Source organism: Gopherus flavomarginatus, chromosome 24 (genome assembly GCF_025201925.1).
Source record: "Gopherus flavomarginatus isolate rGopFla2 chromosome 24, rGopFla2.mat.asm, whole genome shotgun sequence".
NCBI lineage: Eukaryota > Metazoa > Chordata > Testudines > Testudinidae > Gopherus > Gopherus flavomarginatus.
This window is the reverse complement of record NC_066640.1, coordinates 8,775,077-8,836,090: the sequence shown is the minus strand read 5'-3', so window position 1 is coordinate 8,836,090 and position 61,014 is coordinate 8,775,077. Positions and strand designations below refer to the sequence as shown.

The 61,014-nt window shown below is 53.2% G+C and overlaps 2 protein-coding genes across 8 annotated transcripts; one reads left to right on the top strand and one right to left on the bottom strand.

The window, feature by feature from the left end:
• Positions 1-1,118: 1,118 nt before the first annotated feature.
• On the top strand, positions 1,119-8,219 carry MYDGF (myeloid derived growth factor). 2 transcript variants are annotated; one of them, XM_050934245.1, is made up of 6 exons: positions 1,119-1,286; positions 2,827-2,877; positions 4,314-4,375; positions 5,390-5,471; positions 6,284-6,356; positions 7,319-8,219. In XM_050934245.1, the coding sequence occupies exons 1-6, from the start codon at positions 1,137-1,139 to the stop codon at positions 7,396-7,398; spliced, it is 498 nt and encodes a 165-aa protein (XP_050790202.1). In that variant the 5' UTR covers positions 1,119-1,136; the 3' UTR covers positions 7,399-8,219. The 2 variants fall into 2 exon arrangements, with proteins under 2 accessions (XP_050790202.1, XP_050790201.1); XM_050934244.1 differs by lacking the exon at positions 1,119-1,286 and adding an exon at positions 1,678-2,415.
• A 3,825-nt stretch (positions 8,220-12,044) lies between these two features.
• On the bottom strand, positions 12,045-28,847 carry TNFAIP8L1 (TNF alpha induced protein 8 like 1). Of its 6 annotated transcripts, none has more exons than XM_050934240.1 (2): positions 28,751-28,847; positions 12,045-12,895 (listed from the first exon to the last, which is right to left on the bottom strand). In XM_050934240.1, the coding sequence occupies exon 2, from the start codon at positions 12,888-12,890 to the stop codon at positions 12,330-12,332; it is 561 nt and encodes a 186-aa protein (XP_050790197.1). In that variant the 5' UTR covers positions 12,891-12,895; positions 28,751-28,847; the 3' UTR covers positions 12,045-12,329. The 6 variants fall into 6 exon arrangements, with proteins under 6 accessions (XP_050790197.1, XP_050790196.1, XP_050790199.1 ...); XM_050934239.1 differs by lacking the exon at positions 28,751-28,847 and adding an exon at positions 21,981-22,183; XM_050934242.1 differs by lacking the exon at positions 28,751-28,847 and adding an exon at positions 19,359-19,806.
• Positions 28,848-61,014: the final 32,167 nt, after the last annotated feature.

Genomic DNA, 61,014 nt, shown 5'->3' with positions numbered 1-61,014 from the left:
ACACACACACACACACACACACACACACACACACACACACACACACACACACACACACACACACACACACACACACACACACGAATCTGATGAAGTGGGTTTTAGCCCACGAAAGCTTATGCTCAAATAAATGTGTTAGTCTCTAAGGTGCCACAAGGACTCCTTGTTCTTTTTGGTGATACAGACTAACACGGCTGCTACTCTGAAATTCAAGCCAGTGTTATTGTAGCCCTGTTAGTCTCAGGATATTAGCGAGACAAGGTGCGGGAGATAACATCTTTCATTGGATGTCTGTTTGTCCTGAAGATATTATCTCACCCATTCAATCCTCACTACCCTGCAGGCCCCTTGTCATGTTACTACTGCTCCAGGAGGGCCCCATGGCAACGGCTCTGCACAAGCCATTCCTATGGTAGCGTTCCTAGAGTAAGGTCACCATTGATCGCCTCGTCAATGCCCAGTGCCGCTGTTCGATTGCTCTGCAAACCCGCTCCCGGCAGCACTCGTCAAGTCAGCCGTCACCGTGGCAGAAGGAAAACGCCGTCCCTGTTGCGCAAACAGTGCCACAGCTCTACAGTGGCACAAACATCTGCTAAGAGAAGCTGCCCCAGCATCACTGCCTCGTGCCTGGCAAAGGTTGTCCCCACGCTGCACCATGTGCCCTGCACGGTGCCGCTAAGCGGACGGCATCCCCACCGTGCTGCTCCTTCCAACATGCTGTTACAAGAAGCCGTTGCTGCCACAGAACCACAACAACACGCCCCTGTGCAAAGCCACCCACCTGCCCCACGCTGCAAACAGTCAGCTGGGCCTCCATTGTGCAAACACCACCACTCTTGTGCAAGCACCCTCGTGCATGCACTGGGCCATCACCCTTGTGCAAGTGAAGCACCCTTGTGCATGCACTATCCCCCACACCACGCTAGCTCATGGCAAGGTGGGGGCCTGGTCTCCTCCCTTGCTGCCCTCAGGGCTCTAGGGAGTAGAATGGGAATGTCCCCAAAGGGTTAATCTACAAGCCTGGTACCTCTGCCCACATCCAAGATGGCCGCCTGGGGATGCGCCTCACGTGATCCGGCTCGGCCTCCTTCTGAATTGACCCCTGCGGCTCGCCGTAGAGAGGCTTCTCTTCCAAGATGGCGGCGCCCAGCAGAGCAGGCGCTTGGCGGCTCTGGGCCGGGCTAGTCCCCCTTCTCCTCCTGTTCGCCACGGCCGAGGAAGGGCCCAGCACGGCCGAGTTCGACGTGCGGCCCGGCGGGATGGTCCATTCCTTCTCCCGGAGCCTGGTGAGGGGAGGGGAGGAGGAGTATGGCACGACGCCCTGATTGGCTGAGCCTCACGTCGCTCAAACATCCCGCCACTTTGATTGGTGGAAAGCCAGGGCGGGAAGGATGATGACGTGGAGCTGGGAAACGGGGTGGGTCTCAATGTGGCCGGGTCTGGGCCGCTTCCGGCCAAGTGGCTCCCGGCGGGGGCCGGCTGAGGGGGTTGGGCGGGGCAGTCCTGAGCCGGGGGGCGGGGCATCGCGCCTGTAGCCCCGCCCCGAGGTGCTATGGGGGGGGTGTCGCTCCATGGGCCCCTCCCCTGTGTTTTTGGGGGTGGGACCCGTAACACTTTCAGTAGGAGGAGGTAGCCCCCCCACACCCATCACCCGCCAAAGGCCTGTCCTGTGGGCCCCCCCACCCCCGCCTGTCTCTGGGAGGGCGCTGCGGTGTCTGACTAGCCCCCCTGCCACCCCCCAATGACCCCTGCCCACATGTGTCCCGTCTGAGCCCTGCAGAGACTGGCCCCCACTGCAGCAGCGTGGCCAAGCTGAACTGGATGCTGTGTGCGGGAAGGACCCCACCAATCAAGTGCAGCCTCCAGGCTAAGGGTTGCCAGGAGTCTGGTTTTCGACTGGAACGCCCGGTCGAAAAGGGACCCGGGTGGCTCCCGTGAAAAGTCCGGTTAGCAGCGAAGCGGAGGCCCAGGGCTAAGGCAGGCTTCCTACCTGCCTGGGCTCCGCGCTGCCCCCGGAGTGGGCACCAGGTCCCTGCGTCCCCAGGAAGGCTCTGCACGCTGCCCTCGTCCCCAGGGCCGGCTCCGCAGCTTCCACTGGCTGGGAACCGTGACCAATGGGAGCAGCAGTGGGTGGTGCCTGCAGGCACAAAGGCAGAGCTGTCTGGAGTGGCTGCCCATGTGCCTGGAGGTCACAGGAACCTGGTGACTGCTTCCCCAGAGCCGTTGTAAATACTGCCAGGAACCCACATGCTCCTGCACCCCAAACCCCTCAACCCTGTCCCCACCCCCAGCTGGAACCTTCACCCCCTCCTGCACCCCAAACCCCTCATCTCCAGCCCCACCGTAGAGCCCACACCTCCGGTTGGAGCCCTCACCCCCTCCTACACCCCAACCTCCCGCCCCACCCTGGTGAAAGTGAGTGAGGATGTGGAAAAGTGAGCAACAGAGGGAGTGGAGATGGAGCAAGTGGGGGGTGGGGCAGGTTTGTTTGGTTTTGTGTGATTAGAAAGTTGGCAACCCTACTCAAGGCAGCTTGCAGCAAGACCCCTGCTTGGGTACTAACCCAGCTAAACTTGATCCTGTGCATAGAAGAAACAAGATACTATAGCCACGTTCTGGGGGAATTGTGAATACTTCACCACTTTCTCATGCTTGGAGAGAAAATTTAAGGGCTTTTGGCAAATCAGAACCTAAATTCCCCATAGCTTCTCCAGGTTACATATGTTTTTTACAATGCCAAGTAAATTGCTTATGCTCAACAAATAGCTAGTAACATAGCATATCCTGTGTTAGAAAGACTACTGACTTTTCTCTACTGTTTTCAAGGGGGATTACACCTGCACATTCACATACGCGTCTCAGGGAGGGACCAATGAGGTGAGTTATTTGAACACTTCACTGAAGAAACACAGGTGCAGAGGCTCCAAGGGAGTAGAATAAGAAACCTCTCAAGAGGTCCGTATGTGGAATGATTGTAGCTAATTACTTTGTTCACCATTTTTCTGGGTCTCTGGAGAACATTAGTGTATTTAGATTCCTGGCTCTTGCAGTGTAAGAATAAAGAACAATTGCATCCCTCTTTCTGGATATAGAAATGATCTTACAAACAGAGATGTTTATATCACAGCAACCCAAAGGGTTTAAACATCTTGAGAAGCCCCCCTGCAAAAATAATTATTGACTTAAATTAATAAATATTGAGTCTTTTCCACTGCCTTCTGATTGTTGCGCCTTTAGAGTTTGTGTATTCAAGCTTTTCTCCACAACCACCAGGGCTAGAAATTTGGCCTTTTTTTTTTTTTTTGAAAAAGGCCAAGAGTCTCTTCTAATCCTCTGACTCAAGGAGCTGGGGCTTTTCAAACAAATATCATGAGAGTTGGAAACACTATGTGTCTGCAAAAGAGAAGTGGATGATACAATAAGGCTGTGTTTAGCAAGTCCTGGATACTTGTAAAGCTTATATAGCTTTGTAGTTAGCTTTGCTTTTTTTGTGGGGGGGGGAACCTTACTGGTACAGGGGAAATCTCTGTGCAAACAACCAGCAGGCTTTCTGCTCTTAAAGAGGCTTGAAGACTTGTATTGCAATAGTACGTAGGAGGCCCAGGCATGGATCACAGCCCCATTGCTGTACAAACAGAACAAAATGACTTCAGATTCTTGTGGCAGTTTCCTCTGGAGAAGTGTCAGCCCCTGTAGCATGAATGGGGTTATGGCTTTTTAGGGTGGGGCAGAGGGCCGCTGCTGCTCCACCCTTTCATTGGTACTGACAAGTGGAGCTAGAGGAAAGGGTTCCCCTGTGTTCCACCCACTAGAAGTGAAGCTATTAAAAAGAGCCACGGGTAATTAAGTAGCAAACGGTGTTTAATTGTGTATGTGCGGTTTTAACATCACCCTTTGTCAATGCAAAATTTGTAATGAAACAAATCACCCTTATTTAATTTTTTTACTTTCATAACTGATGCGGCAAGCCCAGAGGCGCTGGGGCTACGAACTGCCAGGCCGAGAGGCGCCGGGACTACGAACTGCCAGGCCCAGAGGCTCCTGGGCTTAAGCAAGCCCTGGCACAAATTAAGCACTTCCCTCCGTTTGAGAATTATGTTCTGCCCTTCTCAAGCTTGCCCTCCTCATGCAATAAAGCCACAATATGAAGAATGTGACTTTAAGTTTCTGGTCTTGGTCTTTCTTGTGAGATCCCTCCCTGGGAGTGTCAGTTGTTTCGGGGGAGGCTTGTGATGTGCGTAGCTAGCACCATTGCTTGGGGCATGACTGTAAATGCTACCGAGATTTACTGTTCAGACCTTTTCTCTCCACAGCAATGGCAGATGAGCATTGGAGTCAGTGAAGACAACAAGCTCTTCTCCTGTTCAGTGTGGAGGTGTGTTGAGTCATTTAAGAGTACGCCTTGTTCACTGTACCTGGTCCCTTGAAACCCCTCCGCTCTCAGTATTGCTGCCCCTTTTCTTCGTTCGGTGACGTGTCCCTCCTCATGCTGCAGCTGGGATCTTCTATGCTGAGGCCTGGTCTCCACTAAAAAGCTAGGTCGACCCAGCTACAGCGCTCAGGGGTGTGAAAAATCTACACCCCATCGTGACTTAGCTATGCTGACCTAACCCCCAGTGCAGACAGCCCTAGGCCGACAGAATAATTATTTTGTTGACCTAGGTACCACCTCTGGGAGGGGCGGATTACATAAGCCAGTAGGAGAACCCCTCCCATCGGCATAGGTAGGGTCTACACTGAAGCGTTCGAGTTTAGACAAGCCCTCAGACTTAGCTGGCAGCCAGGATTCACGGTGTAGATAAACCATCACACATTTTCATGCTAGGTGGTATTTCCCTTTCCCCTAACTTGGGGTCCCTGGTCGCAGATTAGCCTAGCTGGATTCATTGCTAGACCTATGTGCATATTATTAGGGGGCTTTTGCCACCAAAGGAATCTTCAGGCTTCTGGCAGCAGTTTGTAAACCCTGCTGTCTCTCAGCCTTTCCTCACTAGGTGGAAGTACAGGAGAAAGGTGAGGTACGTTCCTGAAGGCACAGGACACCCTGTGATCGCTGCACATGCTCTTGCTGCACCTCTGTCCTTTCTTGTGCTGGGCTCATTCACAACAGGGACGTCCAGCCCCCAGCAGAGACCTGCTTCCTTTCAGAGCATTTCTTCCCACCCGTTGGCCAGTAAGAGAGAGACACGTCACCTCCCTCAGCTGAGCACGATGTCTGTAATTCTTCCACCCCTGCTAGCTGGGAAAGCCACAGGACAAAATTCAAGTCCCGATTTCCCTGAGTGGCAGTGATGTTCTAATCACCAGGCCGGCTGCACACTCCTGTTCTGTGCCTTCTGGATAATGTTTTTCCTCTTTCAAAGTCAAAGATTTTGCTCTTCCTTTTCAGGCCCCAAGGAAAGTCTTATCTCTTCTTTACCCAGTTTAAAGCTGAAGTGAAAGGAGCAAAGATAGAGTATGGCATGGCTTATGTAAGTCCCAGCTGCTTACTTTGAATGGGCATATGGGAGACGCGCTTTACACCAGAATGATCAGACAGCTGTACTATAAAATGTGTACAATGAAACCATTGCTCTCTTGTGCACTGAATTAAAGCGTGGTTCTGGCAAGAAACATGGCTAAAATGGGACCCTCCTGCAGCATATAGTACCTGCTCCCTGACAGTTTTGGACTGGTTGCTGGCTTTATGGACACCAGTTGCTAGTAGTTCTGAAACAATGCTGCTATGGGATGGATGGGGAGGGGAGTTGTGGCCCAATCTATCCAATCATTCATCGTGCAGTGAGTAATGCCTCTGTTGGACCCATTAAAAGATACAAAAGATTCTAAAGAACCATAGAAATTAGAGAGAAAAGACTTTTTAGTTCTGTGGTTCACAGCTTTTTCTATACTGGAACCCCACGTTCCAACAGAAACAAAAGTTTCCCTTCCTCCCCTGTTTTATGTAGCCATTAAGAAAGGAAGGGTGCTTATAACCCCATGGAACCTCTTTGAGCCCCATGGTCCAGTCCATTCCTCGATGCTTTGCCCTCTCCAATTCTAAACGTCTCAGATGATGAGCCTTACCAGCACCTCCCCAGGGAAATAAAGTTTATAGGAACTAGGACAAATTCCCAGAGACTGACCTCTAAATTTCCTTTGCTGATTCAATCCCTTGACCCTAGTCATTACAAGCTACAGGAGCCAAAGTGATCTTTGGCAGTGGAGCCAGATGATTATTTTGTTTAACATGGAAGCTCTCTGGATTAGCTCACACGGTAAAAATTCTTCTTTCCCATTTCAGTCCCAAGCTGCAACGGGTGGACAGAGCGACATCCCCTTAAAGGCGGAGGAATTTGAAATCACCGAAACCACAGGTATGTAGCTACCTAAAGAGCAGAGGGTGACTCGTGAGGGAGATGAGGTCACTTATCTAACATGAGAGAGATCTCTGTATATCCCGGGGAAATGGGCAACAGAAGTATGGAAAAACTACATACATACGCCCAGGTGGATGGTTGTGGTATATTTTGATCCATGGCTGGAGCTTGGCAGTCTAATAGGGGACTGATGGAAAGGCACCTGTGCCCTGGATGAGTCTGAATCACAGGTGGTATATTAATGGTAACAGAGGATTGTGAGCTCGTTGGGGTAGGAACTGTCTTTTTGGTGCTTGGTTGTACAGCACTTAACACAATGGGGCCCTGAACCCTTTCCGGAGCCCATCAGTGTTACCACACTATGTATGTGCGGGGGGGGGGGGGGGGGGAACAATGACTTTATTAATAAGCCTCTAAGGCGGGGGGGGGGGTGGTTCTCAGGACAAATTTTTTGGTGGCCTCAGAGTGTTGCCACCAACCCTTCCTGGTGGCCACGTTCACGCTTTTTCCTAAAACACTTAATTAGCTTTAGGGAAAACAAATAAGTATGCATGTAGATACATCCAAATCGTGGTAATTTATTTATTGCTAGCTAGTAAGTCTGTTGTGAAAAGTGATATTAACAAGCATACAAGTATCGCTTTTCACAGCGGACTTACTCAGCCCTGTCGAACCTGGGGAAAAATTAAGCCCTGGTTGGAGGGGTAGAGGCAGCGGGGGTCAGGGGCAGTGGGGGTGGGTGGGGGGAGCCCAAAGCCCTGTGACCAGAGCTTGCCACCCCTCTGCCCCACCACGGTGGCTGCATTTAAGAAACGCTGCAAATACACTCCACATGTAGAAGGTGATCAGTGCAGTTTAGTTTTTTATTTGCCCTCTCGATCTCTTGCGAGGAACTGGCAGTTCTAATCATTGATGCATCCTCGTCCATTTACTCCCTGTTGTGTTTTCTCTCATTCTAGTGGCTCACAAAGAAGGCAAGTTCCGTTCCGAACTGTCTAAACTACTGATTGTAGCGAAAACGCCCCATGATGAGTTGTGATCCGGAGACCGAGGGAAGGGGCTTGGCTCTCGGCTGGAGAAGCATGGTGGATAACGGGGACTTTTTCTTAATTGCTGGTTGTCTAGGGTGTCCTTTCCTGTTTCCCACACAGAAGTATATTGGGGTCCGCTCTGAACTGGACTTGGAGGTGTTAAGACAGATACCCTCTGTCTTGTGTCAGAGTAACCATGTGCCTGAGATGCTAGAAGACTTTGCAGCTGGAGACTTCCTCTGAGATTCTTGATCTGTAGCCAGCCATTCTGTTGCCTGCTTTATGCTTCAGTGATCAGCTGAATAGGGTAAAGCTCTCCTCTAGCTGTGTCCCTTATCTTCCTTGCTAAGCAGAGCAATGCAGAAAGATAAGGAGCAGGATTTTAACAAGGTTTGCTAAAGGAAAGTAGTTAACTCTCTAGTCTCTGGAGAGGGAATAGGGTTTCTGCCCAGAAACGTGACAGGAAGAACACACTGAACGGGTAGTAGGAGCGGGTACGGAACCGGCCAAACCTCTTCACTGTCCTATCTGGTGGGTGAACACCAATGAACAGCATTTGGTGAGCTGAGGAGGAAACACTGCCCTGTTGCCCAGATCAGAATTTGGCACCTTGGCATAAGAAAAGCAGAGTTGTGGGGTCCACATGGGCCTTGTTTATTCTGATACCACACAGAAATCCATCCAATGAGGCATCCATTATTCAACAGAGTTCTGGGACTATTTTCATATATACTGAAGTGATTTTCTTATTTAGTCTAATAACTGTGAAGGAATCCAGAATTCCCTTCATATGTATATAAAAAAATAAAATAAAGCATCTTGTCTCCAAGTTTGCTTAGATTGGTCACTCTTGCTGTTCCAGCTTCTTACCATCTCTACGATTGGGAGCCCGGAGTATGGAATAGCCTTTGCTCTTCAGTTTGACATCCAAGCAGCAGACACCTGCAAATCCTCCTACTAGGTCTCCTTGGTTGGGAGACTGACATGTCATAGGACAAAGGCCACTTCAGGGACCTAACCCATGGTCTATGCCAGAGGAACCTAGAAGTTAGGGATGCAAAGGGTCTATTGCAACATTGAATCCATCCTCCTGCAAGAAGCTATATCAGACATATCATGTGTTGTAGTCCCCAGCCATGGTGCAAAGACAACGCTCGATCTATGGGTTTGTCCCATTCTCCCAGTAGCTGTTGCTGGGTCACTTGTGTGTTGGACAGTAGTTAGGGACTGGTTAACCTACGTTCTGTAGAGTCCACGTGTTCTTTGGAAGTCTGTTGCTCCTCTACTGAAGTTTTTGGAAGCCTACCTGATTTCCGGAGATGCTGAGAACTCGTCGCTCTCGTAAAGACAGAAAGGGGAAGGTCGAGTGGGGGAAAAAGGGAAGTTCCAGGCAAGGCCCATCTCTGAGGGACCCTCCTTGTATAGTTGCTATATAGACACGTTCCTGGTGAGTTCTGAGGTATGTTACGTCATGCACTGTCGTACCAGTGACTCATGATTGAGGACTCTTGCTGGGTCCAGAGAACTTTTCCCCACAGAGATGTTCCACATAATCTCATAAATGGTGCTGAGAATAGAGCAGTAAAGCATTTTTCTGTCAGCGTTCCAGCCCTTTGCTGTCTCATCAATCAGACAGGTTCCGCTTCGGTTCTCTCTGCACATCTGCCAATGTGCCAGCTGGCTATTGATAGGCTGTTCCAGGCCTGGGCTTCTCGTCAGCACAGATTGACGGGCACAGGATGGTAAAGTAATAGAGATTAAACCTCTGCTTGCAAACTTTTACAACTGCGAGCCACAGAGGTGAAGAGCTGCTGTACACAGCATGCCGCTGGGCTTTCTTATATTCATGCACCTGTAGCCATGCTTTTCCCCTGTATCCCCAGCTGCTTTGCACAATTAAATTAGCTGCCATTGTTCAGAATAAGCCAAATTAAAACACAGGAGGCTGGGGCTTTGCAATTTTAAAAACCTGAAATTTATGAGTGCCACGAACCAGCAGCAGAAAAGGAACTGTGTATCAGAGGGGCAGAGAAGCTCACTGCTGTAAATCTACAGGGTTAGCATTAGCAAGCTCCTGAAGGCCGGAGCTGCTGCGCCTGGAGACATTCCTCGGAATAGGATGCACAAGGAGGTCACCAAGATAAGGCAAGGCTGCCTCTGTGAAGCAGCTGCTATTCTTAAAGGACCATTTTCAAAGCACAATGCAGAGATCAGAGTGCGGAAGACAGGCCCTGGATGGTGGCATCTGGTTCAGACCGTGCTCTCTTTCACACCCTGCTTTTAGTTCATTCTTAAAAGGGTGAGAAGCCAAACAGCGGCTTTATCTGGGGCATGGCCACGGAACTCTGGTAACGCCGCTGCAGAACACAGCACTTGGGTTTGTGTGCCAAGGGGGAACGAACATCCGCAGCCCCCCAGCTCAAGTGTTCTCATTCGCATGTGAAGCCTGGCCCCTGCTTGAAGGGTGGCAGTATAGTAAAGCTATCCAACTTCATTTAGAAGAAGGGTGGCTGGATGACTCCAGTGGCTGGCAAATGAGATTATGGAATCATCTGACTGATGGTGGTGCAATGGCTTATGCCCAGCAAACTGGTCTCAGGGCTAATTCCCACTAAACAGTTGATGACCACACTTGACCCCTCCTGGCACCAAGTTAGCAGAGGGTGAAGGCCCAACTACCTTCTCACCCTCTAGACACAGCCCTTCCTGATCAGGGTTGAGGTGGGGGGAGGGAGGGGGAAGCTTGCCCAGCCACTGCCCACTTGTACCTGCTCTGTGGACAAAAGCGGATGGTTAAGGGCTGGAGCACTGCAGTCCTTAACTGGAAACAGTGTGGCTTAGTGAACAGAGCACTTGCCTGCGACTCAGGAGAGCTGGGTTCTGTTTCCAGCTCTGTTGGTGACCTTGGACAATTCACCTCCCAGTTCTGTGCCTCAGTTTCCCTATCCATAAAATGGAGACAATGCTACTGGTGTCTTTTGTAAAGCACTTTGAGATCCACAGATGAAACGCGCTAGGTAGAAGGTTAGGATTAGTAAGCAGGGCTGTGGTTCAGAGTCACACACATTTTGAACAGTGGGGGCTATCAGAGGTGACAAGTGCCTAATCTGAGCTCCTGCTCCCCGGAGACCCACCCCTGCATGGGGTTAAATGCCCTTCACTCACATGAACGTGGGTAGCATCTCTGGATGCGCCAGCACCCCTCAGGCTTTGTACCTCTAGGTGCAGCAACACAGTTCTGCATCTCCCCTTTCCTGGGCAGAACCCTGGTGCCAGAAAGGCAAAGGAGAGATCTTAGGCTCGTACTTCTGCTGCAAAAGCAAAAACAATGTGAGGATCTGCCAGCAATGCACCCTGATTACTTACAGAATTGGTGACCAAACCCTGTACTGTGCCCAGGTGGAAGATGCAACTTTATTTATTTATTCATTCACCAGGGCTACAGGGTTGTTGTTTGTTTGTTTTTTAATTTATTGGAATCTAAGACGTTGTTTCCAACCTACAACATACTAGGGAAAGCCCTCAAGGACCAAATCTAAACAATTACATTGATATAATCAGCTGAAGAGGCTGACAACAGAGAAATTCAGCTTGGATTTCAGAGGAGGAGGAAAGTGCACATTTGCTATTTGGTTTGAAAATACAGTCTCCTCTTTTCCCCTATGGGAAAGGAACATGGATGGAAAATAATGCTTCACCATTCTCAGCAGGAAGGGGGAGGCTGCCTCTGTAACTGGCCCAAAGTACCCACTGGGCAATAGTCAGGAGGGGCAAGTGGTACCTGGAGCATGACCACTTCTTGCTCCAGCCCGTAGTTTAGGCCTGACCTGTGTTAAGCTTCAAACCACAAAAGTGTCTGAACCTGACCATCTTCATTGCAACCTCTCTCCCATTCAGTGGTCCCTTGCCATCCTGGGACCCTGTGGGTAGAGCCCTGCGAATCTGCAGATATCCAGTTTATATCCGCAGACTATATTGGTGGATGTGGATACCAATTTTGTATCTGTGCAGGGCTCTACTTGTGGGGTGATCCATCCAAGCAGGGTCCATCCCTATGTGAGATCCTCCCACTATCCAGATCTTGGCCTCCCTGGAAACAATAGTGAGGTAAATACCACAACCCGATTCTTGCTTGCAAGGTGCTAATACACTTTCCCTGGCCCAGGGGTGCTAGGCCATAGCATGGCTTTGTAAAGCATTTTAGAATATGGCTCATCCTTTTCTACGCTGCCTAGGGAAACTGACAGCATGGTTCGAACTTCAGGAGAGAGAGCTTTACATCTTGGCAGGACACCTGAACCACTCCTCCATGCCCTCTGCTTGAATTAATCTTAACCAAGCTACACACAAGATGTAGTGGGTTTCCCCCCCTCACCAGAATGAAAATAGATTTAGAAGTGAGAGAGATTTTGCTACAGCAGGACTCCTTGGACTCTGAATTGTGGGTTTAAGAGCACTTGGTGGATAAAAATATATACCTTTAAACAGAGAGCTCATGAACTGCGGATAGGGGTTGCAGGGCTTGGCCTCTGATGGGTTATAGACACTGGATTGGGTTCCAAAGTGGAGATCTCAAGCCAGTGCAAAAAAAGAGCATTTTCTCCAGTCTCACTCATACAAACAACCCCGCCTTTGGTGTGGTGGTGCCCTTTGTCTCATTTTTATTTCATTAGGGAGCTAAAGTGAGGTGAAGAGATTCCAGCTACCAAGACAAGCAGCAAATTGCAACCTCCTTTAGACAGAAAGTGAAGGGTCCTTGGTTTTCATGAGGAAAAAAAGGAAAGAGTAAGACATTCAGCACCATGGAGGAAGAGCGAGCGAGAAGACCTGACCCCACTGAAAACAGATGTCTTGCTGTTGAATTCATGGATACCAGAATGCAGCCTGGAGAGTCAGGCAAAGAGCCAAACGTTTGCTCTCAGGCCTTGTCTTTGCTGGTTCATATGTTGTCCTCATCCAGCATTTTGCTGACCCCTTCGCAGATCCTCTGCAGGTGGCTGCGGTAGGGTTCAGAAGGTCCATACAAGGCCGACAGGAACTCATAGTCCGCAAAGTGGTTGAAGACGTGATTGATCCTGGAGTGGGACTTGGCTGTCAGGTGGGTGTTGACAGCCTGGTGGAGCAGATCACGGCACTCGTTCAGCACGCTGGACATGACCCTGCGGTCGAAGGTGAAGTCTATCTGGTAGAAGCTGACGGCGGTCATGGCCAGGGTGTGCACTTTCTTGCGGAAGTGCTCCATCAGCCGCAGCTCATCAGCGGTGAACTGCCGATTGCGGTACAGTACCCCCAGCTTCATGACGATCTTGATCAGGTTCTTGATGATCTTCTGGGCCTCCTTGCGGTTGTGGGTGAACTCCTTGGTGACCCGGTACAGCTCATCCAGAACCTCGCTGCTGGTGTCATCAATGAAGATGTTTGCCATGGTCTTTGAGGCCATCTTGCTCAGGAGCTTTTTCTGAGCTTGCAGAACCAAGTTCTTGGTGCTGAAGGTGTCCATCTTCTCTGGAAGGGTGAAAAAAAGGGAACACGACCATGTGATTCAGCCCTTGCCCTGGAGTAATGATCTCTCCCCTCCCGGCCCAGGTGCACATACACACACAAAAGCATCTTGGTCTAATAGTTAGAGCAGAGGGAGTTGGGAATCTGGCCTCCTGCATTCTATTCCAGCTTTGGAATAGGAGGAGGGTCTAGTGGTCAGAACAGGCAGGGACTGAGCATCAGGACACCTGGGGTCTGTACTCTAGGAGTGCACATGATTTAGAGTAGGAGACTAGGACACCCAGGACTCCTGGGTTCTTTCCCCCTTTCTGGGAACAGGTATTTTAGTGGCTAGGTATTACTGTGGACTAAAATCCCCTAAACATCAAAGGAAGGTCGATGCACTGCGTACATTGGAAAGGCCCATTAGACCTATATTGCTGTCTTCCCACCTGGCATCTGTATTGCTTCCTATGCAGAATAAGACTTATCATCCTGTCATTTTAATGTGCCTGCCTTAAAATCTGGCTCATTTCTTTGAGGGGGAGACCCACGTGACATTTGGTGGTCATGTGGCTGGTGAGCAGCTGTTTAGCACAGCAGAGCTCGCATCCCGAGAGCAGATAGCATTATACACCACGTTTGCGGATATAATTTTGTTCAGTCCCTGCAACCTGCCAGAGAGCAGCACTCCTGCTGGTTTCCTTTTGTGTTTGTCAAAGTACATAAAAGCACTCCATTTCTCCGGCTCCCTCCTATGCTAGAGTTTGGATTCCGGAACCAATTCAGTTTGCTGGCTGGATGATAACCTGTGCTCACCATTACTCAGGGACCGACTCTCCGGCCGTGCCCCACCGGCGCTGCGTGATGGAATTTGATTCCTGCAAACCCGCCAAGGAAGAAAGAAGTGAGGAGCTCATAAGCAAGGTTATCAGCTTAGATGAAGGCTGCACAGAGATGAATGCAGCAATTCAGGCAAGAGAAAGACCTAGAGACAGACAAGACCTGCCTAGGACTCACGAACCCAAACCGAGCCACTTAGCCAGTGACTGTGTTAGAGACCGAAACTAGCGAATGAAGCAACACAGGTGCTGGGATTCATCCTGCCTGGAATAGCAACACATTACAGACCATGATAACTACAAGCTTTCATTTAGGACAGATGGCAAAGAGAAGCAGGTCAGTGATGCAACTGTTTGCATACAGTAGGACCTGTTTACACTGAATTTGAACAAATTTGGTTTGGCGCTTTCATTGGCTCAAGAGATCTGAGTTTAAGTCCTAGCTCTGTGACTGTTCATTGACTCGCTCTTTGCCTCAGTTTCCCTATTGGTCAAATATAGGTAACAATCCTTCCTTTTGCCTGCCCCTTGTCTGTTTAGGTTGTAAGTTCTTCAGGGCAGAGACTGCCACTACAGCACCTAGCACAACAGGGCCTTGATCTTGGCTGGAGGGTCTAGCTGCTGTTGTAACACAATAAAAAAGTGTTTCACTGCGTTGACCCGATGGGCAAAAATTACAGCGCTGACTTCAGGGAAGTTCTTAGAGGAAAGGCATTCTGGGGCTTTGGCCTCAGTGGGCTCAGCCATTGTGTGTATATAAGGAACAACACATAAGAGGCTGTATATGTTTGTACAGCTCCTAGCACAAATGAGTCCTGGTCAATGAGAAACACTCCCCAGGCGCTATGATAATACAGATCATATGGGATGGGAAGGTAATCCAGGCCACTGGGGTGAAGCCATTAATAAGTTGATTGTTCTGAAGCATTTTCAGTGTCTCCCTTTCCTAAATAATCCAGTTTCAAACCTTTACCCTCCAAAATCATGTTCTTTAATATCTGTACTTTAAGCTTTTGGCACTTGCTCTCTGAAAATCAGGCCCCTTTAAGGGGTCTCCAGGTGGCCTCCAGAATCATTAGCTGTTGCTGAAAATGCACCTCCCAAAGGTTTTGAGTAACACCAAAACTGGGGTTGAGATGGCTTTACTGGTCAGCGGAAATGGAGTCATTCTAACAGGGGCATGGAATGAGAACACAGGTGCTATGGATTATAATTCCTAACTCTTAACTGTGGATCACCAAACCCTTTATAAAAGGAGGGCAGTATCATTATCCCAATTTTACAGATGGGGAAACTGAGGCACAGAGTGGCACAAGGTGCGTGGCAGGAATTGAAACCAGGTCTCCTGCATCTTAGTCCTGTGTCCTCTCCACTAGTGCTACAAACAGCAGTATGCCCAATAACAGAGATTGTGCTTAAAGGAGGGAGCATAGTCTAGTGGTTAAAGCACTGAATTTGGAGTTAGGGGGACTGTGATTCCATTCCTAGCTCTGCTGTACATTCCTTGGGTGACCAGGGGCTAGTCACCTCACTTCAACATGCCTCAGTTTCTGCATCTGTAAATTGGGACTAATAATACTTATCTACTTGACATGGGAGGAAGATAGTTAGCCAAGGTTTGTAAAGTGCTTTGAGATCATCCAGTGAAAGCTGCTTTAGACCATTCATAGAATATCAGGGTTGGAACCCCATCTAGTCCAACCCCCTGCTTAGAACAGGACCAACCCCAACTAAATCATCCCAGCCAGGGCTTTGTCAAGCCAGGCCTTAAAAACCTCTAAGGAAGGAGATTCCAACCCCTCCCTAGGTAACCCATTCCAGTGCTTCACCACCCTCCTAGTGAAAAAGTTTTTCCTAATCTCCAACCTAAACCTCCCCCACTGCAACTTGAGACCATTGCTCCTTGTTCTGTAATCTACTACCACTGAACAGTCTAGATCCATCCTCTTTGGAACCCGCTTTCAGGTAGTTGAAAGCAGCTGTCAAATTCCCCCTCATACTTCTCTTTTGCAGACTAAATAATCCCAGTTCCTTCAGCCTCTCCTCATAAGTCATGTGCTCCAGCCCCCTAATCATTTTTGTTGCCCTCCGCTGGACTCTTTCCAATTTTTCCACATCCTTCTTGTAGTGTGGGGCCCAAAACTGGACACAGAACTCCACATGAGGCCTTACCAATGTCCAATAGAGGGGAATGATCACATCCCTCGATCTGCTGGCACAAGATCATTGTCATCCTAGGGTTTACATTGGCACAACAGTCCAGCTAATAGAACTGGTGACTGAATCAGTTCCTCCACTGGTAGCAATACAGCTAAGCAAGATAGCTGCCCCAGGTCAGATGACAAAGGTGCCGGTGGGAGCCAATGCACCGAGCCCCAGCCCGCTGGGAATTTTCCATTGCAAGTTCTAAACCCCTGCAAATAGGGGGCATTCACAGAAAGGCTGGCCCAGGCTTAAGGAGGGTATAAATTAAGCGAGCAGTAACAGAGCCGTCAAAACCGGTACTGTTGCAAGATGTTCCACGCAGTGTTATTTACAGCCCTTTGGAAACACAAAGGTTTGCAAGTATTTCCTTTTATGTGAAAACATTGATTTTAACAGCGTGAGTCGGGAGCTGGAGGGCTCTCTCTTTACTAATAAAGAAATGGAAAAAATATAGCCTGCAATGCTGGAGCTGCAGGCATCCTCCTAACAGGACAGGCTCATTTTCTGCCGACAGGCATATGAGAGATAAGCTAGTACCGAGAGAGGCCGCCTGTGAGAGAGGAGAGAGAAAGCAAGGGGGAGAGAAACAGAGCCGCTCAATCAGGGGCGTGGGTGGCAGTATGGGGGCTATGATTTAGCACTTGCATTTCAGAAAGTTAACTTCCCCTGCTCGTGGGAGGCTGCAGTTAGCTTTGCTGTGGCACTGGTAGGCAGCTGCGCTGTCTGCCAGTGTCTTTTCCAAAGACCGACCCAAGTTGGGTGAGCAAGCATAGTGATGTGACTGCTCTGAGCGCCTGCCTTAGGAGAGATGGCGGTGGGGAGAAGGTTGGCTAGGTAGCTGTTTCTCTATGGTGGAAGCCTTCTTATGCTGGCCTGATCCCCATTTCACAGATGGCAGAACTGAGACCCAGAAACCGTACGGCCCTAGTTTTCCAGAGCAGTCCCCGGTTTGGGAGAGGAATAATTGGAGGCATGCTGGGCATCCCTAGCTCCCACTGACTTTCTCTGGAGCTGGGAAGTGCTCAGAACTTTGGAAAAATCAGGCTCCTTTATGATGTCTCAAACCAAGCACCCCCAAAAAGCTGGGGCTTCCAAAATCCTTGGTCACAGCTCAAGGCCTTGGCCTAAAAGACACGGGGCTGATGTATCCATTTGTTCTTTCAGAGTAAACCGACGCTGAGCTCTTAAAGGGACCATTTTGATAATCTAGCCTGACTTCCTGCAGAGCCCAGGCTGCAGAACTGAACGTAAGCGACAGAAGAGAAAATGGATTTGGCACATGTTAGAGCATGCGACCTTACCAGCTGTGATCCTCTCTGCTCTGCACAGACATTACACTTCCCGGGGTCTTTTCTGGGAGAGTAAGGGTTTGCCTCCCTGTCCTTGCCCAAAATTTCCGCTCCTTCCAACCTGTTGATGCCTTATCTATCCTGCTGGTGGCTTCATCCCAGAGGTGGCTGCATTTCAATGCTACTGTGTGCCTGAAGTTTGCAAAGTGCCTTGGGATCACAAAAGGCACCCGTATAAATAGAAATTCCCACACCCAAAACCTTTGTCAGCTGAGATTGACCTCCACCCACACAATCCTATAAAAACAAGGAAATGCCCAGCAAAGAGAACTTTCTCTAAAGAGCCCGCAACACCCATATGTCCCTGTAAGCAACCATGGTAACAGGCACCACACAACACTCCCTCACACTATTAATTTAACGATGCCTGGCTCTTACATAGCGCTGTTCAGCCACAGATCTCAAAGCGCGTTAGCCGGGGAGAAATGGAATCGTTGCAATGGAGGGCTGGAAGGGCCCTTGAGAGGTCATCTAGTCCAGCCCCTCCGCGCTGAGCCAGGGCCATGTAACCCTAGACCGTCCCTGACAGGGGTTATTAGTCCAACCTCTTCTTAAACACCTCCAGCGATCAGGATTCCACCACCCCTCTAGGTCACCTGTTCCAGAGCTTAACCACCCTCTGGGTTAGAAAGTTTACCTTCATATCCAGACTCAGTCTCTCCTGCTGTAAACTAAGGTGACACCCTCTTGTCCTACCCTCAGTGAACACAGAACAACAGGTCACTGTCCTCTCTATAGCAACCTTTCACATATTAATCACGTCCCCCCCTTGGCCTTCTCTTCCCTAGAGCGAACAGGCCCAGGTTTTCAACCTTTCCTCCCAGATCACATTTTCCAAACCTCTTCTCATTTCTGTTGCTCATTTCCCTTGCGTCTCAGGGAACAATCTGCCTCAGGTCACCCCGCCAACCAACTGCAGAGCCAGGAACTCAGGTCTCTCCAGTGCCAGTCTAATCTCTCCAGAGAGCTGTGCTGCTCCTGATTCAGCCAGTTCTAAGATCACTGCATGCCAGGAGGCTCTGCAGCATCACCCCGGACTTGGGGAATGAATTAATTAATTTCTACGCCTTCCCTCCGTGCCGAACCCCTCTCTCCTGCTAATCTGTTACTATCCTCTCAACATGCTCCCCTGACACATGGCTCACTTCCCATTGGGCAGACGCTGCTGTTTAACGAGCAACTGGAGATTTCCCTCGAATGAGACATTTTCCTGCTCAGACGAGCCCGTCAGGCAGAGCCTCCTACTCATTCCATTGTTCGCCGTGGCACTGCTTTATCAGCCGACAGAGGAAGAGACAGTTTTGCCCCAGCCCAAGTTTGAAATGGAAATAAACCAGCAGATTTCCTTCCTGTCACTCATGCTTCCAGCTCTGCTGGAGTTTGAAAACACCTCTAAAAAACAAACAAACAAACAAAAAAACCCAACCACAACAGCCTCTGAAAGTGCTGGCTGCGACACGACTGTGAGGAATGGAGCAAGGCTCTGTTGAGAGGAAGGATGGGGCTGAAGATGCAGTATCCGAGACTGCAGACGTCTCTGCTATCCCTTCTCTTCCAAACACCTGAAGTGCTTTCAGATCTCTCTCCTGCAGTTGGGAGCCTGGACACCTCAACGTGACCATGAGGAAGGATGGCTCAGTGGCTAGGTTGCACTCCTAGGATGCAGAGGACTGAAGTTCAATGCTCCGCTTGCCCAAGGTCACACAGGAAAGTCTGTGGCCAAGTCACTTTGGACAGGGTTGCTTCCTAAGCAGTGGGTCACGACTCACCAAGGGGTCGCAGGAAGGTTGTAGATGGGTCACAGGCCTGGTGCAGGGGCGCCATAGCCAGGTTGCAATGGGCAGAGCAGCGAGCCAGCCCTGGCCCTGTGGGACAATACCTAGGGTCCTGGGTGGGACTGTACTTGGGCAGCTGAGCTAGCTGGATAAAGATAGCAGTGCAAGATGTCTAACCATGCTGCAAGCACTGCTGTGCCTCAGTTTCTCCATGTGCACAATGGGAAATAGCAATTCCCTACCTCACAGGGGTGTTGAGGATAAATAAAGATTGTGAGGTGCTCAAATACAATGGTGATGAGGACCAGGCAAGTACCTTAATATACAGCTAGATCTTCCAAGGCAAGTTGGCTGCATGTTTTAATCTGCCATGCCCCAATTCAGGATTGTTTCTCCCTGTCGAGGATGCAGCTACTGCTACCTACGGCAGAGCAGTGAGCTGCTTTCCTGGCTCGCTGGATGGCATGAGCTGTGTTATCTGTTCACTGATGTTGATCCGCCAGCATGACTCTGCATTGAAGCATGTCTTTGGCTTTGATTCAGTGGGTTTTACTGCCAGACATGAGCGCTGATGGACCTGGCGATAGGAGGGATTGGAATGAGGAAGGGCCAGGCACCTGGAGCAATTCACACCTCAGGCGTGGGCATGGAAGGAGGCACAAAGACCAGGGTGGAAGAAGGGGGTGGTTAGGCAGATTCATCATCAGAGCAACGGGGAGTAGCCAGAGACCAGAGTGGAGATATAAGCAGAAGCGGCTTCATGCAAAGCCTTAAAGGGAGGAATAAGAACCTTGAGCTATCCATGGGGAGTAGGGGAAGCCAGTGGAAATCCAGCCACACACTGTTCATCCACAGGATCCTTTCTGTACCTGTTCCTCTAGGCCCCAAAACCACAGAGAGCTTAACTGAAGGGCATGCAGCCGAGAGAGCATCACCAAATGCCACCCCCAGATATCAAGTGACAGCCGTGACCTAACCAGCAGAACACTTAAGCTAGAAAGCACATAGCATCAGAATCTGCTTTCCCTGGCTGATCAAACACAGAGAGCCTGGCCCAGGAGTAAGAGCCTCCCTTGACCTCCTCAGTGTTTCAGCCACTTAGACCAGGTCTGAGTTTTAACCCTTTCATTGGGGAGGACGCGCACCACAGGACTGCAACGGCATACGAACATTTCAGTTCACCCATAAACATGGCACATGGTAACCTCTGCACATCCAGCGACAGCTTCACGGTTCCCCCAGCCCCACCTGCTCCTGAGATGCTGACACAAGCCTTCCTCTGTGGGTACATGTAACAGAAACAAAGCCAGATCTCTTCCCTCCGCCCCTGCCCCCCCCCACGAGTGGTGCACATCAGGAATAACTCCCGCAGGAAGCAAGGGCCGAATCAGGCCCAATCCTTTAAAAGCATCCCCATGACAAATCAGAAAACCGGCGCTTTGTGAATCTGAAAACACTGTCATCCTGCCAGCACCCAGCAGAGGCTGGTGACATTTGAAATGGATTAGGCAAAATTGACACATACAGGTGTGTGCAGGGAGCCAATTTGCAGCGCCACATCCAACTCCGGCAATGTTGTCCTCCCGGGGGCCTCTGCTATCAGCACGGCTCTGCAGGGAGCAGGCTTCTCGGAGCCTGAGCCCGGCCTCCTCCTATTCCACAAGCTGGGAAGGGAGTGGAGGTGATGATTTATTATTTCCCACTCTGCCCCTTGCTTCTCTCTCCCCCATCCCCCCATTTCTTCCAGATGTTGCACACCTGCACTGCTTCCACTCATGACGATGCTGGTCTCAATTACCGGAGTAACCGTCAGCCATTCCCCTTCTCCCGCCGAACACCCACCCACCGATCCCTTGATGGCAGGATGAATATTTCATAGAGCAGCACAGAGGCACTTGAATAATTTATGGGTCAGCGTGGAGAGCGAGCTTGCAGCATGTGGAAAGAGGTGCTGAGAGCAGGCAGGCACCTCCTCCTCCTGGTGCTTGTTAGGGCCGTGTTCACATAGCTGTCGAAGCCCCCTCGATCCCCCCCCCCCCCTTTTGCCTGGATTTATAACTTGCCATCAAAAGTTTCCTCTGGTGCGAAAGTTCTCCACTCGGAGGGCGCGTTAAACAGCGGGAGCAGCATCTGTCCAGCTGATTGGGAAACCAGAGATGAACGCGGTGTGGGGTCAAGATGCTCCCTGGCTGTCCTAGAACTCGGCTGTTCCACCATTTCTCTGCCAGCACGGTGGAAAGCAAGCCTGGCAGGAAAGCCTCGCCACCTGAAGGCCTAACCCGGGTCTACCGGAGAGCAGCGTGTCGTGCCAGAGCCTGACAGGAGCAGAGCAATCCGGTGCGCAGTGCCTCACCGTGCCATTATCTTGTCTACACTGGGGCAAGGCACCCTGCTTGGGTCTGGTTCTCAGTTACACTGAGGCCCTTTTATGCCACCCTGGCTGTACAAAGGGGCCTTGAAGTATGCAGAATATCCCCTGTGCAAGGGCATCCCAAAGGGGTGCAGAGCCGCACAAGGGCTACCCCCATACGCACATTTAAACTTCTGCCCGCGTCTGGGGCAAGCCAGTCGGGCTCTGTAAAGGGGTGAAGGAATTTCAACAACTGTCCTTCCCTTTCGCTTCTCTTTGTATGGCTCTGCCCTGCAGTACCACCCAGAAGTTCTCAGAGCTGCTAAGGGACACATTTAATTAAGCTTCGCAGACATCCCAGGGAAGCGTTAATATGACCATTAAAGATTGGGAAAGAGAAGAGTGAAGTGACATAACCACCCAGAGCAAGACCCTGGAGCCACTGGCTCTGACCATTAGGTAACACTCCCTATATCAGCCAACTCCAGATGCCCTTGGCAGCACTGTTATGACAAGCGTCAGGATCTCTCCCTCCCAGGCTTGACTTTTAGTGGCATTTTGGTGTTGGATAAATAAATAAAGAAGTACCTCATCTCCTGCAGCCACTGTTGTTACCCGTTGCCATGGGCCCCAACAGCCTTGCTAGGTACACCTTCCCCAGCAGCCCCATTGCTAACATCTACCAGCTGCTCGAGAAACAAGACAGGCCCGTTGCAGGAGTTCTCTCGGAGTGGCCAAATGTAAGAGTTGATCAGTAGCCAAGCAACTGAGGTCTTGGGAGGCAGACTGTGTACAGAGTGGGTGGGTCCCAGGAGGAGAAGGAGCCAGGAGCTACTGTGGAAAGCCCCTCTCCCTGACGAAGGAGGCAGGAATCTGGTGAGCCATCCAGGCCCAGCCATGTGTACACACAACGGTGGCCTATCCCATTTATAGTGACGCTGGGCCGGCGTGATGATGTAATTACTGGCTGCATAGTGGTGGCGCAGAGGCGCCGGCGTCGTAGGCCAGGGCCCCCGATGGTGCTCAGCGTTGTTCAAATACGGATCAAAGAGACAGCCCCTTCCCCAAAGGGCTTACAGTGAAAGGGTCATTGTGGGGCCAGGACCGGGGAAGAAGACATGGGACTCATCTATTCCTGGAACACGGGCTGTTTTCCCTCCTGGTGCAAGTCAGGCCTGGCCTAAGCTAGGCCTGCTGCAAGGCTTGTAGGGGCTGAGAAACATGGTTCAGTGGATGCTGTGAAACGAGTTGGCAAGGCCTCAGTCCAGGCCCCGAGACCCTAGGGCTAGAACAGCGGGAAACTGGCCTGATTCAGGGCTGCCTTGGCCAGGCCTCCTGCAGCTCACCTCTGCCGTTGCTCTGCCCCCAGCCGTCCCACGTGCAGGCCCCAGCCAGGCAGCGGGGAGTTGATTAGGGGCCAGGTGGCTATGCAGGATAAAGGGAAGTGCTAATGTGTTATTGTAAAAGGCCCTTAGGGTTCCTGACACTTTGCAGCAGAGAACTCTGAGGGCCTTTAATTAGTCACCCAGCAGTGGCAATGGAAGGTCGCCCTGGCATCAGCATTGCTTGGGGCATACTCCGGGGTTTCAGATGGCTAGGACGTTCTTTGGTTTCTCTTGCGGAGGCCCATCAGCAAGGGGCCGGTTAATGCAGCGGTGACTGCTGTAAGCTGGACGCCTGGTTGTTCAGAACCAGACTGAGAACTCGCCAACTCATTTCACATAATCTCCCAACCAGCATTTCTCAGCACGCACTCCACTCCCGTTATTAGCACTCCAGTCCCCCGACGGCCCCTCGCTGCTCCCAAGCATGGAACTGATTAGGAGTGGCAGGAAGCCAAGAGACACAGCAGGGCAGAAACCAGAAGCCGTCTGAAATAGTTCTTAGGGTTTCTTCTTTGTAACAGGCCACGGTCACTAATAACTCTGCTCCGACTGGTAAATAGCCAACTCAGAGCAAAAACCAGAGATGGGCCTGAACCGGAACCCTGGATCCAGCTCTCGGCTCACAGCTCAAGTGTATCCCCGTAAAGAGACAATCCACCTGAGTTACTCAGATACTTGTGATGACATGAGATAAGAACCTTCGACAGAACTGAGCTATTCACGTAGCGCCTGGGTGACAGAGTGCTGGGACCTGCCTGGTGAGTCAGCACTCTGATCACTGGGACTCCAATCAGCTCCCCCTGGAAAAGGCTGGGGGAGGCACATGCTAATTAGCTGATCCAGCTGGGCGGCTGGAGAACCAATGAATCCATCAGCTGAGGGATATAAGAAAGCTACAAGAAGGAAGTCCGGGAGGAGGCAGGAATGGTGATCCAAGCTAGCTGAGTCTGATGGATGCAGAGATCTCAATGACGGCTCCGTCCCCTGCTCTGGAATATTATGGCAGTGATGCCTGGGATTGGGAATGGATCACATGACATTGCCACTCAAGAGAGGGAGTGAGAGGTTCCCAGGGCATCTGAGGTCAGGGACAGAACTGTAGCCTGAGCCTCAGTTACTCCATTCCTGCATTGGAGATAGGGATGCTTTATGTCACCACTGCACTCCCTGTATTCTGAAACATGCAGGATCCTGCCCAGTCCCAGTCAGAACAGCCCTGGGGCTGCTCTGACTTACACTCTCCTTCCCTCAGCCCTCTGTGGGCCCTGAGAATAGAGACTAGCTGTGGTACAAGGCACTTGGCTGTGCCCCTAACCTGCCCCTATATCAGGGCCTGGGAGCAGGACCAGCAGCGAGCCTGTAGGCCAGTTCTACACTGGCTGGGAAAGCTCCCTGAATACAGGGAGGGGAGATTCTTAGAGGGAAGAGGTGCTTCCGTCCAACTTAAGGTCTCTTTCCACTGGCCCTCAGTGTGCTTGCTCCCATCACAGCAGCATCCTTCCAACTTTGGGCATAATTCCCTAGGAGAGGCAGGAAGCAGGACCAGATGGGTCATGCTCTGTCCCAGAATGAAGCAGCGATATGGAGGGGAGAGTTATTTTGAGGCATCTCTCTTGCTTTCAGCTCCCTCCCTTCCTTGTCGAGCTCAGATCAGCACTTCTCTCTTCTGGAGCAACTTCCTCCCTACCTTGCTCAGAAGGTTGGTGATTAAGGAGGCTTATTAGGAAGAAGGACCTTTCAAGCCCCCATGCGGAGATGTCTCAGCTGATTGTCACAGGGAATGCTCCCAGCCCACGGGGTCTGTGCCTTTGAAAGGATCATTGCGAATATTAAGCCACTTTAGAAGCAAAGATTCTCATGAGGCAGGGGGGGAGGCCTGTGGTAGGTGCACCCCAAATTGGGCCTAATGGAGTGGAGGGGGTCTGGCTGGGCAGGTGCCAAGCAGCCTGCACAGCTCATGCTAGTTTCATTGTTACCCCCTTGTCCACACCGTTCTGTTGGTCTCATTCCCCATATTGTTTTTTGACATAAGATTGCACAAGCCAGGACCGCGTAACTTATTGCTGGACTGTGCCAAGGGCCATGAGTCCTGAGTCCCTCTCTAGGTGTGACTATATTGCAAATAATGAACAACAACATTTACAGGCTGTGTTCTGGGGTTGCTGCATTTATAAGTTTGCTTTTAAGCCAACTGATGATCTAGTGGTTACTAGGGAATGGGACTCTGGAGCCCTGGGGTCTATTCCCAGCTCTGCCACTGACCATTAGGTGACCTCAGGCAAGTCACTGTGCCTCTCTGTGCCTCAGTTTCCCTATCTGTAAAATGGGGTTATGCGGCTCAAAGGGACTAAGAGGGTTAGTTCTTTTTTAAGAGCTTTAAGGTCCTTGAATGGAAGGTGCTAGAGATGTATATGATGTTACTCATGAGATCAGGAGCACAGAAATTGACAGATAGGATAAGACCTAAAGTCCATCTCACCCAGTATCCTGTCTCTCACAGTGTGAGAGGTGCAAGAAACCACAGTAGCAGCTGTCGGATAATCTGCCTCTCACCATAGATCTCACCCTGATCTCTAATAGAGATTGGCTTAAACCCTGAAATTTAATATCCCTTCCAAAATTATTGGTAATAACTATGATAATTCACATATACTTGTTGTCTCTTTCTGAACCTTGCAAAGTTCTTGGTCTCAGTGACTTCTTGTGGCAATGAGTTCCCTAGTCTAATTATGCATGGTATGAAAAAGTAGTTCCGTCTATCTGTTTTGAATTTACCACCTTTTGAATTTCAGTGAACATCCCCTAAGTCATGTGTTACAAAGACCGGGAGAACAGATGTTCCTAATCTCTTGGTTCTAGACTGTTCATTATATTATAGAATCGTATAATAGCCCCTTATTTGCCACCTCTCTAAGGTGGTCGTAATAATAATCCTCAGCTCTTAGAGCTTTATACAACAGTAGATCTGCAAGTGCTTTGCAAAGGAGGTCAGCATCATTATCCCTGTTTTATACATGGGGAAACTGAGACACAGAGAAGGGGAAGTAGTATGCCTAAGGTCACCCCGCAGGCCAGTGGCAGGGCTGGGAATAGAGCCAAGATCTCCTCAGTCCCAGTCCAATGCTCTCTCAACCAAACAGTCTCAATCTTGTCAAGCACCCTTCAGAGGAGAGACTTTCTAGGCCATTGTTCATTCATGTTGCCCTTCTCTGAGCCCCTTCTAAATCTGCAATATCTTTTTAGAGAGGAATTAAATGGCTCCTTTCCCTCCCCTACCGAGCTGCTTTTTTAAACTGGTGGATGGGGCTTTAGAAGACAAATCAGGCCACACTGTCACCTGTTCCAGCAGACACCACCACTGATTTTACATAATGTAAGAACAACCGTACTTGGTCAGACCAAAAGATACTGGGCTAGATGGACCTGTCTTCCGACTGTGGCCAATGCCAAGTGCCCCAGAGGGAATGAACAGAACAAGGAATCATCCAGTGATCCATCCCCTGTTGCCCATTTCCAGCTACTGGCAAACAGAGGCTAGAGACACCATCCCTGCCCATCTGGGCTAATAGCCATTGATGGACCTATCCTCTATGAATTCATGTAGTTCTTTTTTGAACCGTTATAGTCTTGGCCTTCACAACATCCTCTAAAAGGAGTTCCACAGGTTGACTGTGTGTTGGCTGAAGAAATACTTGCTTGTGTTTATTTTAAACCTGGTGCCTATTAATTTCATTTGGTGACCCCTAGTTGTGTTACGAGAAGGAGTAAATAACACTTCCTTATTTACTTTCTCCACACCAGTCATGATTTTATGGCTCTCCATTATATCCCCCCCTTAGTCATCTGTTTTCCAAGCTGAAAAATCCCAGTCTTATTAATCTCACCTCATAGGGCAGCCGTTCCATACCCCTAATCATTTTTGTTGCCCTTTTCTTAACCTTTTCCGATATATCTTTTTTGAGATGGGACAACCACATCTGTAAGCAGTATTCGAGATGTGGGCGTACCATGGATTTATATAGAGGCAATGTGATATTTTTTGTCTTATCTATCCCTTTCTTAATGACTCCCAACATTCTGTTTGCTTTTTTGATGGCCGCTGCACATGGAGTGGATGTTTTCAGAGAACTCTCCACAATGATGCTAAGATCTCTCTCTTGAGTGGAAACAGACCACAAGGAACAAGCTTTGTTCTCTGTTCTTCGATCCTATCAAGTCATTCAGGGCACGGGGCAATAAGTTAAACGGATTCTGAACAATCACTGCCTCCTCGAATCCCAGTGACATGCAGGTTGTCCCTTGGACTGGAGTCGCACTTCAGTGCTTTTCCTTGGCACCAGCACAGTTTACTCCCCTGGAACCAGATCTTCAACAGAGCTCCACTCCCATTTAGATGCCTACGTAAGCAGCCAGGTGCTCAGAAGAGTAGAGCACATTGGATGGAAACCTGGCCCCAAGGGGAGCTGCTGAGTGCTGAGGCCTAGGAGTCTATAAATCCTGTCCCCGGTCATGGGTGCTGAGACCTTGAAAAATCTGGGCAGGAGAATGGAGTTGGTGGGTGCCATGTTGAAAGGGGAAAGTTCTGCAGGAACACTGGGCCCTGAAGTGGCATCAACATCCCTCCTACCCCTCTAGTTACCCCAGGCCAGGGAAATATTAGTAGATTGGATCATATATCAGGGGAACAAGGCAACATCCCACAACATTCTCCCAGACCCATACAGTCTGTGGCATTTGGAGTGGGCATCTAACCATTACTGCCGGTATTCAGACACTACACCGGGAGCACGGTGCAACGGGGCTTTCCCCTCTCTGATTCCTAGGAGGTGAGAGATGGGCCTTCCTAGAACCCTAGTCAGGGCAGAGAGGAGGGTGATGCCCAGCTGGTGGCGGGGAGGCCCTGGTCAAGGATAGGAGGAGACAGGAGGGTGATGCTCAGCTGGGGAGGGGAAGGCCCTGGTCAGGAATGAGGGGGCAGACGGGAGGGTGATGCTCAACTAGGGGGCAGGCCCTGGCCGGGGCAGGGGCAGATGGGAGGGTGATGCTCAGCTGAGGGGGGGGGGCAGGCCCTGGCCGGAGCTGGGGCAGACGGGAGGGTGATGCTCAGCTGGGGGGGGCAGGCCCTGGCCGGAGCTGGGGCAGACGGGAGGGTGATGCTCAGCTGGGGGGGCAGACAGGAGGGTGATGCTCAGCTGGGGGGGGCAGGCCCTGGCCGGGGGGGGGGGGCAGACGGGAGGGTGATGCTCAGCTGGGGGGGGCAGGCCCTGGCCGGGGGGGGGGGGGGGAGACGGGAGGGTGATGCTCAGCTGGGGGGGCAGGCCCTGGCCGGGGGGGGGGCAGACGGGAGGGTGATGCTCAGCTGGGGGGGCAGGCCCTGGCCGGGGGGGCAGACGGGAGGGTGATGCTCAGCTGCGGGAGGGGGCAGGCCCTGGCCGGGGGGGGCAGACGGGAGGGTGATGCTCAGCTGGGGGGGGGGCAGGCCCTGGCCGGGGGCGGGGGGTGGGACAGACGGGAGGGTGATGCTCAGCTGCGGGAGGGGGCAGGCCCTGGCCGGGGGGGCAGACGGGAGGGTGATGCTCAGCTGGGGGGGCAGGCCCTGGCCGGGGGGGCAGACGGGAGGGTGATGCTCAGCTGGGGGGGCAGGCCCTGGCCGGGGGGGCAGACGGGAGGGTGATGCTCAGCTGGGGGGGCAGGCCCTGGCCGGGGGGGGGCAGACGGGAGGGTGATGCTCAGCTGGGGGGGCAGGCCCTGGCCGGGGGGGGGGCAGACGGGAGGGTGATGCTCAGCTGGGGGGGCAGGCCCTGGCCGGGGGGGGGCAGACGGGAGGGTGATGCTCAGCTGGGGGCGGGGGGATGTCCCAGACTCCCGCCGCGTGGCCTGGGGCTGCGCCTGTCGATTCCCGGGGCGGGGGGGGCTCTTTAACCGGGGCTCGGTTCTCCAGCCCGGCCCCTCCCGCGGCAGCCCCGCACTTACCCGCCTCCTGCGGGCACCGGCCCGGCGGGGATGCGCCTCCCGCGGCCCGACGGCGGAGCCCGGCGCGTGTCCCTCTCCCGGACCAGCAGGGTCTGCTCCGCTCTCGGGTCCGGTCGCAGGCTCCGCTCCGCTCCGCGCCCCCCGCGGTGTAACCCGAGCCCAGCGCAGCCCAAAGTTTCAAATTCAAGGAGGAGCGGGGGGTGACAGAGCCGCCAGCCAATGGCAGCGCAGGGCTAGCTACAAAGTAGCCAATGGGCCCCGGGCGCGGGGGCGGGTCCAGCTGGGGTTTGATAGAAGTGGGGGGCGCTGCCCCCGGGCAGGCTCTTTAGTTTCCTGCCCAGCCAGGGGAGCCTCTGGCCGGGCGCTGGCACCAAGGAGGGGACCTGACCCTGCCCGGCTGCATCAGCTCTGCAGACTTAAGTGCTGGAGCTGGGGGGCGGGCGCACCCCCTGGCTCCAAGCGGTTTCCATTCATGGGGTTTGCAGTTTGGTTCAATGGCTCTCAGCCCCCCCGACCCCATGCAAATAGTTCCTGCACCCCTGTCTGCTGATGCAGCCTTAGAGCCGGGGTCAGCGTCCCCTGCCAAGGCCTTGGCCTCTTTTGTCTCCCAAGCTTCCCCAGCTGCGGTTTTCCCTCGCTCTTTCCTCTGCCTTTATTGCCCTGTTTTGCTTCCGCCAGCAACTCTGAAGGCGCTTGGCAGCTCCCCCGGCCCATCCTGGTTCCCACCCTCCATGGGAAGCAGCGCAGGCTGCAATAATAATAGTAATTACCAGCCGTGAGCCTGCTCAGCCCTCAGCCGATGGGGCCCCAGTAACAGCCATTAGCTGGAGAGAGAAGGGTCATTATCCCCATTTCACAGATGGGGAAACCGAGAGACAGAAAGTCACCTGCCTTGCCGTGAGTCAGTGGCAGGAACCGCACCCAGGAGTCCTAATTGTGACTTGCCATCTCCAACCACTAGATTATATGGGGGCAGTCACAGAGACCTGCCCGTGGGACTGTCACCTGATGTGCTGAGACTACCTCTGAGTCTGTTTTCTCTGCCAGTCGGGGACTTCAGGACCCTGCCTTGTTGAGCCAGGCACGCCAGCCAGTTGCAACACAGACCAACAACCGAACAACGTCCCCAAGGCTGCAGACTTAACTGAAAACAGCTCAGCAAGTGCTTCTGTCTCCAGCACCCAGACACCCAGCTCCCATTGGGCTCCAAACCCCAAATAAATCTGTTTATAGGGTAAACTCATAAATTATCTGCCCTCTATAACACTGAGAGAGAGAGAGAGATGCACAGCTGTTTTCTTGCCCAGGTATTAATCACTAAAAGCATGAGTTGCTACGGCTTGAGCTAAATGACCCACCCTTAGGGGATGTCTACACTGCAGTCATGGGGCACAGGCGCTGGACCCCCCTGGCTTGAAGTGGTTTCCATTATATCCAGGATTTACAGTTTGCTTCAGTGGCTCCCAGCACCCCCACTATATCAATGGGTCAGAGCCCTCCTGTCGTGGGGCGTGCTTGCATTTCAAGCAGATGTATCCAAGCTAGCCTGGGTCCTGGAGCTGGGAAAATGCAGCCGCCTGGCAAAGGCTGGACAAGCCCACCCAAAGCCCTGGGGACTTGCTCCGGTGGTTAGCGGCTGCGGCTTCACTGCTCTGGAACCTGATCTAGCTAGATTTGAAAGCTAGCTCGGGGAGGTCAGCTCGAATGGCAGCCACCCCGCAATTGCAGTATAGTCAGACCCGCAGCTGGGTGAAGCAGCAGTCTTCTGTGGATTGGCCACTACTGCGAGACGAACACCCACATTCTGGCAGGAGTTACACCAGCACCTCTGAAAACCGGGACCTAACGTTCCCTGGGCCCTTGTCCAGCACGTCATCTCCTTGCACCATACCTGCCTTGTATCTGGGAGCAGCCTTTCTCTTGTCACCCCATAGCCCTAATGCAATCATGCCCTTGTATCACCTCAGACATGGACTCAGAGACTTTAAGGTCAGAAGGGACCGTCATGATCCTCTAGTCTGACCTCCTGTCCATTACAGGCCACAGAGCCTCACCCACCCACTCCTGTAATAGACACCTAACCTCTGGCTGAGTTACTGACATCCTCAAATCATGATTTAAAGACTTGAAGTTACAGATAAGCCACTATTGACACCAGTTTAAACCTGCAAGTGATCTGTGCCCCATGCTGCAGAAGAAGGTGAAAAAACACCCACCGTCTCTGCCAGTCTGCCCCAGGGGAAAATTCCTTCCCAACCGCAAATCTGGGGATTGGTTAGACCCTGAGGATGTGGGCAAGACCCATCAGCCAGCCACCTGGGAGAGAATTCTCTGTAGTAACAGATTTGCCCTATCCTAGATTTTGAACTCCAGGTTTTTTGTGCATCAGCCAGGTCCCCTGAACAGACCTTCCCTGCATTAACCATTCCAAGCCTGAAGTTGAATCGCCTCTTTCTCTGCTGGTAAGTTCAAATGTTTATTCAACTTTCATTTTTTAACTGCTCAGATTAACATCATCAAAGCGGCTGCTCCCTGGAAGCTGGGGCTGAAGCCAGAGAAGAGAGCTTTGTTACTTTGTGGTAGTTTGGCCAGAGAGCAGGATGCAGCTGGAATATTTAGAATTGCAGCTGTTGACAATGTTCTGTCCACTCCTGGTGCCTACAGAAACAACAGTATTCCCTGGCCAGGCTGTGTACATCCAGTACTGGACAAGTTACCCCATGGAGCAAGAGAATTTCCATTGACTTCAGTGCACAATGAATGCATGTGTTTGAAGGTATCTTATATACGCATGTATTTAAATATGCGTAGGTGTGTGCTTGTATGTATGTGTATATTTACATATGTGTGTGACTGTATTTGTGTGTGTGCATGTGCAGGGGAGCATGTAAAAGGTACAATATATATTTATTTGGATGTAGGTGTGTAGGAACCGATGTAGGTGTGAATATGTGTTGATATGTGTCCACGGGGTGTGTGTAGTTGTGTGATTATGTTTAGGGGTGTGTACAGGAGGGGTGTGTGTGTATGGTGGTATTTACACATGTGCAGATAGATAGATACATTTGTGTCTGTGTGTGTGGGGAAAGGGCATTTAGATATTTCTAAAATTGTGCGTGTCAGTGTGTGTTTTTAGGGGTCTGGGTATGTATAAATATGTTTGTGTGCATAGGACAGTGTATACATATTATGTGTACACAGATATTTGTGTCTATGTGAGTAGGGGGGTACGATTGCCTTTATATGTGTGAATGTAACTGTGTGAAATGTGTATACATTTAGATGTATGTGTGCTTAAGGGGGTGCATGTTTATGCGTATGTGTGTGTGCTTATAAGAGTGTGTGTGTGTGAATAGGAGCCTGTGTGTGTGTGTGTTTACATGCATGAGTGTATGGAAACATCTACATTGCAGCTGGGAGCAAAGTTCCTAGCTCAAGTAAATGGACATTTGCTAGCTCGGCTCGAGCCAGCAAGCTAGCAGTGTAGCCAGAAGTAGCACGGGGGTGGCTTGGGCTAGTCACCTGAGAACAAACCCACCTGGACCCTGTGGGTTGGACTCAGATTAACTCGAGTGGGATCCTGGCCAGCTAGTTGGAGCTGTCACCAATACTACCCTGAGCTACATGGCTACTTTTCGATGCTTGCTCCCAGATGCAGAGTGAAAGTACCTGATGTGTGTGTGTGTGTGTTCATATACAAGTGTGTGTTTGTGCATTGGGGTGTGTGTGTTTACATGTATGAGTGTGTGCATATAGGGGTGCGAGCGTGTGCGTTTACATGTGTGAATGTAGGTGTGCGTTGAGGGGTGTATGTATTTATATGTATGAGTGTGTGTGTATAGGGGTATGAGCATGTCTGTTTACATGTGTGAATAAAGGTGTGCATTGAGGGGTGTGTGTATATAGGGGTGCGAGTGTGTGTGTTTACATGTGTGAATGTAGGTGTGCGTTGAGGAGTGTGCATATTTATATGTTTGAGTGTGTATATATAGGGGTGCAAGTGTGTGTGTTTACATGTGTGAATGTAGGTGTGCGTTGAGGGGTGTGTGTATTTATACATTTGAGTGTGTGTATATATAGGGGTGCAAGTGTGTGTGTTAACAAGTGTGGATGTATGTGTGTGTTGAGGGGTGTGTGTATTACACATTTGAGTGTGTGTATATAGGGGTGTGAGCATGTGTTTACATGTGTGAATGTACATGTGTGTTGAGGGGGGTGTGTGTGTGTGTATTTATATGTATGTGTGTGTATGCATATAGTGGTGTCTGGAGCTCTGGAGTGGGGATGATGGCCATGGACTGGTGTGCCTTTTGGCCTGCTTTTCCCAAGATGGCCCTAGGGATCTGCCAGCTGTCAGACTAACCTGGGCTCCCTCCCTGATCGGGGCCCCTTTCTGGCCGACTCACACAGATTGCACACAGAGGTCCATTCAGTCAGTCAGCACCGTGAGGAATGGCGTGCTGGGACCTGTAGTCAGCTTTGCACACCTTCTCTGCCTTGGTAGGAATGTCAGAGGCACACAGATGCCAGCTCTCCAGGGTGCAGATAACCTGGCAGCATCTCTCCAGGGTGCAGGTAACCTGGTCTCACAGGTACGTATACCAGAGTCGTTGGCACAAAAGGCGTGGTATGCAGACCAGCTGCAGTTCATGTCTCCTGCTCAGTGGCAAGTGATAAAATATAGATGATCTTGCATTACAAAGCTGGCTTGAAACCTCAGCACTGGCCTCGGAGACTCTGGTGGCCTAAGCAAGATTAGGTCACGGAACTCCACATGGTGCCAGAGACAGGAGAGATTTTCAATGGAATATCTTGATGGTTTTTACGACTTCACCTAACTACAGAGGAAAGAGGCCAATAGCAGCACGTCACTGTCTTCTTGCACTGTGCTGGACAGAGACACCCCCTCTTCTCCATCTGCTTACAGCCAATTCCAGGTTCCTTGTGTTTTTATTTGCTGCTCGGTGTTCCTGTCCTGCAGATCTATCCATCTATCCGTTCCCAAGACAAGACATCAAAACATTTCATTAAAAACCCGACCCGGTTGCTAGGCAACTGCCAAGGTACTTACCCTTCACATCACTTACAAAACTCGAGCAAATAAATGAATCACTGAGGACACATAAACCTCACGCTGCTCACATGATAAACACAAACTCCCTGACAGACACTCAGCAGATGGAAATCTATCTAAGTCCACTGAGCTTAATAATACCACCCCCTCGCTCTTTACATCGGTAGATCTCAAAGCACTTTGCAAGTTAGGCCAGCATCATTATCTCCATTTTACAGTTGGGGAAACTGAGTCAGAAGGCGGGGAAGTGACTTGCCCAAGATCACCCAGCAGGCTAGTGGGAGGGCCAGGAATAGAGCCCAGGTGTCCTGAGTCCCAGCCTAGTGCTCTAACCACTGCAGGAGCTGGGCTGATTAATGCCAGGTGAGGAGCTGTCCCCTCTCAAGTACAAGGAAAGGCTTAAGGAGCCTCAAGGAGGCTCAAGAAGGAGCCTGTATCTCTTCCAGTGGATGCTAGACTGGACAAGAAGTCGATACCTCTAGCCCCAGCTGGTGAGTTCCATTTGTGGTTGTCGTTTCTTGGCTCCCATGTGTTCCTCTCCTGAGGGGGAGGGAGGCTGCTGCTGTCCCCGGTTTCATTGCAGTGGAGCAGAACCAGACACTGAAAAGACTTGTTAGGGCACCTCTAGTTATTCTTCAGCGTTGTCCCCTGCAGTGCACTCCCCAGTGCTTTGCCAAGCTGCGGTTTTCCATCTACGGGTCTCCATCCCTCGCCCGGGGAGACTATCCCAGAGCCTAACCCATTTCAGCAGCAGGAGACGTATTCCTGCTGTTTCACCCACATTTCCCCTTTTCTTACCTGCACCCTAGCGCGCCACCCAGAGTCGCCTTCAACATCCCCCCTGTGGCGCTTTTGCATTCCAGCAGCTGGTCACCACGGCCCTCCTCTCCCCATCACGGCCTGCGCAGGACCTGGCGCACCAGCTCAGGCACCGTCCATCTCAAGCCTGCCCCAGGGCCATCTTTAGCAGAGGCGGAGGTGAGCCAGTCTTGGGGGGAGAGGGGTAACAACAGGCACTACGATGCTCAGTTGCCATCAGCGGCTGTGGAACAGGGAAGGGCCCGATCTGGCGCTCAGCTGAGGCCGTGTTCTTAGCTCTGGTTGGCAAGGCCAAAAAAAAGAGAAGGAATCTTTCCAGGAGGCTGGCAAGTCTCTGACATGTTGGATTATCAGCCTCCTTTGCTGCCAGGAGAGAGCGCAGTCGCTCTGAGCTCTGCCTGCCGAGCTGGGACTGTGCTCCCTGCAGCTGGCTGGCCTGTCCAATGGAGCCAGCAGATGGGACCGGCAGCAGAATTTGACCCTTTAACTGATGCGTCTCCTGTGAGAGGCCGGTGCCTCCACCACCTCCATTGCTAGCGTTCACGCCCATCAGCTCGTGGGCCTTGGTTTAAGAAGAGAACGGTCTTTTCCTATAGCTTCTGTATGGGGCTGTTGGAAGAGACACTGCGCTAAAGGAACTGCTGGTCTGATCCAGTCCGGCCGCTCCTGTGCTCCGAGGCTGGGAAAAGTGGGACTCCCCCATCCAGGTAACAGCAGCAGTGGAAGCTGTATTGTCCACAGGGCTCATGCGACCTCAATGAAATGCCTGAGCCCTGCCGCGCTGCAGCTCCCCCCTGGCACCGAATCATAGGTTCTGCCTTTGCCCGCGCAGTCAAGGCCCTCGTGAGCCAGGTTTCCCTGGGGGTGGGCGTCTCTCTGGGCCGTGCCAGGGCTCTGCATGGTTATTCAGGATTGCTGCCGGGAACACAGCCGCTCGAAAGCAGTTTAACCCAATCCAATCGCCCTGCAATTGGTCTGTGTGATTTTGCTGATTCTTAGATGACTGGGCCCCAGTGGTTCCTGGTGCTTTGCTGAATGCTGATTGCTCACCAGCAGCTGAGCTGAACTGCTGGGAGGATGCATTGCCACACAGCCCCTGCCCCTGGCCAGCTTAAACAGCCTCTTTCCTCCCCATCTGTCTGTCTGTAGGGAGGCTAACAAAGCCATGGCAAGGCGCAAGAGACCCACCAGCAGCTCATCAAGGTCCTAAAAGGAGATGAACCCAAGCCCAGTTGTCACCTCCTTGACTCATCTGCCTGGGAGATTTTTAAAGCAGGTTCTTTGCCGAGGGGAAGGCAATGTTTCCCCCCTCTCTTCCCACTGCCCAGTCCAAGCCTCTGAGCCAGTGTAGCTCAGTGTCCCAGCTGTGTGCAGGCAGGAAAGAAGAGATGGATAAATCAAGGAGAAGGATGTATGTGTGTAGGAGCTGCTCTAGACATTTCGCTGCCCCAAGCACGGTGTCATGCCGTGGGGGGCGCTCTGCCGCTCGCCGGTCCCACGGCTCCGGTGGACCTCCCGCAGGCGCTGGAGTCGCGGGACCAGCGGACCCTCCACAGGCACGCCTGCGAGAGGTCCACCGGAGCCGCGGGACCAGCGGACTCTCCGCAGGCATGCCGCCAAAGGCACCCTGCCTGCTGCCCTCCCGGCGTGCTGGGGCTTGGAGCTGCCCCGTATTTGTGAGCACCTCGGCCATGCTAGCCTGGAAAGAGAGCCCTCTTTGAAGAGCCAAGCAGGGCTGCTAGGGGGAGATAGGAGAGACAGGGGCTCCAGCTGATTGTGGATCTGGTCTATCTTCTCCCAGCCCAGCTTCCTCCACTCACTGCTAAGAATATAAACCTGTAGGCCTGGGAGATGCCTTCACCTGGCAGAGGGGAGAAGCTGATGCAGCTCCTCAGAGATCCTCCCTGCTGCGGCTTGGGCTGGGGTGGGCTTCTTCAGCCATTCAGGTACGTTAGGATCCCAGGGCATCGAAGCTGGAGGTGTGGAGGCTCTGTGTGACTATCTTGACCCCCCCTGCTGCTGGTTGCTGGATTATAACGGCCCCCCTTCGCTGAGCCGGGAAGGAGAGCGTGGTGGCCCTGGCAAACGTACTGAGCAGCTGGAAAGCCAGCTCGAATCCCTGCCAGAATCTCCTGGGGTTTGGAGGGGGAATAATCCCAAGGAGAGCGTCCAGTCCCACTTCCAGCCCAGATCAACCCCAACCCCTCCCACAGCTGCATTCCCTGAGCCTCAGCCTCCAGGGGGCGTGGATATTAAAGCGATGGGTGTTTTATCAGCCCCAGGGATAAGTGGGTAGGTGAGCAGATTAGACTAAGGGAGTGGCGTTTGTACGGTTTATGGAAGGTGCTGGGACATCCCTTGGGTCTCTCTCTGCCTCTTTTACGCTCACTTTTCGTTCCTCCCGTGCAAAGAGGTGGGAGCGGAGGCTCTGCTCCATGGCTAGAGCAGAAGCAGAGTTTGCATCCTTCCCCACTGTTTTTTGGGATCACGCAGTTTCACTCCTGGCTCTGTCACCGACCTGCACCATGACCTTGGGCAAGTCCCTGCCTTCTCTGTGCCTCAGTTTCCCCTCCCACCCTCTGTCATGTCGCTTTAGGCTGTAAATCTTTCCAGGCAGAGGCCATCTCTTGCTGTGTGTACATGGTGCCAAGCACACTGGGTTCCTGATCTTGCTTGGGGCCCTGAAGTGCTAAGGTAATACCCCCAACAATCGTCTCGTGGCCCTGATGCGGATTTTTTGTGACATCACCACATGGCCCTGCGGTACAGCCTCAGCCACTCTGGAAGAAGTTTTTCTCCATCACTTGTTGCTGGGCGGTGAGCCAGACCTGCCAGCAGCTGGGCCTGGAAGAATGCTCCTGGCACCATGTTTCCATCAATACCCATCGGGGGTCTATTCCAGGGTAATGGATTGTTGTCTGGTGTCTTCTCAGCTCCCGCCATTGGCGGTTCAGTAGCTGTTTTTTCTCTGCTGGGTCTTACCTCAAAGGCTTCTGCGTTCCAGGTAATGCGGAAGAGGAACAACTTTGCAGCCGATGCTTGTGAGCAGCAGGGCTTCCTGGCCAGAACATCACAACAAGGGCACTCCCAGGCACCGCACAGGTCTCTTTAGGCTCTGGCAATACTACTTGGGGTTTGCATCCAAAGCCTTTCAGGTGCTGAGACTAGATGATCAGTGTGGTCCTATCAATGGGTCACATCCTCAGTGGGCAGACATCAGCATCGCCCGGTGAATTTCAGGTGGGGCTAAGGCACTGGACCTATGAATCCAGAAAAGTTATCCTTGAATACAGTAACCCTTAGCACCATACTGTGCTTTCCTTCCAGAGATTTCAGCGGAGGGTGGGTATCGTTATACAGCTGGGGAAACTGAGTCATGCCGCAGGAAAGTGATTTGCCCAAGGTCAGCTAGGGAAGGTAGTAGCAGAGATGGGAAGTGAACCCAGCTCGCCTGACTTCCACGCTCTGGCTCTCTCCTCTGAAGCACTTTGTCTGTGTTGCTATTTATTGCAATGCACTGCCGGCTGCACAGCCTCTAGGGTATGATAACCCCTACTCGGGAAACAGCTTGGTATGATGCTGAGAGCTGTTATGCTCGACCACAGTGCTGGTGCATTAACACGCCACTTGCAGAGCACCTATCCCCCTTCCAAGGCTCCTCTTTTCACTCTGGCACCTCAAGAAGGTGGAAGCGGATGGGGGTGGGGCATTATTTGTGAGAGCCAGAGGGTTGGCGGGGAGACTCCTGCCTATTGGATGGGGGCTGGGGGTGGAGTTTTGCTGGGGCCGGGGCTTGATTTGGTTGGATTGTTATTTTAAACCAATGCAGGGGTGCCCTGAGTAAGAGATGTAACATCCTGTCAATCAAAAGAATGAGCCATGCGGCCATGGGCGAGATCAGAGCCCCACTGTGCTAGGTGCTGTACAAATCCAGGCATTGCTAGACCGGAGCAGACCACTGGTGCGTCTAGTATGCATCCTGCCTTAGACAACCAGCAGGAAACCTGGGGGTCTCCAGACACGGACGCCAGCAGGGAAGAGCCTGCCTGTGACTTGGTAAGGGAGGGCTGCCTGGGGTGTACAGGGGGATGAACAGTCTTCCCTGATATCTGTCCACCCACCACATTAGCATCTGCACAGGCTGAGTCCTTTCAATGGAAGGTGCTGCCTTAGGACCCCTGGGCTCTGCTGTTCCTTGCAGAGCCAGGAAAGCACGTGCTAGCGCAGATCCGCTCCGTCCATTCCAGCTGGCTTGCGGGACGGAGCCAGACCGGCCTCACCCCTGAATGCGTCTCACACCCACTGTTTTGTTCTCTGGGACTGGCCCGAGGGTGGGAAAGGGGAGGCGTTAAAGCCCCCCTGGGGACTCCTCTTCAGCCAGGTGCAGAGTTTCTGGCATCAGGACACAGGCGCGGCCGAGGGGACACGCAGAGTCCGGGGCTCCCCATCCCCTTGATCCACAGCTGGGCTTTGCCATCAGGCTTATCTCTCGTCACGGCACCACTCCACCATGGGACCATGTTGCAGCTTCCCAGAAGCTAGTCTGATGGACCACTGGAAACCTCCACCTCTCCCGGGTAGCGATGGTTGGGGTGTGGCCGGGTGGATGGAAGGGACAGGAGTCGCAAGTCAGTTCCAGAGGTAACACTGCCTGGCCTGCTCCTCGGCCCTCCACTGGGCTGCTTTTGCACTTGTTAGCCAGGGGAAATCTTGCACACGCTCCTTCCACCCATTCGGTCCATGCTCACTGGAGACGCAGCTACGAGGCGGTGAGAGCCATGACGCCCGACTCGTCCCCATCTGTTTACCTGCAGCTGTTTGTGGGTGTAAATGTGGGGCCAGAGGGCCAACCTCTGTTAAACCAGAACATGGACAAGTGCAGGGTAATCTTCCCCCTCACCACCTAGCCCCAAGGGGGGAGGGATAGCTCAGTGGTTTGAGCATTGGCCTGCTAAACCCAGGGTTGTGAGTTCAATCCTTGAGGGGGCCACTTAGGGATCTCGGGCAGTACTTGGTCCTGCTAGTGAAGGCAGGGGGCTGGACTCAATGACCTTTCAAGGTCCCTTCCAGTTCTAGGAGATAGGTATATCACCACCTGGAGCCAGTGTGTGTCCCACTTGACCCCAAGGGGCCAGTCTCTGTAGCCCTCTCTGCTGGGCATGCTGGCAAGAGGGCCTTGCACAGCCAGCAGTGAGGGTGGTTTTGTGGTGTGGAGACCAAGCCACTGTGCCCCAGCAAGCTCATTGCACCATCATGTCCCCATAGGACTGGAAGGGACCTCAAGAGGTCACCTTGTCCAGTCCTCTGCACTCAGGGCAGGACTACATATTATCTAGACCATCCCTGCCAGGTGTTTGGCCAACCTGCTCTCTAAAAATCCCTGATGACAGAGATTCCACAACCTCCCTAGACAATTTGTTCCATTGCTTCACCACCCTGACAGCTCAGAAGTTTTTCCTAATGTCCAGCCTAAACTCACCTTGCTGCAATTTAAGCCCATTGCTTCTTGCCTATCCTCAGAGGTTAAGGAGAACAATTTTTCTCCCCCTTCTTTGTAACAGCCTTTTATATGCTTGAATCTGTTTCGCTCACACACAACGATCGCCCAAACAGCCCCACAGCTAAGAGCACAGAAGCCTTCCCTGTCACCAGCCTGCAGGAAGGGGCTGTCATGCAGGAGCCTAATTCTGAAGGGTGGCATTAACCGGCTTACAGTCGGGATTTAGAGCGGATTAAAGCCAGGATTAAATGGACCCTTGAATGGAACCTCAGCGTCACGCTGTCTCTGGGAAGCATGCAAGCTCCTTGCGTGAGTTGTCTCTGCAGCTTTCCTTTCTGTGCTGGAGAGGTGACCACCAACCCTGAGCACGGATACAGCGGGCCTTACCCCACTGCCTTGTTTTTGCCTTGTGCATTTTTGATTTGCATTAGTGCTTCATCTCCAGCAGAGGGCATCCTTCCCCTGTGGTTAGGCCAAAAGCTACAGGAACAAAGAGGCAAATTCTGGAGAGAAGATGATCATGCCATGTATTTGCGATGCTGGAAAAAAAAACACCCCTGCATCTCCTTTTGCTTCGGTGTTGCTGTCTCTTTGCTGTCAGTTTAATACAGGCATTTCCCCCGCCTGTGTGCCCTCCACTTGCCTGCCTGTCTCTTCTAGATCACTTTACATCTGCAAACATGTCTATAATTCAGGGGGAGGCAGGGAAAGAGGCACAAATCAGAGCGACGGCTTGGTTAGGGGGATAAAAACAACCAACCCAAGTCAGGGGGAGGTGGTACACCTGCTCTGGCAGCCCTACAGCTGTACTGCAGGTGCCATCCCCAAGGTTCTGCTGGGCTAGTGCTTGGATAGGAGACTGCTATGTTCCCTTTGAGTCAGCACTGGGAGGGGAGATACTGCTGCTCCTTGGGATGCGGGATGGAGAACCAGTCCCTAAAGATCCCTGATGTTCTTGGAAGTCAGGATATGATCTCCAGTACTTGGACTGGACGCTAGTTAGGGTTTTGATTCACAGAGTTTAAGGTCAGAGACCAGTCCCATTTGATCATCTAGTCTGACCTCTTGTAGTTCACAGGCCATTCAGTTTCTCCAGCTACACCTTTATGGAGCCCAGTAACTTGCGTTTGGCTGAGGAATGGGCCTCCAGGTCTGATTGGAGGACATCCAGAGCTGGAAAATCCATCTCCTCCCAGGAGAGTTTGTTGCAATGGCTAATTATGTTCTGCCCCTGCCCTCCCATATGCTCCTGCAAGCGGACACACTCTCAGCACAACCCATGGGCTCCCTGCACCCTGTGTGGTCATTTACGGCAGCGCACTATGCTACCATTCCCATCTGGTAGCATTTGACGCTCACTTTGCACGACGAGGAGTGACTGCCCAAGGGGTAGGGCATGGCGAGTCAGGCCCAACTCCTGTCCTGACTGATTGGGGGTTGTTGCTGTGTGCTGCTATGCACCCCCGAGTCAGATGCTTTTCTCTGGCAGATGCGGCGATCTTCTTGCTGAGGGTGTCGGTGCTGCGCCTGCAAAGTGCTTTTTCCTCCTGTGGAACAGAGGGCTCTATCGAAATGGGAGTTAGCTCAGACGTCGGGCGCTCCCGTTTCTCCAGATAGCTCCACTCTTTTTGCTGACGGAGGTGGAGAATGAGGGGCTCCAGGAATTATAACTGGGACATTTCTCTCCTCTTCCAGGGCGTGGGGAGGCAGTCCCCTCGGCTTTATCAACACTGGCATTTTTCTCCCAAGCTCACACAGTTGCATTAGCATCAGCGCCCCCCCACTGGTTGCAGAGTTGAGAGCCCTAGTGTAGACGGATCCCCTGTATTTTAACCCAGGGCTGCTAAAAAGCCCAGAAGCTGGTCTAGATAGTGCGACCACTAGGGGATGCTGCACCAGAACAGTAGTAGGGGAGCAGAAGAAACATACCAGTGTAGATGAGGCCTAGGTGGCCAGCGTCTCAGGGAAAGGCTGTGCAGCCAGGCAGTGCCGCCCAGCTGAGGGGAGTTAGGACTCAGTGAGAAAAGAGCAAGGAGGAGCTGGAGTGTGGGGGCTGGAATCCCTGGGGGCGTCCCATCCCTTGTCCCTCCCAGCCGGGAGAGCAGGCTGCTTGCAGCCCTTCCCAGCCCCAAGAGGCTCCTTATCCAGCCACGGTTCTCGCCCCCCAGCCCCTGCAATTTACAAGCTCCCTTCCCCCCTAGTCCCCCCTCTCACCTTGAGCCCCCCTCGGCCCTCCCCCTGACCAGCCCCCGTAGGCCAGCGCAGAGCCCGATGGGGCCGGTCCAAGTCTGACCAAGGAATTTGCTTCCCCCAAACACGTTGCACTGTAACAGGAGAAACAGCTGCCACTCAGTTCCTGAACAGTTGCAGCGCCAACCTGCGCAGCATAAATCACCATCACGGGCTCATCTGTTGCTTTTGGCCACTTGCAGCGATCAGAGACGAAACATGTACTTGAGACAGACTGGCACAAACGGGGAGCCCAGGGAGACAGTGATAGATGGTGCTGGAGCTGATAGCAGGGCCCAGGAAGTGTCAGCAAAATGCAGCTTCTTCCTGCCAACAAAGGCGGCTTTTGTCTGAGCTCTGCCTGCGGCTCAGCTGCATTGTTAGTACGGCTTCACCTCCTTGTTGTTCTCCGTGTGTTGCTGTGGAGGAGACAGCGTTTCTTGTGATGTAGGGACAGCACGGCAATGACTCCCAGGCTATCAGTGCGTGTGAGCAGCATTCCCACTGCCAGCCAGTGCAGCCAGCATGTGAGCAGCATTCCCACTGCCAGCCAGTGCAGCCAGCATGTGAGCAGCATTCCCACTGCCAGCCAGTGCAGCCAGCGTGCTAGGGGAGCATTCCCACTGCCAGCCAGTGCAGCCAGCATGTGAGCAGCATTCCCACTGCCAGCCAGTGCAGCCAGCATGTGAGCAGCATTCCCACTGCCAGCCAGTGCAGCCAGCGTGCTAGGGGAGCATTCCCACTGCCAGCCAGTGCAGCCAGCATGTGAGCAGCATTCCCACTGCCAGCCAGTGCAGCCAGCATGTGAGCAGCATTCCCACTGCCAGCCAGTGCAGCCAGCGTGCTAGGGGAGCATTCCCACTGCCAGCCAGTGCAGCCAGCATGTGAGCAGCATTCCCACTGCCAGCCAGTGCAGCCAGCGTGCTAGGGGAGCATTCCCACTGCCAGCCAGTGCAGCCAGCGTGCTAGGGGAGCATTTCCACTGCCAGCCAGTGCAGCCAGCGTGTGCAGCAGGGTTTCCACTGCCAGCCAGTGCAACCAGCGTGTGCGGCAGAGTTTCCACTGCCAGCCAGTGCAGCCAGCGTGCTAGGGGAGCATTCCCACTGCCATCCAGTGCAGCCAGCATGCTAGGGGAGCATTCCCACTGCCAGTCAGTGCAGCCAGCATGCTACGGGAGCATTCCCACTGCCAGCCAGTGCAGCCAGCGTGTGCGGCAGAGTTCCCACTCACACCCAGTGCAGCCAGCATGCTAGGGGAGCATTCCTACTGCCAGCCGTTGGGGCAGCTTTCCCACTGCCAGAGTCAGCATGCTAGGGGCAGGATAACCACCCAGTCCTACACACTCAGTGCAGTCAGCATGCTACAGGCAGCATTCCCATGGCCAGCTAGTGCAGCCAGTATGCTAGGGGCAGGATAACCAACCAGTCCCACACCCTGTAGAGCCAGCACGCTATGGACAGCATTTTCACTGCCAGCCAGTGCAGCCAGAAGCTGAGCACAGGCATCCCAGTAAGATCCTGTGAGTGCAGCAGGATCCAGACATCAAATTCAGGTAGTAGCCAGACCTGTGGGCTTTGAGCGGGGGCCCTCTTTCTTCCCTCTCCCCGGTACCTTTTACCCTCCATCAGCAGCACATCCACCTCTCCATGCACACCCAGTCTTGCCGGGCCTGATCTTGCTGTCATTGCACCGGTTTGACGCCAAGGAGGGTGTAACCAAGATCAGCAGTTGGCCTATACACCAGCAGGAGGGTCCTCTTCCCCTCCCCCCCCCAGATTCGGGGGTGGGGGAGAGCGTCCCATGGCCCCCTCTTTGTGTAAAGGAAATTGTATCCCCTCAGAAGCAAGCGCTCCTTGTCTTTGAGGAGGAAGCCTGCCTCATAGACACTGCCAGTCAATATTAAATGAAAGCCTGTGCCACGTGAAAAGAGAGAAAAGAAAAGACAAATGGCATCTGGGCCAAACAGACTTTCCCTTTCTTTCTTTCTTTCTAAGCGGCCCCTTTGGACTAGCTAATATTTGGTGCCTCGTGCAATTTCCCAGCACTCCAGTCCCCCCCTGGAAGTAGGTCAGGGTTCGGCGCCTGTCTTGCCATCTCTCAAAGTTTGTTTGAACACTGTTATTTTTAATCTATAAAAAATTCTTTCCCTGCCTCTGAAGACCTGGGCTCGGTCCCTGATTAACTAGGCTCTGCTAGCGCGGGAGAGCAGCTGATGCCCATTAATGCACAGCTCAAGGCTTGCAGCGCTTCTTGCTAAGGGCAAAGAAATGATGAGACACCACGGGCAGCCAGATAGTTTCGAGCGAGGGAAAGGCCGGGCCAGGAGAGGGCAGTGGGAACAGGATGGACTTGGAGCACAAAGATCTTGGGTTTATTCTCAGTAACGTTCCCAGGCCGGTGCTCCCAGGTTCCTGAAACTCCTTCTGGCCTAAGCACTTTGCGAACCTGAGCAGACTCCTTTGCTGCTGGTGAGGTGAGGGATGGAGGGCAGAGCCTGCTTTCCTGCTGCCCTTGGCTATCAGTGACAGCCTTTGGGTTAACCCAGTTTGCATCCGGCTCAGGCTGAACTGGTGCATTTTCCCCTTTGGTCACTGACACCTGAAATGCGGAATCAGGAGACTGGCCGGGTAGAGGGGGTTCTTCATGAGCATTAGCAATAGACAGATTAGATAGGTAAGATTGTCTCTGCTAAAGAAAGCCACCTGACACCCTTTTAAGCCCACGCGCTCTTGTTTCTCTGCCAGCTGTTTGTTATCCTCCAGAGAGCAGTGCAGGCCAGCGGTCTGAACCCCAGGCCTGGTGCCAGGCACTTCTGAGCTCTCATCTTGTCTCTGCCACCAGCTTGTCTCCAGGCCTTAGGCAAACCCCTTAACCCCTCTGGCTGGGTTTCCCTGTTGGGCATAACGCAATCCACCTGGTTGCCTTGGAGAAAGCCCCTTCTTTTTGCTGCAGGGATTCAGGTGACACTGGCCACCACCAGGACAGGATGGCTTGGAGCGGAAGGCCTCAGGCGCACCACAGCTGGACTCCTTCCCTGGTGAAACCAGAGCATCAAAGCCTGGGCAGCTTGATTCAGCCCTTCACCCCCTGGAGGCAGAGAAATAAAACCCAGGCTCTTGTCGGCTCTCCGGGACTGCGCGCGCTGACGATTCCCATGACACATTCCATAAGGGCAGGGGCGTCTCTTCTCATTGTCAGGAAGGTGAGTCTCTGCCAGCTGCCAGCCCACCACAGAGGTGGCTGCATTTCTGTGTGGGGTGGGGGAGGTGTAAAGGGATTCTGGAGTGTGACTTACTAAAGCTCTGTGGGCTCCTTCAAGGTGGCTCAGGCATGTGGCTGCACTTGTCACGCATACAGCCACAGTGAGCCATCAAGATGGTGGACAGGCACCCTCACCTCCCCAGCAGCCCTATGGCTCTACCACTTAAGCTAAAGAAGCAACTCCCTTCGGTGCTAGCAGTAGTAAGGCTGTTATCCTCCAGGAGCCCAGCCACTAGAGAAGGACGCTGCACCATCTTTGCCAACAGGTTGTGCATCCGGCCCTGGGCTAAGGAGCCCTCCCACCCCCCTCGGTCCTGCATTCACTCCATGTGCAGGACAACTGCCAGCTGAGGCCAAATGTTTTCCATCCAGTTGGCTAATGAATCCCTCCAGCGTGGTTCTCTCAGAGCCCAACACAGCCAGAGTCTCCCTCTCTCAGAGAAAGCCGCCTCACTCATCTCACAATCTCCCTATTGTAGCCATATGGAGTGTGCGGCTGGGATGCACGCTGGGAGGTATTAATACACGTGCCCTTGGGAGAGTTGTTTGTACTTTCACTTGGGTTTTGTCAGGATTTTGTTTCACATTTTTCTGGGCCTTCCCAATGCTTTCCTTCACCAAGCAAAACAAACAAAGCTTCTTCCCCCAGCCCATCGCGCAGCTGCGAGGCTGCCTCACAATGGGGCTTTCTTGCCGGAGTTATGAATATCGGCAGGGGGAGGTCACAGAATTCCCCCAGCGACTGCTTTCCCCGTTCGTTTTCGCCAGCCCTTGGAAGGTCCCCGCCTTTTCCCGGCCGGAGAGCTGGCAGGAAAATTCATTCTTGTGACCACTTCAGGAAGCCGTCAGCTCTGGAAAACAACAGGCATCCGAATAACTGCGTCCAGTAGCAGTCAGCGCTGGAATTACTTCATCCCACCAGCTGGAGCCGGTAGGCATTAGAGAGTGGGGATCAGATCCAGAAGACCCTGTACTCATTAGGCCTCAGAAATGAGGTCCTGGCATAACTCTCCAGCAAGTATGGAATCACTTCCCAGGTGTGAGCTGTGTAGGGTGACCAGACAGCAAATGTGAAAAATCGGGACAGGGCGTGGGGGGCAATAGGAGCTTATATAAGAAAAAGACCCCAAAATCGGGACTGTCCCTATAAAATCAGGACATCTGGTCACCCTAGAGCCGTGGCATCACTCATTCCAGCCAGTGCCAGATGCGATCTAACTGTAGCCAGTAGGGGCCAGATACGGGATTGCTGGACCCAACAGCCATCCAATTACTATGAGAGGGTCCCAGCCAGACTGCCCCCTCCCCATACCCGCCATCCTAGGTGTGGTACATACACTGAGTTCCTGCCCTGAGGCCAACAGAATGATCATTAGTCCCATTTTACAGATGACAGACTGAGGCCCTGGAAGGTACCATGGCCTGCCGGCTGTCCGTGGGAAAGCAGGGAACTCCAGTCACTTCTCCACAGTCCCCAGTCCATCCTTCCTTGCTCTCTAGCCAGCTATGGACTGATGGGATCTAACAGGGAGCAGACCTAGAGCGCCTGCATCTTCCTTCCATTACCGCAGACAACTGGCTCCAATGAAGCCACACAGGACACGGAACTGGGATTACAGGAGGGAGACTCAGCCGGAGGAGCAGCTGGGTGTGGGGTGTGCGCCTCCAGCGGCGGAGATGGAGTGTCCAATCTGTGCGGTATAGATGACAACTGTGCCTACCAGGTGTGGGACACCCAGCAACTGGAGCTGATTCTGAGCTCCCTTGCGCCAGGTTCACCCGTGTCTAACCCTGGTGGCCTTCATGTCAGCGAGGGGCCATGTGCAGCCGTGAGCCGCCAGGCGCTGAGTGAGAACAAGGCCCTTTCTTGTCGGTGTCATGTGCAGAACAACTTTTCCACGGGCGCCGCTTGGAACAGGTGTCAGACAGAGGCGAAGGGAAAGGAGGGAGGCCCGGCGGGAACATCTGCTAGCTCAGCCTTGCATTGCAAAGGCTGTGCCTGGGATTGGGCGGTTTGGAGAGTGTCACAGCCAATGCAACCCCCCCACCCCTCCAAGATCATAACCTGGCCTGGCCACACCCAGGGGATCCAAGAGTCCTCATACGCAGTGCACTGAACATGAGCTGGCATCTTTGAGTGGGTTTTGGGGGGGGGGTGCTCTGTGCATATCATCGGGGGTGGTGTTGGGGGGAGTAGATGGCCATCAAGAGCCACCGGGGCACATCGGTCAACGAGCAGCTGGCCCAGCTACAGCTGGGGGACAGGAAGGGAGAAGCCTCTCTCTGGGAGTCACTGAGAGCCCTAACCCTAACCACCCACCAGGCCCCTTAATCCCTGCAGCCGCTGGCGGAGATTTATGAGGCAGTTTTGGCTCACTTGCTCTTTCCCTGGTGCCTCACGACACACCAGTCTGCGGCAGGGCTCTGGGTGCTGCGTACAGCCAGGGTCTCCGGCGCAGCCCCCCTAAAGGAAAGCTTGCGGATCTCAGTCAGTCGGGGCTATGAAAACCCTCCGGGGACTGACGCAGACCAGCAAAGTTTGTCAGAGGGGAAACAAAACTAGTTCCTTCTCTTGCGCTCCGCCAAGACTGCAGTTACTGGGCTGTGGCCCCCGGGGGAAGGCGGCTGTGTTAGGAAGAAGCCACCCATGGACACTCATCTGTAAAGCACAGAGCTCAGTGGTACCATCCCAGAGAGTGCGTTGAGGTGGGGATCCAGGGATGATCAGCCCTGAGGATAGCCTCCCTTTGAGTAGAAGCCATGGACTGGGGTAGAGCCTTTGCGGTTTCCTAGGGAATGCCCCTTTCAGATTGAGCTATTCTTAGGGTGACCAGATGTCCCGATTTTATAGGGACAGTCCCGACTTTGGGGTCTTTTTCTTATATAGGCTCCTATTATCCCCACCCCCTGGCCTGATTTTTCACACTTGCTCTCTGGTCACCCTAGCTACTGTGCCACCTTTGAGTAGAAAACATCCATTAATGTATCGGTGAGGTGCAATTAGGTGCCCAACTCCCATTGAATGCTATTAAGGATCTGGATGCCTAACTCCCCTAGGAAGCCCCAGAGAACCCTGATCATCTTCGAATATAACAGAAAGCAGACACCGCCCAGGGTGAGAGCCCAGCGAGCTGGAGAGAGGATGGGTGAGGAGGCCAGTCTAGGAAGGATGGACTTGGAAGGAGGAGAGAAGCAGCTCCCAGGGTTGGCAGTTGGGCGACGGACATCACAAAGCTGAGAGTGGCAGGAGGATGATGAAGCGGTGGGAGGAGAGACCTGGGAGGAATATAGCGGTAGAAAGGCATCTCTAAAGGAGCCCCCAACACGCAGGGCCGGCGCTTCTATTGAGGCGAACTAGGCAATCACCTAGGGCACCAGGATTTTCGGGGGGCGGCATTTTGCCGGGAGGGGGCGGCAGGCGGCTCCGGTGGACCTGCCGCAGTCGTGCCTGCAGAGGCTCTGTTGGTCCGCGACTTTGGTGGACCTCCCACAGGCACGGCTGCGGCAGCTCCGCCAGAGCCGCGGACCAATGGACCGTCCACAGAAATGGCTGCGGCAGCTCCACCGGAGCCGCGGGAGCGGCGCGCGGGGCGGCGAAATAGCTGTGCTCCTAGGGCGTGAAAAACTCTAGCACCGGTCCTGCCACCACGTGCCTCATTAGCAGGAGTTGAGACTCCCTGACCTTCAGCAAGGCACTCCTATGTCTCTACCCCTTAAGCAAAAGAAGTAACTCCTTTAGCTGCTAGCAGTAGTAGGCGGTTATCCTCCAGGAGCCCAGCCACTAGAGCAGGACGTGGCCCCCTCTCTGCCAACACATTGCACATCCACCTTGGGATCAATTCTCCAGACACCAGACCTTAAATAGGATCTGGAATATACTCCCCATGTCCTCCACCTCTAGGAGTGGCCCACATGTCTCCCTACCCATGATCACCATAAAGCCGCACCACGGGGCAATGGAAAGATCTGGTGCTCCCCTTCTGCTGAGAGTGGCCCCTGCAGAGTAGAGTCCCCAGAGCCCTGTTGCATTGGGACCCATTATGTTGTGCTTCGAGACGCCCTGCCATGCAGACTCAGTTTCAGACCGGATTTGTTTACTATGGCAAAGCTCTCAGTGGCTTTACATTGCTTTCGCTCTTCCTTCTTCCCCGCTGCTCTCCCCCCACCCCGACACATCTGGCTCCCCGCCCCATCCTCCGACACATCTGGCTCCCTCTCCTTCTGTCTTTGTTTGTTTGTTCACAGTACAGCGGTTTCAAATGTTGGGAATCATTAGGCAATTAAAGCTTGTCGAGGCTGTCGTCGGGAAATGCTGCTCCTCAAAAGCCTCTGAGATGCCGCGAGCGGGTCTCCTGCCTGCTTGGGAGGGGAAGGGGGTGATTGCCAGGGGATAGAGAAGGGGCAGCTGTCCAGCATCCACACCTCTACAGCACAGATCCCAGGAAAGTCGCTCTGGAAAGGTGGCTGCAGGAAGGTCCCTCATGAGTAGTGACTTTTGTGGCGCCTTTTACAAATCAGAAAGGGCCTGGTGCCCTCCTGCAGCCCTTTCTCCCAGTGCAAAGGGAGCATGAAATGCCGCTGTTCTGATCTGGTAGCAGCTTACATCCAATTCACGCTGGTGCAAACAGCGGCACAAGGGGCAGGGCAAAGGCAAAATCAGCCCCAAGATGCAAACTCCATCTGGCATCCGCAGGCATATCTATGCTGCAGTCACAGGGGGTGATTATGGCTCAGGATGGTTTAGCGGTGCTAGCTTTAATCTCGCAGCACAAGCCTGGGAGCAGAGAAGCCTCAGCATGGGCTAACCCAAAACTAATTACCCGGGGTTCCGGGCGGCTTCGAACAGCCTCACTGCTCCGGAACCCGAGCGAGCTAGATTACCGCGAGCGCAGATATGTCAGCTCAAGCTGCAAGCACCCACCAGCGATTGCAGTGTAGATGGACCCCGAGAGTCGAGCTGGGGTCTTTCCACACATCATCCCCAGGCGTCTGCCCTCATGACTCCTGAGCAGCCCCCAAAGCGAGGCCCCATTGTTGCAATTTAAGCCCAGCTCATCCCTCTCTGGTGCCCAGAGGGGACCCTCTGTGTGTGAATCTCACCTCCCGCATGGTGCCGTCATGGCCCCATCGCCATTCTGCTCCAGGGAGCTCTCTGCACAACCCACTGGGGAGGAGCGGGTGGGTTTTGCATGGATGCCCTGTCACAGTGCGCCAAAGGGTGGCATGCGAGGTCTCTACCAACAGCCAGGAAGGCACTGGTAGTCCTGATCACTGTGCGACGTAGGTGTTACGACATTTAAGGAGTTACGGATCTGTACTGATTGCTGTGTTCTTAAGATCTATATGTTACAACAGGTCACCGGAAGGTGATGAATAGCGCGTAGGAGACGCTTATATCCTTGGCGCACCATTGTGGGTCTGGCAAGGTGAGTCTATTTGCATTCAGAGCTGCCAGCTAATCAACAGTTGCAACATCAACAAGAAACCCATAAGAAATGGGGGGCAGGAGGGGCGTTCCGTTGACAAGTGAAGACAATGGATTGTTGGAATACATCTACAGGCACACAGGGGTGCCGGGTCTCCTTCCCCTAGGAGACAAGCTGCCAGCATGCATGTCTTCTGGACAGAGGGGTCACAGCCAGCCTGGCTGTTAAATGGCAGGAGAAAGGCTTGGGGTGAGACAGGCTTCACTAGACAGGAAAATGTCTGGTTAGTTAAGGCTAGGTTCTAGAAAGGGTAATACGCTTTCCTTTTACATGTTACCAACGCCTTGCAGTACTTCTTCCTACGCGCGCTCACTTGGATTTCCCTTTGTGAAAGAAATTCCCGCTTGTTTTCGCTCGACACAAATCTAGGTGCTGCCTGCTAAGCTGAGCTGCAAGCTAAGCGGTCCAGGCTCAGCAGAGACTCACTCTCTGGAAGCAGAGGAACTGGGAATCCTGTGCACGGTCTGGGGGCCAGGGGCTGGCCGCTGCAGAGGGACGCCCCGGGGGCTTGAGGGTTGGAGTGAACCTGTCTCTAATCTGCAGAAAGACAGCGGAGCCTGCGTGGGCTGACAGGGGAGCACTTGGAGGGGCGATGAACTCACTCTTTTCTCTTGTGCCTGCTACGGCGGCTCATCTCTGCACCCTGGAGACACCCATTTGCCGTGTGCAGTAGGGGAAACGGCTGTAACACTATCTGGGGTGGGGGTTGTTATCTGCCTGGCAGCTGCTGCCCTGACAGCTCTGACCTGGCCTGCATTCCGAGGGGGTGGATGTTACTCCAGGATTTCTCACCCCAGCTGCGTGGGTCTCTCTGCTCCTCCCTGGCAGCACTTGAGTCAAAGCCAGGATCACGGTGGAGTAGGACGCGTGGCCGGGCGCGGCGGCATCAAGGGCCTGGGGACAGTTGAGTTCCTGCCAGCTGAAGCTGGAGAGCAGGAGCAGCTGCCTCAGAGCACCCTCACGAGAAAGATGCAGCAGGAAACGAGATTTGTCCTCTGAATCGTCGGGAAACGTGGGCTCTGAATTGCTGGCCAGCCTGCATTCCCTGGGCTCGTATACATGCCCTTCCTCCCGCTCCTGGATACGACGTCCCCCCCACTCGCATCCTGCTCCCAGTGGCAAAGCTTCTTTGCAGGATGAGGTACGCATGGATGCCCAGGAGAATAGGTCTCCCTGGGCTTTTCCCCCGCCCCCAGCTGATCCAGTAACAGGCTCCTGCCCTGGGAAGGTCACCCTTTCCTGGACTGGCCTCCAGGTGCACTCACTCCTGGACTTCTCCTTCTCTCTATCCATCCCTACCCTATCCTGGCAGAGCCAGACAGCTCTGCATGAAGCAGGGTATCAGGTCTCCACGTTCTCCTAGTCCTGGGGTTAATGGATTCCTGCCCTGGAGAGTCAGACTCCCCTAGGGTGACAGGCCTGTGCTCTCCCAATGGACATCCGATGTGCCCTGTAGGGAGCACCCTCTCTTGCGAGATTTCAGTGCCTGTTCCCAAGCAGCTCCCACCTCCCCCCACGTGCTCCCACTCAGAGAAACAAGACTATTACAAAGGATCCTTTCTGCAAAAGCCACCTGTCATGCTCACTCATGCGCTGGAAACACAGACGTGTGAGGAACGGCCCCTTCGTCAGTGGTGCACAAAGGATTTTGGATGGACACACAAGCAACCTAGGAAGACTGCAAGAGACAGAAGGTTTTTCGCCTTCATCTGCAGCGTGGGGCACGGGTCACTTGCTGGAGGATTCTCTGCACCTTGAGGTCTTTAAACCATGATTTGAGGACTTCAATAACTCAGACATCGTTTAGGGGTTTATTACAGGAGTGGGTGGGTGAGATTCTGTGGCCTGCGTTGTGTAGGAGGTCAGACTAGATGATCATAATGGTCTCTTCTGACCTTAAGGTCTATGAGTCTATGAGAAGCCCTTCAGGAAACATACAGGCCGTTGACGGTCCCCTTCTGAGCGTTTACGGAGCAGACTCTTCGCATGAGTATGAATCGGTTTGACTGCCAACTTTCCCAGAAGGATTCTCCCCTCATTCGCAGGGCTGGGCTTCCGGCTCATTTTCAAATCCAGAGCCCTCAACTTCCACCCAGCCAAGATGACTGGGGAGGAGGACGTATTTCAGCTCTGGCCTCTCCTGACAAATGAAAGCTTGCTTTTCTCCCAGTCTGTTGTACATTCTCCAGGTCTCTGATCCCTTGCTGGCCGAGGAAGCAGGGAGGCTGGGGGAATATGAGTCTTAGTCAAACGGCAAGTTTAGATGAGTTATATGGTGAAACTCTCTCATGGCAGGAAGACGCTTTCAACAGCAGAGTGGATGCCAAGGCAGCTCAGTGGGGCACGCATCCAGGAGGAAGCCAAGAGCCTAGCTGGGTAAATCACAGTATCTTGGCTTATCGTGTTGGTTTCCTAAGAAAAGAAACATGGTTGGGTCTGATCAGGGCTTGGAGGGGAGGCCTCAAAAGAAAACTCAGATGCAGTGTTTGTAGCTCAGTAGATGGCACTCTGTCCCTCCCAAGTCCCCAGGTCAATGCTTAATCAGCCAAGGGGTAGCAACACTGCTCCGTGCCATCTTTGAGATGAGGCGTGAAACTCAAGCCCTGCCTGCTTGCAGTCATTAAATGTCCCCTGGCACTTTTCGGAGAAGTAGAAGTGCTAGTACCCTGGCCAGTTTCCAACAGGGATATTTACACTCCAACTACCTAAAACTCCCGCTGCAGTTTCAATCAAAGAAGTTTTTCTTTACTTCCCCTTCTAAGAACACCAGAGTGTCGCCAGCACAGAGCATGTGTCATGTTCCATCACAGTGGATGGAGTGAACTTTTTGCCATGATTTGGGTGTAAGGGATTGAAAAGAGCTAGGCCACATGAGCCCCAGGTCAGAATGCTGCCCCACCTTTAGGGAAGTTTAGGTTCCGATCTGATTCTAGATGGGAACTTTGAGTCTTGGGCCTTCCTCTGTAATGGGCCCCAACGGAGATGCCAGATCCAAACACACCGAACTTTATGAAAGTTTTGGAGCCAGATCCAGAAAAGCTTGGATTGAATTGTGGATCTGAGTGATAGGATCCCCTTCTCTGATATTTGCAAGTGATGGAAAAGCCTCAGCCTGCTCAAAGTTTGGCTCGCTTTGAAGACCCACTCAAGAATTCAGAACTTTGGGTTGGAAACACCACCAAGCGCAGCCTTTCCATGAGCAAGATGGTCATTCTCTTTCTAGTTCCAGATGTAGCAAGCTATGTGGAACTCGGAGGAAGGAGCACAGGTTGCAGGAGGGAAGAGTGTAGAAGAGGCACCAGAAAGTCAGTCTGTGTGCACAGGACTGGAATGCCAGCTGCAGTTGCATCATCTTTGTGAATAGTCATCTTAACAAAGAGCCAGTTTACATTTAGGAACCTGGGGTCCTCTCATATTATCACCCAGCATGTGGTACATGAGGCATCAGACACACCCAAGAAGTGCAGGGCATCATTCCTGGATGGAAAATGTTTCATTGGGGTCTGGTTCATATTCTGGGTGAAGGATCAGGTCAATTCGTTTTGTACCTTCACTGGTTCACTCATCCACAGTATTTGGACCACTGCACAAGTTTTCTTTGACCCCTAGCATCTATGATTCTGTGCCCTATAAGGATGGAATCAGAACTGCTTATCCATGTGTCATAAACCCACTATTGCTAGCAACTAGTTTGTGTAACAATAGCCACGAAGCTGCAGGAGGTGATGCATCCTAGCCCCACTTGCCCAGGATCCTGGGTACACACTCAAAGATCTAGCCCATGCTAACAACACCCATGCTGTTGTGGCTTCCCTGCTGTTGTTATTCAAGCTAGTGCAGGTATATCTACACATGCTGCAATCACACATCCTGGAGATATACCCTCAGGATCTGTGTCAGAGCTGGAGCCGTCTCGGTTAGATCCATCTCTATGGAATTTGGTTTCCATAACCCTTGGAAAAAGCCAGAGCAATCAGTACAAGCAAGAAACCCACAAAAAGAGGGACGATGAGAGTGGCTCCAGCACCAGCCTTGATAAATCATGTTCTTCGCAGACTTGCATACCTGTGCCCCCGTAGATCGGGCTGATATATAACCCCATCCTCAGAGTTCATTTATCAAAGCAAAAGAGAGGAACCGGGACTGTCCGTGGCAGCCCGTGAGTGTCACCATAAAGCAGGGGATGTGGGACACGTGTGCTGTTTATTTGCTCTTTCCCGATTTACACTCCCTGTCAATTTCACTTCCTGGCCTTGTTTATCTTCTCTGTCCCCCTCTGACCACATTCTCTTCGGTCAAAGCCCGAAGTCCTGGCTCCCTGCTCACTCTGCAAGCTGCTAATTTTTGTTTCTCAGTGCTCCCTGGGTCCTTGTCCCTTTGTCTTGTTACCCATCTCTCCGTCTGCCTCTTTCTTCCACCATCACCCACTATTGTTTGCATTAGGGTAGCTTGTACTGTTCGAAAGGGGATCAGGCCCCCATTATGCCAGGCACTGCACAGACATATGATGAGAGACAGTCCCGGCACACACACGGAGAAAGAAGGCTCAACATTTCCTAGCTTGGGTGCGTGGCCCAGAGAGGCAAAGGACCAGATTTTCCAAAGAGCTCAGTACCCAGCATGCCGAGCTGTGTAAATGGAGAGGTGCAGGGGTGTGTGGAAGGGGCATTTATCATCGCTGGATCCATCTAACCTTGATCTTTAGCCCCATTTTGAGTCTCTGGACATTAGAGCTGGCCAGACCCCTGGGTACCTGTTCTCCAAATAGACGCTCCAATTACAGCACTCACTTCCTGCTGCTACCCCAGCCAATCAGTAACCAGCAGCATCAGGCCTGGCCACCCTGTTTTAAGGATAGGGAATTTCGAACTTGCACCCAGGAGTATTTGCCAGAAACACCTGATTCAAAGAGCTCACACTCCTCCAATCAGGGAGCTGAAATAATCTCATGTGATCCACAGAGCCTGGATTTTGAACAGCTGTTTTCCTGGCAGTGAATCACCCAGGAGCAAGCTATGGGCCAAGAATGATTCATGCATGGGGTTTAGCAAGAGATAACAACTCTATCGGCTGTTAGCAGGTGAGTCCAAACAGGAAATGAGTAAAAGATGATTCATGATGAATGCGCTAGAAGAGGCAGCGTGGCCCAGTGGCTAGGGATCAGCAGACCTGGCTTCTGTTCCGGTTCTGCCACTGGCCTGCTGGGTGAGCTTGGCCAAATCATGTCCCCGCCCCGTGCCTCAGTTTCCCCATCTGTAACATTGGGGATAATGATACTTTACTTCCCATGTAAACTGCTTTGAAATCTATAGGTGAAAAATGCCTTCTAGCCATGGCAAGTGTCGTTATTCTGTACCCCCTTCCATTCAAGCATCTTAAAGCACTTTAATTACAAATATTAATGAAGACTCTTGACCTCCAAAGCCCCACCCCTGTCTTGCATGGACGAAGCCTTTCGCAGCTAGGGAAATGAAGCCCCGAGTACACACAACAGGCCCAAGTTCAGCAGCAGAGCGAGGAACTGGACCCAGGAGTCCTGGCGCTTGCTCCCGTGAGCTATTCAGTTCCGCAGCGGAGCCTGGAATAGAGCCCAGCAGCCTGGAGTTCTAGTCCCCTGGGCTATTCAAAGGGCCATGCACCTGGTGGAAAAAAGCCATTCTCTTCCCAGCGCTGCCCAAGCCTGCTGAGCAGGCATAATACAGCAGAAACCTGCCCCCATCCCGAGCGCTTCCTTCCCTGAGGCTGGGCCGGGCGGCGGTACATCATCTCATACAGCGGGACACGAGGCTCAGGCCCGGCGTGGCTCCGATTAGAGGCAGAACGAGGAAGGAATCTCTGGCTGAGGACAAGTGAGCGGTTTCCCCGGGCCCATTCTTAACGAACGAACCATGGCTGGGGCGCTGCGCCTCTCCCAACCCGCCCCACTTTGCTTTGGACGGGGTGAAATAACCTGAGTGCTTCTGCCATGTTCCCTCTGCTGCCAAGCTGCAACCCTCCCCACCCTGCGAGTCCTTTGCCAGCCCCGCCTGTGGTGGCTGCTCTGCGGTGGGCAGAGCGACATCTCACTGGGCGTGCGAACAGACCAGCAGCCTCACTACACCTCCGCAGAGTGCAGGCTTGTTGATAAGAGCAGGTCAGAGACAGTCAGGCCTAGGCCCCAGCAGTCCTGACTCACTATACCCAGCTCTAACCACTAGAGAACACTCCTCTCCCTAGCTGGGACTACAACTCAAGTCCTGGCTCCCAGCCCCCCAGCCGCTCTAACTGTTAGACAACACTCTCCTCCCCTAGAGCTGGGAATAGAACCCAGGAGTCCAGACTACCCGGCCTGTTCTAACCACTAGCTGACATTAAGCACTGGAGCATCCATCCTCTCAGTTCCAAAATCCATCAGCTGATGGGAAGCAGGATGCCACGCTGGCTGCTCCGTCCTGCCGTGATTCCCTGCCCATCCCTCACTTTTCTGCCTTGGCTTCTGCTCTTTGCTTCTTCCAGCCCCCACCTCCGGTGGATTCGTTCAGACCCGCCGGAGGCAGAGCAAGGCAGAGGACTCCCCCCTGCAATCTCTTGCCTGCGTGCCCAGCACGGGGCCTCAGCTGTGAAAGGGGGGCCCCGGGGCGCTCTCCGGCTGAACAGGGGAAGGACAAAAGGGAATCTAGGTTAAACACCAGCAGTCTGGCCCCAGCCTGCAGGCACCCGGCGGCTCAGGAAGATCGGCAAGCTGAGCTCTTGAATAGGAAACCTGCAGCCTGGGGTCTGATCCCGGCAGTGACCTCCTGCCGCAATGAGATAATTGTGTGTGTGTGTCTCTGGGTGTGTGCGGGAGCCGAGAGCCGCCGGGGAAGGGCAGAGGGAACTCTTAGGTCTCATTACAGAGCCCTGACATCCGCAGGGAGTGCACTGCTGTGCTCTTACGCTGTTCCAGTGCCCACATGTACTAACTGTGACAAAGCCACGTCTAGAGGCAGCAGGCAGGTGGCAGACCAGGACTAGATCCCCTTGCCCTTGGCTCCCAAATCCACGCCTCTCCCAGGGGGCACAGCAGGAGCAGACCCTTCCAGCCTCTCCACTGACGGGCAACGCCACCGTCCCGCCAGTCTGGTGTGTTTGGCCTCTCGGGCTCACGAGCGCCATGCTGCAGGGCCTCTCTCTGGAGGGAAGAGACAGCACAGGGTGGTGCAGAGAGCAGGCGTCTTCACTGCAGCTGCTGGACTCGGCCCAGGGTGGGGCAGCCATGGAAGGGAGCATTCGGGAAGCTGCATCACGGGCCTGCCTGCTAGCACTTTGCAAACGGTGCAGCTGATTCATCACTTGCTGGTGGGCTAAGGGGAACAGTGCCCCCTTCATACAGGTGGGAAAACTGGGGCACATAGGACAGGCTGTCAGCGAGGAGATGGGAATAGAACCCAGGAGTCCTGGCTGCCAGTCACTCCTTTCTGTCTTGCTTGGGTCCCTACTGGTGCTGTTGGTCTAGTTCCTTGGCCCCTGGTCAGACTCAGCTCCACCAAATGACCTCCGAGCTGTATGGCCGGGGGGCTGGAAAATCCCTTCTCCCCAGGTGAGGAATGAGCCTCTTCCTGATTGATTTCACTCTCCTTTTATTCTGATTTTTCTCTCTTTGCACACAAGCCCCAGCTGTGGGCCGTTTCACTCACCGAGGGATGCCGGGCCCTGCTCGGGGCACAGCTGGGTTTTTCCTCCGTCTTGTAGCAGCTGCTCGCTCCATCCCTCGCCAGTGTGTGAGAGGCTCTCGGGCAGCGGGTCGAGCGTGCAGTTGAGACACTGCTCTCCCATGGAAGAAGGCCACTCTCTCTATACGCATCCATGTTAAAAACCCAGGCAAGACCCCGCCCTGCTTCTCACCACCTCAGGGTCCCATGATCCATGCAGGGGACACAATGGGGCCAGTGTGGGGTTGTTCGCTTATGAGTGGACGCTGGGGGGACAGCAGCTCTGGTGACTGGCACCTTGCGTGGCCCAGTGCATCCTGCCCCGCCCGGCCTCTGTTGAACAAGGAACTCCAGATGAGCTGGAAGATCCGCGTGCTCAGTGGGAGGTGGGGGAGGGATGCAGGGGCACGGCACTGGGCCATTCCCCTCTCGCTCAGATTGGTGTCGATCCGGGGTGACCCCACTGCTGTCAGTCGATCGGTGCCGGTAGGAAGCAGGCCCCCACGGCTACGGCCGGGCTGGATTTGGCCCAGGAGTTCCTAGAAGTAAAGGGCAAATGCTCCTCCTGCGTCTGTCGGTCTTTCTGTCTCTCCATCTCCACCTCCGCCATCTCAAGGCTCTATCTCATTCACTGTTTGCGGTGGTGTCCCTGGAAACGGGGAGCTGGTTTCTGAGCCCAGTCACATGATGGATACCTACCGCTGTCAGCTCGCCGGGCTCTGGACTAATACCCGTCCCCCCACTGCCAACGAACCTCTTTCCCGCAATCCGGCCTTGCCGTGGGATCCCCGCCAGCATCCAGGCCATGGGGCTGGTGTTCTCCGACAGCCTGCACAGGGGAGAGTGGAACAAATGGGGTAGGGGCAGGGCACTGTCAAGAGGAAGTTTGCAACGCCAAGAAGCCACGTCATAGCTGCATGGGGCATGGAGGTGGACTCTTAGCTGGGCCTAACACAGGGCACTGCTGTGCTGAAGCTCAGAGCCCTGGCTGCCTGCTGAGGTGAGGAAGGTCACGTTGCTGGGATCCTGGCTGGAACAAACATGGCACAGCGGTGAAGACGTTCTCAACACTAGATGGCCAATGCTCACGGGGGGCACTGCTCTGAGGAAGCTCACAACACGAGATGCCCACAGCTGTTTCTGTCCGTGGGGGCACTGCTGCAGGCACATGCTCCTTGCTGGCTGTGCAGTGCAGGGGTTTACTCTGCAGCACGTTGGGGCTGCATCCCAGTGTTGACATGCTGAGCTCTCAGGAGCCGTTGGGGAGTAGGGTGTTGGCCACGCCCAGAGCCCTGCACTTTCCTAGCACAAATCACGGACTCCCAAGACTGGTGTCATCCCTCCCCACATCTCCTGCTGAGCGTCACTGGCCAAGGAGGATGGTGGTGCTCAGGGAAGTAGCTGGCACCTGCTCCCCAGGGAGTAAATGGCCTGGCTCAGAGGCCATGGGACTAGTGTGTCTTGGCACCCTGGTCCTGCCGCAGCAAAGGCTGGGCCAGATGGGCCAGTGGGCGTGAGCCTGGCTGTGGGCTGAGGAGGAAGAGCGGGTGGCTGTGGTTTGTAGCCTGGATGGTGGATGGCAGGGGTGCTAGGCTGCCACCCACCCATCCAGCTCCCTCCATATTTGCTACCAGATCTGCACCCCCCCATCTCCTCCCATGGCACTCGCTGCCCGCGGCCACCTCCTGCCTACAACCGCCCCCATCCCCCTCCGTTCAGGTTGCAATGAGCACCCCACCCCTCAATTGCATGAGGTCCCATGGCCCCAGGCAGCCCCATCCTGCACTGGCCCAGGGATGAGGGGTGGGGGAGGACACTCCTTTCCAAGTGGAGTGCAGAGAGCTGGGAGCTCATGGCCGAGTCATTTAGAGCAGGGCTGGACAGAGTCCTGGATAGTAGCAGTCAGGATGGAGCACCCAGTCTCTGCTGGGAGGGGATGTTTAGCAGCAGCAGCCGGGCTCACCCTGGGTCCTTTCCCCTGCCTCATTTCTTTACCTCTTTATCTGAATTCCCTGCTCCCTTGCAAAGAGGTTCTCCCAGTCAGGCCTCCATCGCTCCGCACAAAGGAGAGGTGCCTGACTGTGAGTGTGGGGCTGGGTGTGTTTGAGCGTGCGAGTGAGGGCATGTGCATGGGATGTGCGAGTGGGGGTGTGTGTGAGTGCGTTTGGATCTGTGGTGTGTGTTTATAAACACGCGTGAGTGAGTGCGTTTGGGTCTGCAGCGTG

Bases quoted from the DNA above. Each gene is read 5' to 3' on its own strand.
- MYDGF (XM_050934244.1), top strand. From the start codon at position 2,248: ATGCTCCTGCACCCCAAACCCCTCAACCCTGTCCCCACCCCCAGCTGG. The intron at 2,878-4,313 runs GTGAGTTATTTG...TTCTCTCCACAG, and splicing joins CTCAGGGAGGGACCAATGAG to CAATGGCAGATGAGCATTGG. The intron at 4,376-5,389 runs GTGTGTTGAGTC...CTTCCTTTTCAG, and splicing joins TTCTCCTGTTCAGTGTGGAG to GCCCCAAGGAAAGTCTTATC.